The sequence below is a fragment of the Esox lucius genome, chromosome 13, assembly GCF_011004845.1.
Source record: "Esox lucius isolate fEsoLuc1 chromosome 13, fEsoLuc1.pri, whole genome shotgun sequence".
In the NCBI taxonomy this organism is placed as follows: domain Eukaryota; kingdom Metazoa; phylum Chordata; class Actinopteri; order Esociformes; family Esocidae; genus Esox; species Esox lucius.
Window position 1 is genome coordinate 3,503,444 of NC_047581.1, and position 72,089 is coordinate 3,575,532.

Consider the following 72,089-nt stretch of genomic DNA (forward strand, 5'->3'; position numbering starts at 1 on the left):
GCTGTGTAACAAAGTAATGGTTGGTTTATTTGTATTTTGGGGTGTGTTGGATTGTTTATGTGTAAAGGATGTTGGCTGTTCCGTGTCTGGTCTGTTGTTAGCATTATCTTTCGCCATTTCTCTTGCTTAACATGTAAATAACGATTCACTTTTCAGGTTAAAATATTCTAACTCAAACATACATTTACATACATCACAGTTTTGATGAGTTGACGGTATTACCTTCAGCTTTCAAGCATGAAAGAAAACAATGAAACAAAAATTCCCTCACGCTGTGCAGCCACAAGGTATCCTTAACTGAATCCATTATGGTAATGTATCATCAGCGGGCTTTCCTCAATCTGTTGCTTGGTAAATGGAGTACCAAGGTTCAGCTGTATGTATATTGTCATAATTGTTAATAAATACTTTAGTACAAGAATTAAAATGTCTGTAAATAATTTAACTTACACAAAAAGTATCTGCCCAGTCCAACTGACACAGATACTGGTCACTTGGTCTAAATACAAAGAGGATTAACAAGCGTACACAGGTAATTAAAGCTGATTAACAATGTCAAAAGTCTACTTACCAAGATTTGATGGCCCAAAAATGTGTTTACCAAATGCGGCTGGTGTTTCATACAGCTCAACCTAAACCGGAAATTTAAACAGGCAATATGAAAGACAACTAAAAATACATGGATTGCGCAATCGTAAAATGTATTTACACATTCTTAAAGTTAAAATGTCTCGTTTGTTAGCGTTTGTAATTGCAACGCAATTCAAATCAATTACTTCAAATAAAATAACTTGTACTTACAAAAGAAACAATATACTCCCCGCTTGAAACAACAGCTGACTTCTGTGGATGCTGGAGGGTTAAATACTGTCTTTACATTGCAACCGGGGCGCCTGCAGCAAGTCACGCCTCTTAACTTTGTCAGTAGTTACATGTCATTGTTCTTCACGTTAGATTAAAATTGTGTTACAACTATAAAGGCTGCAATGATAAAAATTCAGGATAAAACATAACTATTTAAATCTGATGATTGTTGACGTTTGACAACCAAACATATTGATACTTCCTGTCTGTTAGAAACGCAGTTCTCGTTACTTATTGCGGCTTAGCCATGACATCACGTCATATCATTATATATATTAACGATAAACTCATCTGCTTACATATTGTCACCAAATCACCATTAATCTGTTCAACATTTAACAAACACAAGACCATAATACAGCAATCAAAAATCAGATTTCATGAGTTGGTCATTATGAGAATGCAACACATCTTACCTGGAAGTGACAGCATATACCCATACTTACACAAATACTACAGTATTTTATATAACCAACGTTGCCTATTATTAAAAATTTCTACCAATGTGTGGAAAACAATCTTGCGTTGATCCCTGTTGTATAATTTGAAAAGACGCCTTTACGAATATTTTAATTACCTGAAATAACATATCCTGCAAATTTATACACCACCTTGCGGGTAACTTTGTAACGTTTGGCCATATAATGCAACTTAAAAGTTAATGCTGACTTAAAACAACCATTTTTATTACCAAACTCACCATTGCTCATACATACACATGTACCAAAATCCATGTTTTTATTTATAACAATATTTTAAAACCCAAACCGTGACACAATCCACCTATGCGTGTTGTGTGGTTGGCCCAGGCCATGACTGTTCTTTCAAAATAATAGCATTGCTCATGCAATATTTGTTTACTGTAGTGCTGTGTTGGACTACAAACCGCGGGATGATTTTCAACCTGCATATACCATTACTACAGGGCAGATCTGATCTAAAGGCCCATCTCTTGTTAAAATGAAAATTGACCTGAAACTATCCAAATCGTAAGTCCCTAACCCCTTCTTTATATCTTACACAAAAAGCATGTCTCCCACATGTAACTCTGTACTTGTGGAAAAGCACTATGTTACACGCACATTGTAAAACATGAAAGTTTACATCTGTTCTACCAGAATAGAATAGATTCAGAATAGAGTTGCTGGACCCCTTTTGTTGAACACCAAATATCTTACCGCTGACACTACACTTATTTATTGCCTGGGAATTTAACATTCCAGAACCCTAAGGCCCATTTGTTAATCATCAAACATAACCCACCTGTTATAACACTAATCTGTTTTGCTCATCACGCATTGTAAAACATCAAACACGGACAAATCAATGTAATCATAAATTACGAAGTCACCGAACAAGTGTTAGATTCTGTCCAAGTTTGATCAATGAACAAAATAAATGCAACCAGAAGTCAGGGAAGAGCCATCTTTATTCAGCATGAGTCTATGATGTTGTCCTTCCATTTTTTCATTCCTATCTCTTCCATAATTACAGAGGCAACACTGTCTTTATGCCAGAATACATAGGAGGTGGCCAGTGGTCATAACCAACCATTACACATTCCAATACCCTCCAATAAGAAAGGTTTATCCTACAACAGACCCTTGTATGGTATGTTCCAACCTATGGTCAATGGACCTATCCATATAGCCTATGTCAGTCACATGGGCAACTCCTAGCAGGAGGAATGGACAGAATGTATGGACAGGATGTGTGGGGCCCATCAGTAACAGGCAACACGTCCTGTCTATGGTCCTTCTTTCAGAGTTAGTCAGCACATCTGTGTTGTGTTAAGTTTCTCATTTCCCATCAACAAGCATACGTCACTCCTGAAGTCCCACCCTAACACACGTCACAAGGGAAGTCCCACCCTACAAACCGGATGTCCCGCCCACCTGTCACATCAATATGGATGTCCCGCCCTCCAGGACAAAAATCACCATTCTGACACATTATACCCTACATTTACTACTATTGTAGACAGGTAAGGAGCAGAGTGGAATGCTACATTGTAGGCACACTAGGAGTTCAGTGAAACGCTACATTGTACACAAGCCAGGGGTTACATTCAACTATTCAATTCCCTCAAAGTGGCCACAGATCATCTCACTACCAGGGCCCTGTCACACCCAACTAGGCGTTGTCTGGTGCCCACATTACTTTGCACGAGGAATTGCACTTTTACTGACACAGTGGGTGGCTCTTAAAAGAGCCTTAGTGTTCAAGATGGAATGATAGAGTTGTGAAGACAAAGTCTTTACCCGCCAAAGCCATACAAGGTGCGTCCCTGGCGTTTCAGAGCGTAAACCACGTCCATGGCAGACACAGTCTTTCTCTTGGCGTGCTTGGTGTAAGTGGCCGCATCACAGATCACGTTCTCCAGAAACACTTTCAGGACACCGCGGGTCTCCTCGTAGATCAAACCAGAGATGCACTTCACACCGCCACGGCAAGCCAGGCGGCGGATGGCGGGCTTGGTGATTCCCTGGATGTTATTGCGGAGAACTTTGCGATGGCGCTTGGCTCCTCCTTTACCCCCTTTGCTTTTTAAAGATACTTTTACATTTTAGTTACACAAAAATTACAGTATACAAGGTATTAAATGTCCAAGTTATGTCATATTTACAAAAACATACATCAAATTCCACATTACATTATTAAATGTCCAGTATATACCAGGGCACAGATCTTTTCTCTATTTGATCTTGTTTCTTCCTTCGTCTAAGTTCAGTCATAACTTGTTTAAAAAAAGTTTCTCCGGAGATGGTCATTTGATAAAAAATTACTAGACATCTTGGTTTCCATAATTTGCAATTCACAATACATACAATTATCCAAAACATTTGTCTCTTCTCTGGTGACAATGATTCCTTAAAAATACCATACATTACTGATTAAACATCTATTTCAATATTAAAATGTATTCCACCCATAAAACCCTACACTTCTTTTGATCTAGCGCAATCAATTAATAAATGTTCTAAGGTCTCATCATTGTTACATCCTACCATCGGACACACTTTTGTTTTAACATAGCAACTCCAGCAAACTATCGCGCAAACAGGAAGTCTGTTCACGGATATTAGCCATACAGTGTCTCTCATAGTTTCTGACATCTTCTTATCAAAGACATTCTTAATGCAGGCTTTGCATCCTGAATTAAGTATCTATACGGGACTATATCTAAATGTTCGCATTTATATCGCTTTATTTGGTAATCCACTCCAATCAATATTCAAGGATTCATACTTGGCCACAAAATCTCCATGCATTATCTTAAAAGGGGGTACAGTGGATCTCGCTCTTCCTTTCTTTTTCTCCCAAGAGGCCGCTCTTTTAATCCCGTTTGCTATGTTTTTAACAAACAATATTTTCATTTTAGTCCCAATTTCCATGGCTCCTAGGCCTCCAGAGCCTTTACTTTTATACATTAATTTCCTTTTAGTCACCTCACGTGTAGTTCCCCATATAAAGTTTACACACATTTTATTTAACTTCTTAATATAGTGATCGGCTGGTGGGAAAACAGTAGCTAGGAACATAATTTTTGACAAGACAAAAGACTTAATAATATTAGCCCTGCATTTATATGACATGGATTTCCCAGTCCATTTTAAAAGCTCTTCTTTAACATCTATTACTTTTTTATCCCAGTTTATAATGCTGCAATTGGAGTTACATATCCACACACCTAATGTTTTCACTTCATCTTTTATTTGTACATTTATTGGAGTTTTTTTTTCATTACTACCAATCCAGATTCCTTCTGTTTTTGTTTGATTTAGTTTGGCTCCTGAGGCTTCCTCATATAATTTGAGGTGGTATTTCAATCCATTTAGTTCATCTTGGTTTTTTATAATAACTGACACGTCATCCGCATATGCAAGTACAGCTATATTTTGTCCAGAACTAATTCGTATACCTTCAATAATTGGGTCTTCTTTAATTCTTTGGAGTAAAGGGCTAATAGCCAAGACATAAAGAGCTGCGCTAAGAGGGCAACCTTGCTTCACCCCTCTTCCTATTTCAAGGGGATCCATCAGGAAGCCATTTACATTCATTGCACTATTGACTTAGCGTGTAACAATTTGACCATCATAATGAAAATACTAGGAAACCCATAAGCTTTCATAACCTTCCACATGTATTCACGTGAGACATAACTGAAGGTTTTTTTTGGTCAAGGCTTAAAATATATAGCTCAATTTCTGATTTGGAATTTACAATGTCTCTTAAAAAACTAAGGATGTCCCATATAAAATGCCCATTTATTGCACATGTTTGTTCTTTTTAAATTATTTTATCCAGAACCTCATTAAGTTAATTCATTATAACCTTGAGCAATATTTTATAATCCAAGTTCATTAGGGTCCGATGTTGGTAATTATCTAGGTTACATTCGTCTCCTTTCTTATAGATCAAGGTTATAACTCCCGATAAAAAGACGGGCAAATACTGCCTTCTCTCAAACCTTGATTGAAGGCAGAAGTAAGTAGGTTGGTGTCATGGTGCGGTGAGCAGCAGCGCCACCTCGCCATATATTCTCAAGTTCCCATATCACACGAACACATCCCGGACTGTAACATGTTTTCAATCCTTCACACCAGGTCCTAATTTGTAGCGTTTGTATGTGTTTAAATGTTTCCCCTCTGCTCCCCACATTGTGGATCATTGTTGCTGTCTGTTTGTATGCTGGTGAGTGTTGTTTGAATGTTAGTTGTTAAGTGGCGTTGTCGCGCACTTAATTTTCATTCAGTAGATTAGTTATTGTTTTCCGTTCGTGTTTGGTTTGTTTGTTGTTTATTAAAACCCATGAATGCGATATCTGCCTGCGCCTGGTTCCTTAACCAACTCAACACCAACTAGAAGCATTACAGTAGGTTACGTTACTAATAAGTAGCTTATAAAATTCAGAGGGGAGACCATCTGGACCAGGCGACTTCCCTACACTAAGTTGTTTAATTGTATCTTCAACTTTTCTATTTATTTTGCGAAATAATATATTAAAACAGTGGTTGTCTGCTTTAAGGAATTCAGTTATCTTTATTTCGTCAGGCTCTATATTTGTATACATCATAGAGAACGTTTCTTTAACTACTTTGCTTTTCTCTTTTTCATTGATAATAAAGTCCCCTTCCATATTTTTAATTGCATTAATATGTTTCCGCAATCTTCTCTTTTTACATTAAACTATAGCATTTAACGCATTAACTAATTTTACCGGATTTAATCAAATTCCTGCTTGTACTCTAATATTAAATAAGGATTTGACGTTAAATTGGTCTAAGCGGTCTACTCTGCTTCTTGTAATGTTATACCTTGCTTATGTTTAAACTCAATATATTTTTTTCATTATTGTCATGTACCTTTGGTTATGTATTATAATAATCTATTTACACTTACATTTTAGAAATTGTGTTACCCTGTATTTCATGATTTCCTACAATTCTATATCAGATTTGATTAAAATCCAAAGCTGATATACTTTCTCAAGTTCAAGTTTTAGTTTATCGACAATACCTTGATTACTTAAACATTTCACGTTAAGTTTCCAAAATTCTCATTTCCCACATTTGCCTATGGCGACAATTGACCTGACAAGAAAATGATCTGAGAAGTCCACAAGCAAGGTAGAATAATTAATTGGTTTAATATTATCGGAAACATATAGCCTATCTATTCTGGTTTTCGCCTTCCCATCATATCTCGTGAAATCAGTTGTTGTCGGGTACAGGTGTCTATAGACATCAGAAACATCGGAATTGTCAATAATTTTTGATAATGTTTTCCCTTCATGTTTTATCTTTAAAGCAGTTGGACTGATTCGGTCATGTTCTTCGGTGATTGTGTTAAAATCGCCACAAACAATGACACGATATCCAACACAGAGGAGTTCTTGCAATTTTTAAGTGGCACCTTTTTAGCTTTCGTCGGAGCTGTATATATATTTATAATTTATAATATATTTTTATCCCTCTATAAAAACAATCAATCATCAATAATCTAGCAGGAATTATCTCTTCTCTATTGGATGGTGACATTGTTTGTGTTAAAAAGGATAGCAATACCATCTGCACAGTCTTCTCCTTTTGAGATGACAACTGCGGCTTTGTGCCACCTATTAATTATCTTCAGTGTCTTTTTCGCACTTCAGTCTTAGCTCTTGAAGGTATAGAATGACAAAATGAGTTTTAAATAAGTAAGCTATTTCCATAAATCTATTTATAGCTGACTGCATCCCTCTTACATTAAAAGTGGCTACTTGTAAGGTACTCATAAGGGTACGCTAAAACACAAAATAGGGTACGTAAATGTATCTCTCATCTTCTTCATTTTGGGGAGTCTTTTTTTTTGTTAAAAAGTCCAGGGAAGGGGACAAAGTCTGTAGTGGTGGATGGTCATAGAGATTTACTTTCCCCGATGAGGAAGGGGAGCCATTTTTTCCATCATCTTCAGTTAGCATGGATACGCCATTGAAGTCTTGTTCGCTACTTTCTTCAGAAGACTCTTCATTTCCCATACTGCTTGACCAAGTGGAGGGGATCCCATCGATATTTCGATTTATCTCTTCAGAACTCTGATACTTCACCTTTGTGGGATCTCTCTTTTCAGCTGTTCTTGGACCGACCGGAGTGGAGATGCATTGTATCGAAGCGGTCTTGTCAGGTGAGTATTTAATTAGCTCTATATCTCCCTTAAGCTTTTCCTCTGGGTTGGATCATGGTTCCATTACATCGTCCTGTGTCTCTCCTTCCTCACTCGCTGGGCAAGCAGTGTTGGGTTTCTTTTGGTCTGCAATATCGTCCTCAGGTTTCTCTTCCCTATTTTGGTGATTATCGTCATCGTCAGTTCCGCTATCAGATTCTTCATCAGGAACACTCAAGCCCGCCCTTTCTCTATTTGCGTACAATTTTGGGCAATTGAAAAAAATGGGTCTTTCCTGGGGGCAGAGAGTGCACAAACTCAATGAATTAGTCTTTTGATTTATGGCCAACGTCCCGGTAATCCTTTACCTGGTGATCCACACTCTGGCAGATACAACACCTCAGACTCTTGCCAGGATATGAAATCTTCCCATTATATGGTCCCAAAGACATTGAATTAGGGATTTGTATTTATTGACTGTTGGTGTTCCTTTTAATCCTTACTTTATACTTTTGCACACCATACCATATTCAGAATTTATCGGTTGGTTTAATTGCAGGTTGCAAAATAATACAAAAACATTTAAGAAAAAATTCCACATCATAGTCCGGGACTCTACTCGTCCAAAACTTCACATAGATAATTTTAACATCTAGCTCCATGGAAGATTCAATAATCCAGTCTCTCCATTTCTCGGTCTTGCTCTGAGCATATTCAAGAAATCTACTGAGTGTAAATTCCTCTTGAGAGACTAATTCAAAGCAGTGAATTAATATACATCTGCTACATTAATCATAGCTGAAAAAGGAGCATTTCTCCAACAAAATCCTGATTTGGGGGATTTTCCTTCCTTGCCTCGCTCCTATTGTTTTACCCCTCTGCCAAATAGCAGGCACTGAAAATTTCAATATGCAATTCGCACCTCTCATGGCCATCTGCCCCCATGGCTATAAAAGAGGTTGTCACACCCCAATCTGCCTCCCGACATACCTTTCTTCACGAGAAAAGCAGTCAGTGACAGGTCAGGGCATGATCCCTATGGGCGACGCTCCACTCATAGAACTGGGGTTACGAAAGTAACCATCGTTCTATATCGTGAAGCTTTGCCGATAGGGGCTTCGCTGCTATTGGTTTAGGGCAAAGCGAGCGAGCCCAAGATGTATTCCCTGCCTGTCACCCACCTCACCAAAGAGAGGTGCCAAACAGGACGGCCCAGGCGTGGAAACCACGACACAGAGCCACTTCCATCCTGGTTACACGCTGACCATAGCCCTCAAACGAATGTAATCACGGCACCAACCCATCCGGGTACCTCCTCAATCAGTCTTGACTGAATCGGAGCGTCTGAGGCCAGCCCACAGAACACGCTGAGACCTGGACTCGGCGCACAAGTAGACGCTCAAGCACACACAATGCATGCATCACACACAAAAGCGCACAGGCAGACCGGAGCAGCGTACGGACCCATTCCAAATGTGCCATCCCAGTAGCTCAACAGACCCAACTCACACCCCAGACTCAGCCACACTGAACACAGAGTGAGCCAACGTGCCTGCGAGTAAAATCAGACAAACCGCGACAGCGTCCCCCAAGACGCGGCAGCACAAATGTCCTCCACCCCACACGTGGAGTGGGCCCAAAACCCTCTAGGCGTAGGAGTGCCACGTGACTTGTTGATGGCAAGACAGATGGCAATCACCGTTGATGGCGAGACAGCCAGGCTGCGTCGACAGCACACAAAGGTCGCTGACCCTCTTGGCAGAGGTCAGAGCCAACAAAAGCGCAGTTTTAAGGGACAGCATCTTCAATGGTATCTGATCAATCGGTTCCAACAGTGCGTCACACAGCACCTCCAGAACCAAAGCCAAATCCCACTGAGGCAACGACCGCCGGGCCACCGGCAGGAGACGGCAGGACCCGGCCAGAAACGTTTAACCAAGGGGTGACTAAACAAAGACAATCCATTGAACCCCTTATGACACGCTGAGATTGCACATGCATACACCTTGAGCGTGCCAGAGGCCAGAACACTGACCCCCTGACACCTCAGTGGTCCCAACACGTACCCGAACGGAATCCTTGTGTACTTGTATGCCTGACCCTGAAAGGGAAATTGCAGGAACATCCTGTGGCGCGGCAAAAAAGGAACATCGATGCTTCAGATCGATGCTGATGCAAAAATCCCCGGGGTGCACACACTCCAGGAGACGTTTCATCGTGAGCATGCGAAACAGCCTCTTTGAAACGCATTTGTTTAAAATGTGCAGGTCTAGGATCGGCCTCATGCCCTGTCTTCTACTACCAGGAAGTAAGGGGAGTACAGCCCCTTCTCCCTCTGCCCCAACGGGACTAGGGACACCGCCCCCTTTTCCAGCAGGTCCGCAATCTCCCCCTGTAGGGCAGCAACCTTCAAAGGAGACGTCATGACACCCGAGAGCGGGGGGGGGGGTGGCAGCGAAACTGCAGCGCGTACCCCTTCCTCAGCGTCTTGACTAGCCACCCCGGCAGAGTGCATAGCTGACGCCACTTTGAGTAGAACAGGGAGAGTGGGCGAGCACGCAGCTGAAGGGCTGTGGTCAGCCACTGATTGTATACGTCGTCGGCCTGACCACCAACCCACCCAAGGCGGGGCCAACCCGAAAGGGAGAGGAGGATGCATGCGCCACCTGGGCCGAGCCATCCGTCTCCCCACCGGTTACAGCCGTAACCAAGGAGACAGAGCTTCCAGCAGGCGGCACAGCCGAGCACTGTGGACCTGTCACCACAGAGGGTCGAGCAGAGAAGTCTACCCCGCCCAACAGAAAACCCGGGTCATCCATCTGAAACCCATCAGACAGGCAGGCAGGTAGGCACATACAGTCTCTCTCACACAGTCAGCCAGACATAAGGACAGTCAGTCCCACACACACAGACAGTCACACACATGCACAGTCACAAAGGCAGGCCGTAACACTCCCAGACATTCACCCAGACAGGCAGAGACACTTGGCCCAATAATTCCTTCAAAGCAACATGTCACAGACATGATCAGAATGACTGTCAAACCCCAGAAAACCATTAGGCCCTAGAAGCACCTGTTGCTCATCCTAACCTTGTATGCGTCTTCAGCATTCCCAATCGTATTGTCGACAGAATTAGGTCTCACCTGTACTCAATGAGGGAGGCCTGGCATTCGATGGAGCATATCCAAAGACAAACCACTGGCCTTTTGGGTCACAGGCCTTACCGTGCACTGGAAACTGAGAGACTCCAGCACGCTACATTGGAATAACACACACCAGACCATTCATATTATGTCTGTCCTTATGATGTCACAGTGGCCCCCTTCGGAACACTGCTACTTATTCTCCTATAACACCTAGGACGGCCAAACCTGCACAAACCCACTGCAGAGAGACACTCTTTTCCACACAATATTCTCAACCTACTGTGTAATTTAATATGCCGTGGGCAGGGCACATAGTTCCGACACAAAACAGAGCAGAGGACCTCATTACTTCCCCTTGCAGCGGATCGAATGAAATACACAGAATACACTGAGTGTCTTGTCAGTAGGCCACTGACAAGAAAGCAGAAAGGTCCATGTCTATAGACATCAGAAACATCGGAATTGTCAATCATTTTTGATAATGTTTTCCCTTCATGTTTTATCTTTAAAGCAGTTGGACTGATTCGGTCATGTTCTTCGGTGATTGTGTTAAAATCGCCACAAACAATGACACGATATCCAACACAGAGGAGTTCTTGCAATTTTTAAGTGGCACCTTTTTAGCTTTCGTCGGAGCTGTATATATATTTATAATTTATAATATATTTTTATCCCTCTATAAAAACAATCAATCATCAATAATCTAGCAGGAATTATCTCTTCTCTATTGGATGGTGACATTGTTTGTGTTAAAAAGGATAGCAATACCATCTGCACAGTCTTCTCCTTTTGAGATGACAACTGCGGCTTTGTGCCACCTATTAATTATATCTTCAGTGTCTTTTTCGCACTTCAGTCTTAGCTCTTGAAGGCATAGAATGTCAAAATGAGTTTTAAATAAGTAAGCTATTTCCATAAATCTATTTATAGCTGACTGCATCCCTCTTACATTAAAAGTGGCTACTTGTAAGGTACTCATAAGGGTACGCTAAAACACAAAATAGGGTACGTAAATGTATCTCTCATCTTCATTTTGGGGAGTCTTTTTTTTTGTTAAAAAGTCCAGGGAAGGGGACAAAGTCTGTAGTGGTGGATGGTCATAGAGATTTACTTTCCCCGATGAGGAAGGGGAGCCATTTTTTCCATCATCTTCAGTTAGCATGGATACGCCATTGAAGTCTTGTTCGCTGGGATCGCCTGCAATACAGTGGATCACACTGCTCAGAATGGGCCTCAGCCTGGCATACACCGTTGACATTCCTTGCATCATCAGGAGCTCCAAGGAGCTCACGGATTGGAGGAGTTTTGCCACAGTCACTCACTCGTTCAGAGAGAGACACACAGACAGAGTGGAAGATCAACAGAAAGACAGACCCAGTCCCTCTCTCACACACACACACACACACACACTCAGGACGACACAGATATACACACAGTCACTCACTCACTCACTCAGAGAGACACACACACACTCACAAAGAGTCACACACTCATACAGACAGAGTGAAAGATCGACAGACAGACAAACAGACCCAGTTTCTTTCTCCCTCTCTCTCTTACACACGCACACACACTCAGACAGACAGACAAACAGACAGATGGACAGACCCAGTCTATCTCTCTCACACACACACAGACTCAGTAAGACACACATGCACACAGTCACTCACTCATTCAGAGAGACACACACACACACACACTCAGACTGACAGAGTGGAAAATCAACAGAAAGAACAGACCCAGTCTCTGTCTCTCTCTCCCCCTCTCTCACACACACACACAGTGACACACTCATTTAGAGAGACACACACACATAGAGAGACAGGTTGCCACACACAGACTCATCTCCCCTCATTGAACATGAAATGCAGATGTCGTTCATGCTTGGATTCCTCCCTAATCTTACTTTTGGGCCCTTTCAACTAACGTGAGAAGCCCTCAATTGACAATGTTCTTCTAAACCCCAAACTCCAATTTGATTCCTAAATCCAAGCCAGGAATATAATTTCTTCTCGTGGGGAACGGCGGCAGGTCAACGTTCAAATTGGCTCTAGGTACTCACCAGTTTAGTTGAAGCCACCGGAAAAGCATAGATGACTATTACTGAACTACTTCCATTATTTCAGTCGTTCAGTTGTTTGCTCATTGCTTCTTTCAGTTATATGTCGTGGAGCTCCACCCCCTAGAGGGGCTTTAGCTCCTAGTGGTTTACCTGGGCCGTACTGAAAACTCATTATGCAAGATGCGACAGCCAATCAGTATAGCCTGCCCCGACAGCCTGCCCCGTATAGGACCCGTAAGCCCAGAGAAGTCCCCCCCTTTTTATTCAGCAAACGCATGCTGAGTGTCTATTGATTACTCTACTTCAGCCGTTGACGTTCTTTAGCTTGGCGTGTCAAATTGAAGACATTCTCCACCGCCGCTTGCCATTGCGCTAACCTGTCTCAACACCAGGACATCGTTCGTGTGTTTCCTGCCTGGGACCGGCCCACGCTGGTGTTGTGGTTGCGGATCTCGTACTTCTCCCTCTCTCCGGGGAGAGATGGAGGATGACCTCTCCTCTGCTGTTTCTTCTCCGCGTGTAGTTTGCGGGCATGATTGAGAGGGCAGTTCTACGCATCCAGCTGCCTCCTCCTCCCCTGCCTGCGCCGAAGGAGCCTTCAGACATGTCCTTCATCTCCTGGGCGGAGGGTGTAAAACCGGTGGACTCCCCTGCGCCTGAGGTCCGTGGTTTTAAAGCCTTCGCTGGTCCACTCCAGTTTCTGCCAGAGCGCCTGACAAGTCCTACGCCACCTTCACCAGGGTCCCATCAGCTCGGCTACCCCTCCTTTAGAGCACCTCTCTCCCAGGAGGGCTTATTCGGCAACATGTTCACACGGCCATAGCGTCTTTCAAGAAAGCAGACGAGGGACGGTCTGAGTTATCTCGCCACCTTCCTCTGGCTGGAATCCCCCCATCGAATGTTATCACCGTAGGACAGGTCTTTCCGTTTACACTGTAAACAGCATTATGCCATGTGTCTGATAGCCACGTCACATGCAGTGCTATTGGGATATGTTCAACATTATTTGGTCTGTTGACATGTGACAATACAAAAGAGGACTTTATGGAGAACTTGACAGCCTGCGTGATTACACAACCACTCTTCCCTGAGAAATCCCAAACTACACAGGCATTTTGGACACTCGACAGCAACACAGCCGCACTGCCAATTCTGACCACAAGATGTCCTCGGTGCTACACCGTAAAGTTTTTTCTCCACTAAAATGAGCCTTCTCAGCCCAGTAAAGGATGGCATGTTTTGCTTAGAAGGAACGATAGGTGCAATTTGGATGTATACACTGTCTGTCTCCATCTCTGAGCCATTTGAACAAATGCATGGCTAGTGTCACTAAACCACTAGAGGAACGACGAGGCAATTCCTTCACATCCCACCATTGTCACGACCACAGTAACGAGTGGGATTGCCAAAGGGCTCCATCATCGCTGCACTTTGAGACGCAAACAAACACTAAATAGTGGTGGGAGACATTCATCGGATCATTTGCATGGCTTAACAGAAACCAGGAATGCAATGCTAAGCTGCTGCTGTGGAAAGGCCAATAATAGCAATAGTCAGGTGAATGCTGGCACAAGCATCGGAACGCTCTCCTGGCCTATGTTTGCCACAACAACAACAAATACCAGCAGCACCTGCAGCAGCACCCACGTAGTATACATGTCTTGTGGACGCCATGAACGTACGGATGACGTTTGCCTTTTGCATGGAAACATGGAGGTGGCTCTTAAAAGAGCCGTTGGGGATCAGGACTCGTTGGTTGCGCTCTCCGCGAATGCGGTGGGCCAGCTGGATGTCCTTGGGCATGATGGTCACCCTCTTGGCGTGAATGGGGCACAGGTTGGTGTCTTCGAACAGACCCACCAGGTAGGCCTCGCTAGCCTAATGCAGGGCCATCACGGCTGAGCTCTGGAAGCTCAGGTCAGTTTTAAAGTCCTGGCCGATTTCTCTGACGAGGCGCTGGAAAGGCAGTTTGTGGACGACGAGCTCGGTGGACTTCTGGTACCGACGAAGCTCCCTCAGGGCCACGAGCGGTCTGCTTTTCTCTGGCCATGGTGCGTGCGAGTTTCCTTCTTTAGACAGTAGGAGTGTAGCCGCGAAAAACTCCAAGTTGCATTCATAAAGCCGGCTGCGTCGTCTGCTGATTGGACACCATGTCACCAGTGCGTCAATTGGGCCAGAGCGGAGGACCTCCTCAATCAGCCATTGGAAAGGTCTCTCTGCGTCGCCCCAAAATCCAAGTCCCTGCCCGTTTTTCCGATCGAGTGGGCATTTCTTCCCGCGCGTAATAAGGTTATATATGGTTCAGCCAATCAGAGAATACATGCCCCTATATAACTGAGTGAAACCTACCCTCAGCCTCCATTTTTCTTCAGCAAAACTGAACAACACTACTCTTATTTTGCACTAATGAGTTTTGCCGCCGTTTATTTTTTATAATGCCGTCATCAATTGATAAGCTGATCGCGGCTAGATGCCGCTGCTCTTCACTGGCTGCCGTTGCGGACCCGCATGACTCCTGTGTGGCGTGCCTTGGACAGAAGCATGCTAGGATGGGCCTGTCTGACCCCCGGACTGTCCGAGTTGCACCCTCCTTTCTGTTTCGGTTAGGAGAGAGCACCTCTTTTTCTTCGGCGGGAGGGTTGCTTTGGAGGAGGTCCTCTCCTCATCCGCGTCTGTGGACTCGGAGAGCGAGGACTCTGATGAAGCAGAGCTAGGGGATATGGAATAGGATCCGTCCCTGGACACTTCTCCACTAACCCTGTCAGGATGCCGTTTGACCCAAAACACAGAGACAACATAAACGGAGGCAGAAAGCTTTCAGAGATGTTTATTTGAATAGTCAAACTAAATTGTGCAAAGAGGGGGAGTTTTGGCAGTGCAGCTTCTAGATGGTAGTGAGGTGCAAGACAGGCAGGCAGGCAGGCAGAGAGGAATCCAGGGCAGGGCTGAGAATCAGAGTGGGTAGTCACATAATGTCCAGTCTTGACTCACCAACGGAAATCCAGGGGGAATGTGAGTGAACAGAGAACAGCAGAGAATGGTTCAACAGGTCTCGGCGGGAGGCAGTGAAGCAGGTAACTCAGGTGAGTAGCAAGTAGCAGCAGTTTGAGCGGGATCATAGCTGTAGACTAACGATCTGGTGCCGAATAGGTGAACAGCCTGGGTAGATACACTGCATAGGCGATGAATGGAATGCGCTGCAGCTGTGTGGAAACTGTGCAGGATTTAATGGCCACGCCCCTTGACCTAATTCCTCCATAGCCACACCTCTCACAGCCTCAGGTGCAGATGAACACAACACAGAGACAACAGGGGGAAAACAGGAAAAAGGTCCACACACAGGAAGGGAGAACACCGCCAACCCATAACAGACCCAGCCTTGCCCACCCCACCCCCTTCCCCCTCGGGGGTTGGGGAATGGTGGCATGTGTGAGGAGAGGGAGGTTAAGTCAGACCTTTCTTCACACACCTCTGCCACACAGCCCTTTATCAGATCTGATTTTATTGGATTGATTGAGAGAGTGGCTCTGTGGCTGGAGGTCCCCTTACCCCCCCTTACCCCCCCTCCCGCCCCCCAAGGAGGTCGACCTGATGGCCGGCGGTCCTTGGGCGGAGCGCGTGAGGTAACCTGACCCGGAGGCTCCCAGTCTGCCGGGCCTCGCAAAGTATGCGGAGGGTTCGTGGCAGTCTCCTCTGATGCTGACTCCTCCTGTGAAGGCTTGTATGCCTTACACCAGGGTGGCAGGAAGGACAGAGGCTATTGGTTCAGCCCCTAAGGTTGGAGCCAGCGATGGCGGCCCACTTCCTGCCGCCAGCGTGTGGATGGTACAGCAAGAAACCTGTGCTGCCTGCACTGAAGGACCGTTTCTAGGCCCAGCTGTGGGACAAGGTCTACACACAGGGGGCGCAGACGGTCGCAGCGGCCAATTACATTGCTCTGTTATTGGTAGCCATCTCCAAACTCACTTCTGGTACCTTAACCCTCTCTGCGGCAGAGATCAGGGAGATTTCCCAGATGGGGGGGGCAGCGCTACATCTTAACCAGGTGCACGTCATGTGCGCAGGGCGCACCATGGCCACAGCTGTTGTGGGACAATGTCACCTCTGGCTGTCACTTTCTGCGGTCCAGGAGAGTGCGAAAATTCCCCTTGCTTAACGCACCTTTGATTTCCTCTGGGCTGTTCGGCGACGCCATGGACACGGCTTCGGACACCTTTAGGAAGATAGAGGACGATCGCCGCCAGCTCGCCAAGCATCTTCCCCTTGCCAAGCAGACAAACACAGAGAGAAGGAAGAGGCCAGCACGGCCACCAAGACAGAAACGGAGACGTACCTGACTAGGCGTGGCTGCAGAGCACAGCAGTTCCAGCTGTGCCCCGGCCCCCAGTGACATGTTATTGAATTGTAATAAAGCTACAGCCGATAATTACATTCTCAATGAAAGACGCATTTCCCTCCAGTCTAAGCTCCCTAAGGTTGCGACTGTTATTCCCCTCTCTTCTCAGCCCCATCCCCTGATAGTGGACAGAGGAACTCAGCGTGTGTTGTGTGAGATGAAGGACCCTACTAGATCAACACCGTCTTCACTGAACCCGCCGCTCACAGCGGTCTTTGCTGCGCAGTCTAGCAGCTGTTTCTGCTCCACTCAGGGAGATTCCAACACAAAGTTAGTGGCCAAGCCCGGTCCGTTGGTAAACATAAAATGTGGGGCAGAACCCGCCTATCGACAGCGGCGTGTACTCTGAGGATTCGTTCTCATTCACATGCTCAGTAGCGTCGTGTACCGTCGTCAGGTGCTGGGGCGACTTCTGCCATGTCTGTTGTCATTCGTTCGGGATAGGCACACACACACAACACTACGGTCTGGTGAGGAGTAATTTGCTGCTGCCACTGATCTGTGCTATTGAAGCTCAACTCCAAGCAGGGGACTGGCCTTAAACACGAGATGAGAACCGTGTAGACTCAAGCCATCCTGAGTAGTTTATGTAGGGCATAATGTGTCAGAATGGTGATTTATGGCCCTGGAGGGCGGGGCTTCCATATTGATGTGACAGGTGGGCGGGACATCCGGTTTGTAGGGTGGGACTTCCGGTATGACGTATGTTAGGGTGGGACTTCCTGTATGATGTGTGTATGGGCGGGACTTCAGGAGTGACGTACGCATGTCCGGTGACTTTGTGATTTATGATTACATTGATGTGTCCGTGTTTGATGTTTTACAATGTCTGATGAGCAAAACAGACTAGTGTTATAACAGGTGGTTGTGTTTGATGAAACAAATGGCTGTTAGGGTTCCGGAATGTTAAATTCCCAGGCAATAAATAATTGTTGTGTCAGCGGTAAGCTGTTTGATGTTCAACAAATGGTGTTTAATCTTCTGACAAGTGGTGCAACAGGTGGTCTGTTTTATGGGTTGATTGTGTTGCATTTAAATCATACAGACATCGGTGATGGTCATTTAGTCTTGCCTGAGCAAATTTACATACACAATACAAAACATGGAGGATTGTGCTACGATCAATATTTTGGGTTAAACACCGGTGAAAGCTAATATCTTAAACGCCGCTCAGCGATTTGGTAAGAAATTACAGATGGACCGCAGAGATGCAATCAACATGCCAGTCCCGAAGAAACCGATGCAGAGTTTAAACCCAAATCCATCAACTACACCAGGATATGTTGGCACAGGAATGGGGAATGGATGATGGTCGGATCGGTGGATACATTTTCAACCCAGAGCTACTGGAGGTGGCATTTTATGAATTACCTGAAGTCCATGTGTTTAAGGCTGGTGTGACCGATCAAATGGTTTTTAATGCCGGATTATGGGCCACCTTTCGAAAAGTGTTTTACTTGGGGCCAAAACAAGGCCTCCATAATACAGTAGATGTATAAAATTTTGAGGGGTTGAAAGAGTACGACGCTGTTAGATTGGAGCTATTTCCGGAAAATGTCACCGGGGTAGATTGTGACTGCGGGCCGATCGACTGACGTAAGACCCTGATGCCCTGCCTTAAGCTAACACCAACCTCAACACAGCATAAAAACAGCCAGAATGCCTGAGACTATCAAGCAGTCGGAAGAATTTACGAACCATGTCTCAAGAATACAACCAAGCAGTGATTGAAGAGCCCAAGGCCGAGGACTGGCTATGTGACACCTGGGATGACAACGCTGAAGCCTTCTTCGGAACCCCTGACCCAGACAGCTCAATTCCACCAGCATACCCTGCAAGAAACTACCACTGGATTGACCGGATTGGTGATCAACTAGGTCCTCTTAATCTGTCATACATTTCAAATGCTAACAAGAGTTATCACAAAATGGACAAACACCTTGTACCAAAAGTTTTAAAGATCATCAAAGTAACAATGGGTATGATTCTGGAAAATGTTGTTGGAGTTATTCTACACAAAGCATGCATCGGATGTGAAGTGGACCACCCGAGCCAGACAAGACATTCATGTCTCGAACCGCCTGAGTATTTTTTTGAGGTCCATTATGATGACATTGTGGCGACAGTTTTAACACCACGACTGAAACATGTGTTGGTCAAGGCTTTGAACGTATTGGGTTTTCACGCACCGATGACTGATGTAGACGAGGCCGTGGAGAACTTTCTGCAGGAGCTCAAGTTGGAGCCGAACATCACACAGGGATGAATACATGGACAAATTTAATGAGGATGTTGTATGCGACGCAGTGGCGTCATGGTGTGATGAAAACAAAGAGTCTGTTGTCTAAGGCCAGGGTAGCTTCAGTTCTCATGTCAACGTGTATATAAACAAAGACTATGAGAAATCTGAATGTTTGTGTAACTTTTCTGAATATATTGGTTGTGTAATTTCAAATAAAACGATGTTTAACGTATTAATTCTCATTATTGCTCGAACACTCTACGATGTCTGAACAGGTTATGAAAAGGATTTACTACGACCCGGCAAACCCTGGTACTTATGTGGGTAGAGGGTTTGAAAAGAGTAACGGAGAGATCCTAAAAAATTGTGAGGCCGATGACTGGCTGCTCGCCCAGGATGCATACACGCTACACAGGCCTGTAGCTGGAGTTATTGTTCATTATATAAATTCACAATATCAGCTGGATTTGGTTGACATGAGTGCTAACAGTGTGGAAAACGATAACATGAAATTTATGTTAACATGCATAGATGTATTAAGCAAATACGCATGGATTCGCGTGCTGAGAAATAAAAGTGCTATCGAGGTAAAGCAAGCATTTGAAGACATATTAAAAGAAGGGAGAACACCGCAAAAAGTCCAAACGGACAAAGGGAAGGAGTTTTTTAATTCACATTTTGAAATGTTGATGAAGAATTACAACATATAACATTTTGCTACAGGACATGATGTCAAAGCGAATATCGTTGAGAGATTTAATAAAACAATTAAATCACGAATGTGGAGGTATCTCACAGCTGCCAACACTCATCGCTATGTTGAAGTTATTCAAGATTTAGTTCATGGATACAACCATAGCTACCATCAGTCTATTAAGATGAAGCCTGCTGACGTTTGTGAAGAAAATGTTAAGATTAGTTCTCAAGAACCTGTATGGTACGACATTAACGAGAAATGGTAATCAAAACTACAAGTTCCAGGTTGGGGATACTGTGAGACTCTCAAAGCTGAGAGGTGCGTTTACAAAAGGCTCTGAAAAAGGGTACACAGATGAATATTTTACAATAACAGAATGTACTCCTCGGGTACCTCCTGTATATAGAATAAAAGATTATGATGGTGATGTGATAGTTGGGACCTTTTATGAACAGGAATTGCTGAAAATAATCGTGGCTAAGGATAAAACTTTTTAAGTGGAAGCAGTTTTGAATGATAAAGTACAGAAAGGGAAGAAAATGTGTCTTGTGAAATGGCTTGGTTGGCCTGAGAAATTCAACAGCTGGATACCATCGGAACAAGTGGTTGACCTAGAAACTGGATAAAACTCCAGGATTTTCAGGACCACGTCATTTACATGACTGCGATCAGCATGGGTGACGGTGGTTTCTATATAACGCTGCCCAGTAACTCATCGAGACATGTCTATCCAAGCAATACGAGTTTGTGCTATACCACAAAATTTGTCAAAAGTGTAGATTTGAAAGGTGACTGGGAAGTATCTTTGATAGAATTCCAATACACGCATACATGGAAGACTTTTACATGGGGTGAAAACGAATTTGAACTACATGACTCGAATAACGACAAAACTTGGAAATATGAACTCAACACTGGTTATTACAGGAGCATATTAAAACTAGTGACAGAGATCAACAGTTATATATAAAACCACATGGTGTATGGGCAGGGTATGATGAATTTAAAAATAGAATGTTTCTAAAAGCTGAGCCCCAGATTAGTTTGAAATTTAGTGCACAACTGGAACAGATATTGGGCTTAAAACCAGGCGAGCGGTGGTACGCCCCATGGTACGGGACATTCCCCATAGATATTCTGGCTGGGTTTAACACCCTATACATCTACACAGATATAATTGATTATCAACGTGTTGGTGACAGTCATGTCCCACTCCTGCGAACTGTACATATTGCTGGGAAAAAGAACGAAGTTGTCACAGTGAGGTACAACAAGCCACACTACGTACCTTAGTAAGAGCCAGTTTGATGAGATCTGTATTGAAGTAAAATCTGATCAAAACCAGCTGGTTTCATTTGTAGTGGGTAAGGTGATTGCAAAATTACACTTCAGACGCTTCAAACATTTGTTTAGAATTTAAGATGCAGCCTCAGAAACTCTATGATGATCCTCAAAGGTATGTTGAATACTATACAACACAGGCCGGTAACAGTTTACCGGGGTATCATGGTAGCGCTGCAATGTATGGGGCTGGTCTAGGGGGCCTTTTCCGAGGGCTTTTCCGGATGGCAAAATACCTTTGTTGAAACGAGGGTTCCCAATAGCAGAACCACATCTGAAGAATGCGGCTAGGAATATAGTTGGCGATGTTGTCAACAGTGTTATGTCACGACAAACAAAACAGCAGGATGGTTCTGATGGTTATGACTCCGGGTGTTAGAAAGAGACAACCTGGTAGGAGGAGCCTACCCAAGAGTAAAAAACGCAAGAATGAGACAAAAACAAGAGCCACGGTTAAAAGAGGACATACACCCCGGAGGACACTCAAAGGGAACATGGCAAAGCTGCTTAAAGTGCCAATATTATGGTTTGGGGGTGTTCTTTTGTGTCTCTGATGCTTCCACACACATACAAACTTTGAAAAAAAAACATCCATGCTGTTTTGAGTGCGATATGGGTTTCTGAATGTCCTCTGTCTTCAGTCTCTGGGTGAGCTGTTGGAAAACTCCTCGGACTGTGACGAAAAATGTGAATATTCCCACCCTCCACCCCCTCCCAACAGAGCATACCTAATGTCTCCACCGTCTAAAGGCTCCACCCACCAGGTACAGCAGTAACGTCTTCTCTGATATCCTCCATGTTGTTACAGATTCAGAAGCACCATGTCGAAGCACCACTTAAACTGTGCTGTTGTTGGCTGTAAACAGGAGCATAAAACACTCCATCGCATCCCAGTCGCAGAGGACAGAAGGGCGGCATGGCTTGAATTCATTTTTGAAGGCAATGTCCCTGCTACAGTTGTCAAAAAATATGTTTGTGCTAACCACTTTGAGACAGGCTGTTTCTACAACTTCGGTCAGTACAAGGCAGGATTAGCCAAGAAACTTTTGCTAAAAGAGTGCGCAATTCCTTTGCGTATAATACCTGCAGACGAGGGACATGTAAGTAGTTCTGTACAATTAGCTGTCTTTATTTTGCAATTCTACACAAACTAACCAAGAATTGTTTTGGCAAACTAACATTTTAGCTAGCAAATTATGTTAGACCGTTACTACGCTCTCCCCACTACCATGGTAACAGTTAGAGTGGGCGTGGGCAAAGGAGCAGCTGCTAATGAATGTGCAATTAGCAGCAGAAAACAGAAAACTTTGAAAGGGACTGAAACAAAGGGTAATAGAGGGAGGTAAGAATCTTTTCCTACAAGCTATTTCCAGCAAACAACTTCAGAAACATGTTTTATGGAACTTATAGACCTATTTTAAATTGTTGAAAACCAGTCATAATATGGGCGCTTTTAGAATATATTTTAGAAAGATGGCACTCCTACACCGTATGTCTGGTGAATGTATGAAAACATAGTTCGATTTATTCACAATTAGTTTAATTAGTCAGAGTAGCAACACATACCCCTACAGAGCCGCTATAGAGAGCATTCTGAATTATGGATGTGATACATTAAAGACAGTTTTCTGCTGGTTTATTTTACAAGGATGCCGCAGGTCACATGGATGTTACGGACCCTGCAGGCGAGAACGATGGACTTACAAAAAAGGCTGCCTATTCAGCGGATAGTACAACATTTGAAATGATTGGCCCTGTTCATAGCAATATCTTTTTTCAAGAAAAACGTATGTTAAACGGCGTTGATATAAAGGTTAGGATAGTACGCGGTAAAGATGAGTTATGCCTTATGGGGGTCGGGGATATGCGTTAACCATTGCATATATTATCAGCGTCACTATTTGTCAAGAAAGTGTCTGTTTCGCCAGCCGTGAAACTTGGACACGCTCAAGCGTTACTCTCAACCAATGCCAAGTACCCAATTGAAAGAGTGTGTATGAAGACATTTAGTTTACCGGCTGGTGTTCGCGTTTGAAACCAGGAAAACCTATTTTTAGGACCTCTACCAAAATGTATTGTAATCGGATTGGTGGACAATGACAGTTTTACCGGAAGTTACACAGAAAATCTATTTAACTTCAAACATTATAATTGGGAGTTTATGGCTATGTATGTAGATGGTCAGCAATTTCCTAGCAAACCATTCCAACCAAATTACACAACAGGGTCAGCAGTGCATGAATTTTACCAATTGGTCTTAGCTTCAGGAAAACACGTAAAGGACCAAGCCTTGGCTATTGACAGGTCGGACTTCTTACACGGCTATGCCCTTTATGCATTCAACTGCGCACCCGACGAGGAGTGTTGTCAGCACCTGTCCTTGATCAAGTCAGGGAATGTACGACTTGAGTTGAGGTTCAGACAACCACTACCCCACACAATTAATTTAGTTGTTTATTCAATCTTTGACTCCATTATCGAAGTGTCAAACCGGCGACAAGTCATTGTTGACTACTATTAGGAAAACGGTGTGGAAATGAATTCCGCAGAGTTGACTAGTGTGGTGAACCAATTTTCATCTAGGACCCATTTCTGTGGTGTGCTAGCAAGCGACCAACTACCTAGGGGGCCAGTCCGAGATGTTGCATCAATAATTATTGTTAATACACACCCAAGCATTCAACCCGGGGAGCACTGGCTCGCTATTTACATAACGGACGATGGTATTGGAAGATTTTATGACAGTTTTGGAAACCCCCCGGATTTTACATATTTTCCCACGTCAATCAATGCCTTTCTGAAAACCTGTGAGAATGTGGAATACAGCTCAAAGCAAGTACAGGACATGGTTTCAACCACGTGTGGGCAACATTGTGTGTTCTATCTCTACCTAATGACAAAAGGTCTGAGTTATAAAGATGTTGTCTTTTTATGTTGATGATTTACGAGAAAATGATGTCCTAGTCTCAAAGTTTGTAGCTAAGATGTACCAGAGTAAGCGTGATAAGCAAATGTTTAATTGCATACAACATGCTCAATCTTGTGAATCGTTTAATTTGTGCCATGGTTGTTGAAGAAATAGAAAAGCAAATCACGTGTTTGTCAACTTTATTATTCAAAAATAAAACCATTTGTAAAACCACATCAATGTTTACATAAAATTTTTCATACAACATTTATTCAAGGTAAAATATACACTTTGACAATGGATCACAAATGATAAAAAAGCATGAAATAAAAACACATTAAAAAGGATGCCATTTTGTGGGGTCCGGGATAGGGGGTTCAAAGAAAGCTTCGGTTGGTTGAAAAACAGTTGCTGGGGGTGTGGCTAAACCATCCATTGTGTCACAAGACGTTTGTTTATACAAATAGATTTTATGTCTTACAAGCACATTTGGAATAGTCGTAAAAGGCATATTGAGACATGCCATGGCCTCTAAAAACACCCCCCACCCCAACGGTCTTCTATCATCAGCAATTTTATTGGTTGCTGTCACACTTTTAACAAGATCCAACAGGTGGGAGCCCCTGATTATCTCTCCTTTGAAAACGAATTCACCATTTGAATTCCATGAAGTAAAATCTTTAGACCGATGCATTCTATTAACCCTTGTGTCGCCCTTGCGTTCCGTGCATACCCCTGTGTCCTGCGGGTCAGTTCACGCCTTGCTGTGTACACCCCAACTCGTTCGTGTCGGTGAGACCCAAGGGAAAAGGGGTGGGGTGTTGTCTAACCGTGGGACATAGAGACCCAAGGGGAAAGGGGCAGGGTGTTGTCTAACCGTGGGTAAGAGAGACCCCAAGGGACAGGGCAGGGTGTTATCTAACCGTGGGACATAGAGACCCCAAGGGGAAAGGGGTGGATGCTGTCTAAACGTGGGTAAGAGAGACCCCAAGGGAAATGGTAGGGTGCTGTCTAACCGTGGGTAAGAGAGACCCCAAGGGACAGGGCAGGCAGGGTGTTATCTAACCGTGGGACATAGAGACCCCAAGGGGAAAGGGGTGGATGCTGTCTAAACGTGGGTAAGAGAGACCCCAAGGGAAATGGTAGGGTGCTGTCTAACCGTGGGTAAGAGAGACCCCAAGGGACAGGGCAGGGTGTTATCTAACCGTGGGACATAGAGACCCCAAGGGGAAAGGGGTGGATGCTGTCTAAACGTGGGTAAGAGAGACCCCAAGGGAAATGGTAGGGTGCTGTCTAACCGTGGGTAAGAGAGACCCCAAGGGACAGGGCAGGGTGTTATCTAACCGTGGGACATAGAGACCCCAAGGGGAAAGGGGTGGATGCTGTCTAAACGTGGGTAAGAGAGACCCCAAGGGAAATGGGAGGGTGCTGTCTAACCGCGGGTAAGAGAGACCCAAAGGGACAGGGCAGGGTGCTGTATAACCTCGGGTAAGAGAGACCCCAAGGGAAAAGGGGCGATTCTAACGCTGATTCTCTACCTAGGGACAATGGGTGGCGCATCGACCGATATGCTAACCGTGGGTGACAGAGATCGTTTTTTCCCCCCCCCCCCGGGTCAGGCCGTCTCTTCTTGTGTAAACCCCCAATCGGCGCACGTGGGACAGTAAGCGTGGGTGCAGCGTTTGCATACGTATCTCTTACACCCGCTGCACACCGTGTGGGTTTTACAGTCTTTCTTGGGCGGGCAGCTCTGACACCTCTTCCTCTTACTGGCAGGGGCAGGGCCAGGGGCACGGGCAGCGGCTTCCAGGCCCTCGCGGCGATCACCTGCTCTAGCGCCCTGCGCGGCTTTCACGAGCTCAGCGGACGAGCGTGTGCGCGGGATACGCGCCCTTCTTTCCATGAGCGGCTTCACGAGAGCTTTTCCCAGCTGCTCCAGGAACACTCTCCTCTTGTTCCGCTTACGGGTCATCCAGCCGGGGTTGAGCTCCCTCCATATCACGAAGGCGTTGTAAGCGGACACGTCGATTATGTTGTGGAACACCACCAAGGGCCAGCGGGCCGTCATCCTCCTGCAGCTGTAGGTTCCGACCAACTTGTCTAGGTTGTCCACCCCTCCTTTGTTGCTGTTGTAGTCCAAGATCACGGAGGGTTTCCTGTCCTGGCGCTCGCTCACGTGGGCGTCTGTGTGCAGCGTGCTCAGCAGTACCACGTTCTTGCTTTTCTTGGGCATGTAGGACACTAGAGTGGCGCTCGGTGTGAAAGCGAACCTGGACGAGAACACCTCTCGGCCCTTGGTCGCGAGCAGCGCGGCCGGGAGCTCGGGCTTGTTCTTGCGAACCGTGCCCACCATCGTGAGCCCCCTGGCCAGGAGCCGCTGTCCGAGTTCGTAGGAGGTGAAGAAATTATCGCACGTCACGTTGTGTCCCCTGAGCCCCTCTGTCACATCGAGCACCACCCGCATGCCCTGGTTCTTCTCAGGTCCGCCCACGGCGGGCTTCCCGGTGTACACTTGCATCTTCCACGCGTAGCTGGATTTTGCATCGCACGCTACCCACGACTTGATCCCGTACCTCGCGGGCTTGCTGGGCATGTACTGGCGGAAAGGGCAACGACCTGGGGAGATGAGGAGATATGATGATGATGATGATGATGATGATGATGATGATGATGATGATGATCATGCTAGTCACAGGGTTTTGGGCGGCCCTAGGTTTTCCTAGAAATGCACCGCTGCACCGCTAGCGTGCGTTTGCGCGTGTTACCCGTGCGTTACCCACCTCTGAACGGGACAAGTTGCTCGTCCACCGTAACGTGAGGGCCCGGGTTGTAGAGGAACGGGAGCCGCTCGGACCACTTGTCCCAGACCTCTCGTATGGCCGCGAGTTTGTCCGTTGCGCGTCTCTCCAGGCGCGACTCGCGGTCGTCAAATCGCAGCAGCCTGGAGTACGTGTGAAAGAGTTTCAGAGGCATGGTGGCGCGGAACACGGGCCTTCCGCTCTCCGCGTCCCACAGACTGGCCGCTGCCTCGCCTCGGGACCTGAATACGCCCGCAAGGATCAGCAGCCCCACGTATGCGCGCAGGTCGATCGCATCCATCGCCTTCCAGCCGTCTCCGTATTTCCGAGTGCCCTCCAGGTTTGTCATCTCCAGTACCACGCTTTCTATCGCGGGTGTGATGAACAGCAGGAACGCGGAGGCTACGTCCCGCGTGTGGGAGACCGCGTGCTCCGTGGGGCCCGGGGGCATCGTGGCCGCCACGTTCGCTCGTGGCGGCCTGCCCTGTTTGGGACACGCGACCGAGGACCACGCGATTGCTCCGTTTTTCGACCGGAACGTATCTCTCTCCGCCTCGGGAGCGTATCGCTCTTGTTCCTGGTCCGACGAGGAGGAGGAAGCCTCGTCCTCCGGCTCGTGTTCCTGGTTGTCTTCTTCCTCTGACACTTCCTCCAGTTCCTCGCCCTCCTCCTGTTCCTCGCCCTCCTCCTGTTCCTCGCCCTCCTCCTGTTCCTCGCACTCCTCCTGTTCCTCGCCCTCCTCCTGTTCCTCGCCCTCCTCCATGGCATGCCTGCGATTCGCAAACATCCGTTCTAGAACCTGTTTTGCGGTGCACCTGGCGGCTCCGGGCATCGCTTCCGAGCCCTCCTCTGACACGTTCTCCTGTTGTTCCTCGTCCTCCTCCTGTTCCTCTTCGTCATCGTCGTCCTCATCTGGGACGGACGGGCGATTCGCCAAAATCTGTTCTAGTACCTGTTTCGCCGTGCACCTAGCGGCTCCTGCCATCGCATCCGAGTACTGGACACCGAGCCAGCGGGATGTACACACGCACGGTTGCGGGGGGGAGGGGGACGGACGGACCAATGTTAGTATCTGTTTCTCCCGGGGCTACGCTAGGGCCAGGGAAGGCTGTCTGCGGGTCGGGCGGACCCGGGGAGGGGTATGTGTTTAGACCACACCGACATCGGGGTTGGTCATTCAGTCTTGCCCGAGCGAACTTACCTACACATTGCAAAAACATGGAGGATTGTGCTGCTATCAATGTTTTCGGTGAAACACCGGTGAAAGCTAACAGCTTAAACACAGCTCTGCGATTTGGTAAGACATTGCAAATGGACCACAGAGATGCAATCAACATGCCAGCCCCGAAGAAACCGATGCAGAGTTTAACCCGAATCCATCAATTACACCCGGATATGGTGGCACAGGAGTGGAAATTGGACGACGGTCGGACCGGGGGATACATCTTCAACCCAGAAGAACCGGAGGTTGCATTTTATGAATTACCCGAAGGCCAAGTGTTTGAGGCTGGTGTGACTGATCAAATGGTTTTAAATGCCCGTTTGTGGGACACCTTTCGAAAAGTGTTTTATTTGGGGCCAAAACAAGGCCCACATAATACAGTAGATGTACTGTTTAAAGTTGTCGAGGGGCTGAAAGAGTATGACTCTGTTCAATTACACCCGGATATGGTGGCACAGGAGTGGAAATTGGACGACGGTCGGACCGGGGGATACATCTTCAACCCAGAAGAACCGGAGGTTGCATTTTATGAATTACCCGAAGGCCAAGTGTTTGAGGCTGGTGTGACTGATCAAATGGTTTTAAATGCCCGTTTGTGGGACACCTTTCGAAAAGTGTTTTATTTGGGGCCAAAACAAGGCCCACATAATACAGTAGATGTACTGTTTAAAGTTGTCGAGGGGCTGAAAGAGTATGACTCTGTGAGAGTGGAGTTATTTCCGGAAAATAACAGCGTGTTAGTTTGTGACTGCTGACTGATCGAGTGAGCTAAGACACCGAAGCCCCGCCTTAAGCCAACACCTTCATCAGCACAGCATAAAAACCGACAGACCTCCGGTGACATTCAAGCAGTAGGAAGAATTTACGAAACATGTCTCAAGATTACAACCAAGCGGTGATTGAAGAACCCAAGGCTGAGGACTGGCTGTGTATCTCGATTCCACCTGCACACCCAACAAGAGACTACCATTGGATTGACCGGTTTGGTGATCAACTAGGTCCTCTTAACCTGTCATACCTTTCAAATGCTAACAAGAGTTATCACAAAATGGACAAACAACTTGCACCAAACATTTTAAAGATCATCAAAGCAACAATGGGTATGATTCTGGAAAACGTTGTTGGGGCTATTCTACACAAAGCATGCATCGGATGCAAAGTGGACCACCCGAGCCAGACAAGACATTCATGTCTCGAACCGCCTGAGTATTTTTTTGAGGCCCATTATGATGACATTGTGGCGACAGTTTTAACACCGCGACTGAAACATGTGTTGGTCAAGGCTTTGAACGCATCAGGTTTTCACACACCGATGACTGATGTTCACGAGGCCGCTGAGAACTTTCTGCACGAGCTCAAGTTGGAGCCGAACATCACACAGAGACTGAGTGAGAACAGGGATGAGTACATGGACAAATTTAATGAGGATGTTGTATGCCACGCAGCGGGGTCATGGTGTGATGAAAGCAAAGAGTCTGTTGTCTAAGGCCAGGGGGTAGCTTCAGTTTTCATGTTAACATGTATATAAACAAAGATTATGAGAAATCTGAATGTTTGTGTAACTTTTCTGAATATATTGGTTGTGTAATTTCGAAAACTCAAATAAAACATTGTTAAACATGTATTAACTCTCATTATTGCTCGAACAGTCTACGATGTCTGAACAGGTTATGAAAAGTATTTTCATGGGAGCGCGTGCGGGGTAACAGTGGCCGGTGGAAGGCTGACGGTGGTGGTGGGGGTCTTTGTGACCCACTAGGGGCTATGCTAGGGCCAGGGAAGGCTAACGGTGGTGGTGGGGGGTCTTTGTGACCCACTAGGGGCTATGCTAGGGCCGGTGGAAGGCTGACGGTGGTGGTGGGGGTCTTTGTGACCCACTAGGGGCTATGCTAGGGCCAGGGAAGGCTGACGGTGGTGGTGGGGGTCTTTGTGACCCACTAGGGGCTATGCTAGGGCCGGTGGAAGGCTGACGGTGGTGGTGGGGGGTCTTTGTGACCCACTAGGGGCTATGCTAGGGCCGGTGGAAGGCTGACGGTGGTGGTGGGGGTCTTTGTGACCCACTAGGGGCTATGCTAGGGCCGGTGGAAGGCTGACGGTGGTGGTGGGGGTCTTTGTGACCCACTAGGGGCTATGCTAGGGCCAGGGAAGGCTGTCTGCGGGTCGGGCGGACCCCGGGACAACACGAGGGTTAATGAAGGGCCTACTGGTACGAGCGCGGCACCTGCTGGCATTTCGCGATAAGAGGTGCACGAAAACCAACGTGTTGGCAACTCTGGGTACCGCTGGTGGGCTCCTCTGGCTGGAGGGAGGTGGGTACCGGACCCCGGTGGCATGGGGTAACATCGGTAGGCCCACTGTTACTTGGTGTTAGGGTTTGGACTCTCCTTGACCTACTGTGCAGTTATCCTGGGCTCCTAGTGGAGCGCAGCCTATGGAACAAGTGAAGCGCGGAATTTAGCTAACACATTCCCCAACACAGAATAAAAAAAAACACAGCCAGAATGCATGTGACTATAAACCGAAACATGTCTCAATGATACAAGAAACCGAAGCTTGACCCACGCAGGGTTCACGGAACTATGTGCCATGACACCTATTCTCTCAGCTAGATTTCAGAGCACCCTTATGCACGGGCAGGTGGGATAGGAAACAAGACACATAATTGTGGAAGGGATTCATTTCTTTAATGTTATTTCCAATTGTAACAACCCAACAACACACCACAAAACAGTAGCATAAGCACATATTCCCAGTAGGTCTGGGCTGTTGTTAGTTCCCGCTGATGTCGATCTCCCCGGGCTTGTTTGTTTCCGAGGATCACTGCACGCAGTTGTACTTATATGCTTCTCTTGTCATGGCTTGCCTTTCCTTTCCTCCTCACCTGCCTGCAACTCACGCTTGATCACGAAGCGTGTACGAAACGCTGCGATGCCTCTGCGACCTGTACGTGTCTCACGGGATAATCGTACAAGCTTTTCACCTTGGGTGTAACGTAGCACGCGATCATGGCTAATAGGGCGCAGAGATGGTGGTAGTGAGCAGTCCCTAAGTGCATGGGTCTTGTGAAGGAACTGTCCGTGGGTCCAATCAAAACATCAACTCCGTTGTCGCTGAGGGATCTCACGTTGACACGGGCAAGGGTTTCCTTCTCGTGATCTGTCAGGGTCCGGTTCTTCACGAGGAGACAGTCATACAACTTGGACATCGCGTTACTCGATTCGGTGCAGGTCCTGGGGTAGATACGCGGTGGGATTGCGGGGGTGGGGTGGAGGCTAGGAGGTCCTGTGAGAGCGCTGAGAGGGTCGCTGTCAGGGTGACCGCCCGGGTACAATTTGCTGTTTCGGGTGACCGTTTTCCGAGCTCGAATTGTTTCTCTTGCCCTTATTATGACTCGTTGTCCTACGAATTAGGACAGTTTTCAGGATGAAGCTGTTCGTAAATACAGGAAAGTGCTGGGAGAGGAGCGCCCTGTGCCATGCTCTGGAGACTAAGCTTTATATAGTTTCCCATGCGGTCCCGGTGACCCTCCTGTAAACAGCTGGATATTACAGGCTCTACTTCGTGTATCCTCCTTTGGAACCTTTTGGAGTCAACAGCAACCATTGTCCAATACGGAATACGTGCCTCCCTAGAGTGTGTGGACATGGATACAGATTGCACCTGGGCAATTGGGTTACTGTAGTGTACCCTGCATTGGTGTTTTTTCTGTTTTTCTATCCTGCCGTTCACGGTCTGTTTCTCATAGTTGAAGTGACACGAGCGGTTGGTTAGGATTCCGCGCTGTGCGTTGCGCAGAGCCGAGTGCCCTCCAGGTTTGTCATCTCCAGTACCACGCTTTCTATTGTGGGTTTGATGAACAGCAGGAACGCGGAGGCTACGTCCCGCTTGTGGGAGACCGCATGCTCCGTGGGGCCCGGGGGCATCGTGGCGTTCATTCAGCGGCGAGTAGCCACTCACCGCGATCGGGCTGTGTGCATCGCTATCGGGTTTGGAACACATCCTGTGCGTGCGTAGGTCTGGACTCCTACTACCATAAACCTGTAAATGTTTTCTGTTTCCTATTCACACATTCTTTCATGTTGCGAGTGTGTCAATAAACAAGATATCTGATTCTGAGAAATTGGTTCTTTGTCATTTATTCATACATATACATAACACATGTTGGTACGTAATACACACACGGACATATATATGTGACTAGATAGGAAGCAGATGGGGGGGGGGTGGAACAATAACACAGTATAAATGTTTGCGATTTGCACCATTGCTCACTTGTTGTGGCCTGTGTATAATTCAGTTCGGATAACTAATGCAAAAGGAATAAAGGTAAATGTGAGCCATGTGGACATAGGGTATATCCAGAAGGGCACGCTGCCGAAACAATGTTCCTTGCTTGTGGAGATTCTGGTGATTCGGGTCATTTGTGTCTGTTGCCGATAAAGCAGCTCAGGACACAGAGGCTGTAACAATGAAACACTCAGGTCCCTTGAATGTTATAATAACAGAGATATCACTAAATACAGTGTGACCAGGAGCGCACAAGCTGTCTGCGTTTAAGTGTGTTCCAGCTTTACGCTCCCTTTGCTTCGGCCTAATTACACGTGAGCCAGGCCCGAGGTCCTCACATGAAGCTGGATTGTGAATTGTACGGGTTGCTGTTTCTGCTCATGTAGTCCCGGGCTGAGCAGGGTACGGTCAGCACCTCCGAGATGTCTCTCTGAACATCAACCGGGATCCTTTCGTGTTTCTCCTTTAGTACGGTCGAGGTCAGCACCATGGTCACCACGTACATGATGTAGATTATGATGTTGAACACGGCGATGGCACACTCCATGTTGTGCAACCTCTGAGTGTCGCTGATCAGAGGTCGGTACAGCAACTCCATGCAGCCCGAGATCACGGCCATGAACAGCTCGATGTTCATCATGATAAGGCACACCAGCACGGTCCTGGTGCTCTTGGTGGACTCCGGTCCACGCAGGGAGCCCTCGGACCCGTACATTTTGCGTTTGCTCTTAGCTGCAAAGTAGCTGAGCACTAGGCTCACGACCATTGCCAGACATCCGAGCGTGATTAGGGCTATGCCCGAGTGAATGTAAGCGTACTCGTACTCGGGTCTGCCCCGGGAAGAAGCATCGGGCGTAAGGTTCGCATCTTGCCAGCCCGCGGTCCTCGTACCGTGCCTGTTGTCGATGAAGTACAGAATGTTATTGGGGATTGTGAGAAACCCGACAATGAGAGACGTGATGACAGCTATGGCAGCCCCCAGCTTGCCCTTGAAACGGGCCGCGTTCAACATGGTACCGTTCGAAACCGCTGAAATTCTGTTGTTAAACAAATCTTTACTCGTGGACACCAGAGATTCGAGCCCTCCCAGGTTAATTTTCTTGCGAATCATAGCTCCCGTAGAGGACTCGCGGGTCCCTGTTGCCGGTTTCTGTTATTGTCCTTGCTGATTTACCCACGCTGCAACTGTTGGGAGTAACGTAAGAGTTCAAATTTCTGTAACCTCACGATCCGAAACATTTAATACAATGAAGCTCCAGGAGCCCGTGATAGAATTCAGACCCTCACGCAGGGCACTATGGGCTAGGTCTACAGGCGACCACCGTTGGTACAGAGTCCAAGGTATCACCAGGCCCCTAGATTCGATCGCGTGCAACAGGAAACGCTCAGCCTGTAACAATATGATAAGCATGGATCTGTTCGCGAGGGTTATCAAGGACATAAACGCGAACCCGGAGAGCTCGCTCGAGTGGCTGTATGGGTACATAATACACCTGAACGCTCCCAGGTCCAAGGTATCAGAGTTCAAGGATGCGCTGTTGCGATTGTTGAGGTGTAAAGCTCTGACTCCGGAAGCCTGCAGGCGCCTGTGGGACAGGAATCGTATGTCCACCGGTATAGGCATTGCGGTGGACGCGCAGTGCAAGGACGTGTTCAACGGGAAGAAGACAAAGTGTGACGTGGGGCCGGTATCTCGGCTCATTCTCACGCAGCTCGAGGCTCTGCGTCTGACTCCCGTTTGCGCAGGCCTTAAGGTAGCCGGTTTGCCCAGGCCAGATATTTGCTCTAAACCCGGATCCTACACGTACCACAATGACTGTAAGCGAGGCTGCAGGTCCATCCGTGCAACGTGGGGCTTCTACACCGAGGTGGACCTAGTGGCCCACGACACGGTAAAGGACAATATAGCGCTGCTGGAGATCAAGACAAGGAATAATGACATTCTGGACCGGACCACACTATGGCGATACAATACTCAGCTGTGGCTCACCTGGGTGATGTTCTCGCTCACATACCCGAGCATGGCAGCACGGTCTGCTGCGTACCTGGTGATAGTCAGGCCAGGGACCAACCAGGTTACCATACGGAGTTGTTTAAGACCCACGATATCTAAGCGCCTACGTAGAAAGTTCCCGTGGCTGGACTGTTTCTGTTCCCAGGTACTTAACTGCCTGACTCCTATGTGTGTGAACATGAGAGTGGAGACCATGCTAGCCTCTGCGGCAATTGGGACCCACACGTGGTTAGACCCTACCGAGTTGGGTCACAGGAACATACTTTTCAACCGTGAGAAACTGAAGAACAGGAACACTGTAGAGTCAGGGGCTGCAGCTGCGGATTATCTCTCACATGTTGTATTATGTCAGAATGACAACTATCACAAGGAAGCGGAATGAAATGTACATGTTGCGTTCTCAACACCGAGCTCCTGTCTCCAGCCGCAGAGCATTCACTTACCATGCCTAGAACAGCCGACCGTACAAAGAAGTGAAACGGGTATATCCACCGCGGGTTGGATATCCACCACGGGTTACACCGTTCCTATACACTGAGCATAGAGATTCACAGTCTGTGGTTATTCAAGAAGATAACGCAACAATGGGTTTGAAAAGAAACGCTATCCACACACTACTCGCTAATCCTCACCTGACCCCATTCGAATTGATTGATGAACCGAGTGAGCCACAGGATTGGGTTTTGATAGACCATCTCATAGTCACCTATAAAGTACAGAAAGGTGATTACATAGAGGGTGATTCGCGTGGTTCCATAGTGAACATGGCCAGAACGTTGGCAAGTGCCTACATCTCGGAGGATGCAGCGAGCCGTTGTGTAGTGCTCGTAAAGGATGGTCCGGGGGCTCAGAAGCCAGCAGTCAGGGAGCTCAGAGCAAACCGAGCCCTTGAACCTCACATTGATTTCTGCAAGCGTAATTTGTGTGCTATAGAATACACCATGATGAAGATGCTGGCCGAGATGGGTATGAAAAACAAGTTGTTTCTGGTTACCGGTGCGAAGGGAAACCTCTCTGAAGATGGCTCGCTACAGGGAACCTCAGTGGACAACGTGGTTTCGTTCCATCATCAGCACCCTGTGTGCCAAGACGAAAGCGTGTACGTGTCAACGCCTGAGGATCTGGAATCTCCCGAGCGTGAGCTGTCCAAAGTAGATCCCAGTTACACTGAAGGTTCGATAGACAGGCCCGAGGGAATCGATGGTGTCTTCGTGGCCACTTTCGCAGACCCAGAGACCATACAGCTGTCCATATTGCGGGACGCGTGTCTGCTGTGTAAGAGCACAGAGGCCGATACGCTGATCGTTGAGTTGGCCAACATTCTGAAAGGTAGCGTAACCGTGTGCACAGGAGACTCGGACCTTGTGGCCGTGCTCACAGCTTGCGGCCGTGAGGGTATTATTCTGAGGCTAGAGAACAAGAGCTACCGAGGTGATCGAGCCATGCACACCTCCACCTTCATGTCGCAGCTGTTTGACAACCCCTGTGCCCTGGATACATCAAAAGGGCTGCTGGATACCAGCGACAAAAGGTTCAGAGTGCTGTGTGACATCACGGAAGAGGATGAGCACCTGCTACCAGCGCCCCGGAGGCTACACGATGAGTTTGAGGTCATTCTGAATGGGCACGGTCCGGGCCTATCTGCTATGATTTTGGCTAGGTACCTGTATGGCGCGGGGGTCAGGGGATCTCTCTACTGCGAATTTATGGATAGAGTTGTCGGGAAGCCCACCCGGGAACTACTGGACTGGTTACGTGACCTTTCATTCGACATCAGTCTCAGTAAAACGAAAGCCTCTTCCATGTTCACGAGGTTATTTGCCGAAACTGAAACTCCGGTACAGAGCTCAAAACAGTATAACCTCCCGTGGTCTGGTAGGAAGAGGAAGCAACCGTGTCCGCAGGAGCACCCAGGTTACGATTTCAATGTCACCATTGAAAAACTCCCCGAACCCACGGAGTTAGCGGTCAAAACCCCAGATAAGTACATGACCACGATCAAGCAGCTTAGTGCAGCGTACATGCTCGGTACGGTACCGAGAGGCAGTCATGGTCGTTTCCTGAGGATGAACCAATCGGGGAGGCACTTTTTCATGCGCATAAAGGACGATGTGCTCCTGGACGAGAAAGTGCGTACGGAAAAGCTGTTTTTCATGGTGCTATGTGGGACCGATTATAACGTGATTCCAAGGGGAGTCGGGGGTAAGCTATTCTTGAAAGGAGTGGTGACCAACTACAACGCCTATTCCTCCTGGTGCCAAGAGCTCAAGCATTTACTCTGGGGCGTAAGCGGTGCTCCTTCCCGGGACCGCGATTATCACAAGATGGCTATGACTCTAGCCAAGTTCACAAAGATCCCAGCGAAAACAGTTACTAAGAAATGGACCGAGGCGATATGTGGATCAATGATCCGGACCATGAAATATGTGTGCGAGCTGTGGAGCCTGAAGAGACCGAGGCCCGGCCCTGAGTACGGGTTCTCTGTGACTAACGGTCTAGTCTACTTTGAGCACGTGGACACAACGGGCGAGGATGATGAGCTGTGACCCATTGGAATCTACGGGTGGCTTATGTCTGTGTTTTGTAGAGATTCACAAGGCACCGTTGCCGGTGTACAGATTCAGCAGAGATGTGCGCTGTATTCATTGTGTGTACGATTCAATAAAGACTTGTTTACCTATTTGGCCTGTGTGTTTACATTGTTTCTGTGTAGTGTTTTTTTTCTTAAGGGTCCTGACTGAAACACATAAAGTGGTATAGTTTAGGAGCGAGCGATTACATGCGCTAGTCCTAGATTGATGCCGCTGTACAATGTGGTCGTACTCACCGAACTTCTCCAGATCTCTGCCCACTGCCAGGTCTTTGTATAACCAGGGGCCTATCTCCTGTAAAACCTGGATGAATCTTGCAGCCCGTTCCTCACTCTTCAGGCAGTATTCGATGATCTTGTGCATCATCTTGACCTCATTGGTCTTGGCGTGAATAGAGTTGAGTAGATTCATACCGTGTGTGTCTTTGTTCAATAACGCATCTGCCCATATCCGACACAAGCTATAACCTCTATCTGCGATTACATCCTTGTGCTCCGTCAACGCCTCAGTGCAACTCACCGCATCAAGCCATGCTGCAACTCATGGCCCTACCCTGATCGACAGGCTTAACTTGCGTGAGGCCAGGGCATCATCTGCTAGATGGTTCGATTAGTCTTTCGAGGAGTTTGGGAAAGACATTCTAACCTAAAAGGCTTGTGAATAGCGAAAATGTGTGTAATGTGCATGTTTATAAGCTAGAGTCTGATCCCTAGGCGGACTCGTAAGACCTGACGATTATCTGACCGGAGACTACCTCCTACGTTCTGGTATTACACAGCGCAGTCTCTGGGTCCCGGTCGGACTTTCTGTTATTGCACGGTGCAGATCACTGAATCTGCCCAGAATCATGTACCGTGTAACACTGTGATACGATAACACATACCGTTTCGTTAATTCTTTATACCAGGGAACCGATTGACCTTGCATAAACGTGCTGGAACCGGACATGGCAGTATGTGATTCACGAAAACCCGACGTGTTTAGTAACTGTTCGAGAGTATCTCGAACTATAGTGTGAAGCACACTCTGTGCTAGGATCACTCCCGAAGATGAATTTTGACACAGAGTCTTTTCACTTAGATTTGTTTTATTGCATTTGTAATATACAGATATACATCGTCACATGTGTTAGGAACAGGGAACAGCTTTTTGTACTATACAATCACATAGACATCTAGTTAGGTGGAATGGTAGGGAGGTGTTCCAGGGACGTATAGCGTGAGGAAACATCAAGGACAAGGTGGATAGATTATATTTCGAAACAGGCATAGAAACGCATCAGGGTGCCCCAGTCAGAGCTGGCAAATGTGGCACGGGGAAGGGACATTCAGGGTCCCCTACTGGAGCTGCTGCACCCGGGAGCTGATACCGGATTAGCGGATTAAGATGAGATGAGATAATCACATAGACATCTTCGGTAGGCACGGGTGGATCGCTAAACAGATGCATGTTATAGCTAGCAATCACCAAGGAGATGAACCTGCGGTTGGGTGCTGGGATGCTAATGTTCTTGCTCATGTCTTCCAGGTACTTCATCATAGCAACGGTATCCTTGCATTTTATCTCGAACTCTGCTATTTCCTCTGGAAGCAGTTGCTCATGTTCCTTCAGTTTCTCTAGAGCGGGCCAGATGGTCCCGGTCCCCCGGTTGTAAACAGGGTTTTGATTCACGTACCATAGATCTTTCACCTTTTCCCCGAGTGCTGCGCGCACGGTTTCCGTCAGTGCCACAGTGGGAGGGGGTTTCCTGACTGACAAAACACATAAAGTTGTATAGTTTAGGAGCGAGCATTGTAATGTGCTAGTCCTAGATTGACATCGCTGTGCAATTTGGTTGTACTCACCGAATTTCCCTTTCTCTCCGTACATTTCCAGGTCTTGATATAACATCTGATTTGTCTCGCGTATCATCCTGAGGAAGCCCTCAGCACGTTCCTCGCTCTGGAGGTGGTATTCGATAACATCCTGCATCCCCCTCACCGGATTGGTCTCTGTAGTATTAGACCAGATTATTTTCCGATAGTCGCTGTCCTGTTCCCTCATCAGGAGAGTGCCTGTATATGTACGGAAGCCATGCTGCCTCTCTGCTATATCGTGCTTGTATCTCTCCAATTTTTGGGTATACATTATATCGATCCAGGTTGTGCATAGTGGAACTAACGTTGCTTAGCCTGTATATATGTGATACTATGTTACAACCTGGCCCCTGTTTGGCTGGCTGTATGATCCATGGATGGGATGTGTTGGCCTTGCATCCAGGATACCCAAGTCTGGTCGGATCGTGCCCAGGGGGGGGGGATGGGCGACCCGTTGTTGGCAGTACGGAATCTGGTTAGGGTGCTATGTGGTCGGATGAACGAGGCAGGGGCGTTTGACCAGCGCTGGCTATGCGGTCGGATGAACGAGGCAGGGGCGTTTGACCAGCGCTGGCTATGCGGTCGGATGAACGAGGCAGGGGCGTTTGACCAGCGCTGGCTATGCGGTCGGATGAACGAGGCAGGGGCGTTTGACCAGCGCTGGCTATGCGGTCGGATGAACGAGGCAGGGGTGTTTGACCCGCGCTGGCTATGCGGTCGGATGAACGAGGCAGGGGTGTTTGACCCGCGCTGGGTGATACAAACTAGGAATACCTGGATGCCACATGGCTGTTTTGCTTGAACCACGGCTGTGTGGCAGCGCTGTGGTTCCATATATGAGCCTCTAATATGTATGCAACCAGCAATCTACTAAGTCACATAAACACAATAGGCTGCTGTTATAACACAATAGGCTGCTACGTGTATATAAGACGTGGAACCGTATCTTTGTATAGGTTTCTTTATTCTTGCAAAATACATGCATATAACAACATTCACAGGGTGCATATACAAATACGCTCTAACCACAACCATTGAGAAAAATAGGATACCCAAGAGTGTAACACTGCACTGTGGCCACTGATAGTAATAGTATCAACAACTTCTCACATATCATAATCATGAGAGCAGGCCTTTTTTTTTACAGGTGCATGTTTAAGGTCTGGGATGATATCCACTGTACCAAGAGTTACACTGTCAACACACACACACACACACACACTGCGATATCCTCGTTCCGGTGCACTGTTTCTTTCTTTCTTTCTTTAGCACAACCCGGCTCTAGTCCCTGTCTTCCGAACCGGTTTCCTTACGTGTACTCCTACAAACTTTTCGTTGGGTTTGGGTTTTAAAGTGGAAACTTCGGGTTGTCAAAAACCGCAGATCTCGGTCCGAGTTGCCACCAGCTCAAATGGTCTCCTGGGTTCCAGAGTAATACAAAACAGGTTTATGGAATGACTCTACAAACACATACAGGTCTTCTGCACCTGCTCGCTTGATGTGTACTTCAATTAAATGTTTGTTGATTTCAACCACACGGGCGGACGTTCGATACCACAGACACACAGAGTCGGTTTTTCGAAGTTGCACCTTGGTTTTTCCCGGACCGTGCACCTTGGTCCAGTATATCACCAGTTCCATCGGCTCAGAGATATCAAACCTTATGTCCGCGGAGTCACCAGCAAGCTCAATGCTCGAGGCTGTAGACATTGGGTTGTCAGTGTGATAATGGCTGGGGACACGTGGGTCTCACGGTTCGCGTGTGTGCACTATAAAACTGTCAGTTTCACGGACAAAGTCTCTTACAAACTGAATAAGGTGACTCCTGTTAGTATACACGTTTCATGATCAGCCGAATTATCCGTGGTCGATGCGAAACAATGGTGAAAACAATAGAATGGACACATATGGTCATGGTATCAGAGCTTTAATAAAACATTTAGTGTAGTCACTAGCACGGATATACCTAAAGGTTAGAACCTGTACATGCGTGTGAGACAGACATACATTTTACACAGAGTCTTCCCTAAGTGGCATAAGTTCCCTCTCTAGCATGTGGTTGACACGCATTGCTTTCCTATTGCGTTTCCGTATCCCATAGAGACAACAGCATATCACACAACATGTGAAAATAGTAACAAACACAATTGCAATACCAATAGTTATGTACAACCCATATGTCTCCCACCAGATGACCCACGGTCCCTCATCCTCATGGTATAGATCCTCGTCTCTCATAACATCTTGGCGTTCGGACTCAACGAAAGACAGTAGCTCCGCGTAGTTGATCTCATCGTCCTCACAATCTTTCTCAATCGCTTGTTCCTCTTCCTTGCTCAGTGGTCGACCGGTCAATTCGACCAACGCTTTCAGTCCTCTTTCTACATCCCTAGTGTAAAAGGAATTGCCCAGTCTAATTATTTGCTCTGTGTTGTTCAGGGTTCCCTCTGAAACTCCAATAACCTTGGCTAGAGCGAGGATCTTGTCCTTGTTGCTGACAACTGCAGCTCCGACCGCTGATGCAATCCCTTTGGCTTTGTCAGAGGTCACAACGTTCTTGATCTTTTCCATGGACCGTTTCAATTTTTCACTTTTTGATGCTTTGGTATCCACTTGATAGATACCTCTGGATACCGCAACTTTACCAGAACTAACCTTTTTGGTCCCCGCGTAGACCTCACAGTTCTTTGGGCTCTTACATTCATCGCATTGAGCCGTGAGGCATACTTTCATGGTGTAGCTTGAGTAACAAGGTACCTTCTGGACATCCCCTCCGGGGCACTTGTAAGACACATCGATTTCATCAGCCCCGTAGTTCTTCAGACTCAGTTCTTGCGCATTGCTGGTACTCATGATCCTGTCGCCATCGTTTTTCTTATTGAATCCGTCAAAAAGTCTAGTTTCTTTACAATTCGTTACGTGACATGCCAGGCAGACTAGGTCCTTGTACTCTTTGAATCTGGACATCCTGCCTATGCCACGGGCATGGACCCTTACGGTTGAACCGTTAGGACACCGGGCATTGTAATTCTCGGTCACAGCTGCCACTTTATACGTGGTAACATAGACCAGTACCAAGATGAGCTTCATGGCTGGGTCCCCTTGTCTCTGTTTGCAATCAACAAAATTCATTCTATGATGCCTATGTATATATATATTGGTTTCCCGGGGATTCCCTATATGTGTGTAATACCTTTTCCTGGGGCCTGGTTGGCCGCTTCCTCGGTGGTAGGCGGCTCACAGTTTTTCGTATGGAGCTTGGACTGGACACTTGCTGGGCTGATGATAGTTTGATTTAGCAAAAATCCCGCCCACACTGCCTATGAGCAACAACTTTCATGAGCTCTGCTTGACAGAATATATATATATACTGAGCTCGGACAAGTACTAGAGTTTCCGATTGCGTGATTTCACTGGGGTTTAAGAGATCCACTGTCACTTTTCGGGATTCGTGGCCATGTTGATAATACTGGTTATGGTGTATGTTACCCTTTGCGAAGGCTGTGTGAGGAATGGATCTTGTTGCTGGTGTCCACCTGGGTTCCGGGTGGGCGAACAAGCGACGTGTGAAGACTCGCAATGTACACCTTGCAAGAGTGACGAATACATGACTTCGTACAACCGGCTATCAAGATGTATGCTGCAACCCTATTGTGACCCTAATGTCAACTTTGCTACACCTGAGCACAGTCCGATCCGGAAAACCATCTGTAGGTGTAAAGAGGGATTTTATTGTTCGGATGAACATGTTTGTCTTACATGTGTTTCTCATTCCAGCTGCGCTGAAGGTTTCTTCTTGGGGTTTTCGGGTAATCACACTCACGATGCTAGGTGTGACCCTATACCGGATCGGCTAGGATTTTCAAACCCGTTTCTTTTACTTTGCGGGATTCCCATCGTGGCCGCTATAGTGGTCATGCTCGTGATCTTTACAAAGAAAGTTCGGATCGAATACCCAGATGTATCCAGTATGTTCAGGAGAATTTGTGATTCCCTTATGGTCCACACCAAGCACCCGGGTGCTGGTGGGGAAACCCAACTACAAGAGGCTGAAGGTGCTGCACAGAACCTGTGCCTTAGTACACGTGGTGAACATGAAGGAGCGCATGTGATTCAATGTATTTGTAACGTACCACATAGAGTGTGGCTGATCACAGTGGGAGTCCTAACCTTAGCCTTGGGACTGGGCTCTGGACTCGTTCTCGTGGTGGACTGGAGCCTGATGGCTTACTGCGACACGTCGGTTTCTGTGTACACTTTTCCCTTAGGCCATTCCATAACACCCCAAGGCCTTGGGCAGATCCAGGCTATATCCCTGTCTAGTTTCTTGAACCGATGTAAACGACAGAATGAATTCACTGTTCCCGGGGCTGTGAGGTTCCACAAGGCTATCAAGTGTGTGAGGACAAACAAGTATCACAAAAGAGGGAATTCTGGGACCTCCTCACGAAAGTACAGTGAGGGTTCTAAGGATTCCATTTCGGCACACATGGGGGTATCTGGATCTTATCTCACAGTGACCGCTTCAGCGGAAGCCTCTTTTAGCAAAACCAAAGCGGTGGAGAGGAACGTGGAGAAGAGTGTCTCGGACAGCACCAATGTAGCCGTAACTCTTACAACGTACCAGTGTGAAGTGGGATCTGTGATGGTATCTGCCTATACGGCCAGCAGCGCACTTGAACAAGATATAAACATGTTGAACAAGGATCCTTACAGCACCATAGATTACTTTTTAGATAAGTGGGGTTATGCATTTGTGAGCTCCATTACAGTGGGTGGGTATATCAGTTCATTCAATATTTTTTCAACCTGTGACAAAGAGACGGAAGAACACTTGGACTCTGCGATTGAGCGCTGTGACGAGGTCGGGGCTACGGTGGACGTTACGGGTGGTATGTTCGGGGCTACTGTTGGTATGGAAAAGGTGAAGTGTAATACAGAAGGTCTGTCTGAGTCCCAAAGACAGGCCCTCACGAAAATCACCAAGGACTCTCAAAGGCTTCAGATCGGAGGGGATAATTTGGGCGGTGAACGGGATTGGGAAACTACATTGAAAATGAATCCATACCCGTTAAAGCTGAAAATAACTCCAATTACTGAGATTTATGGGTTTTCTAAAGAGGCTGCAATGCTGATAAAGAACCGAGCTGCTAATGTGCAGTTATCTGTAGCTTCGTTCATGGAAAGGGTACCTGATATGAATAGAGATTGTTAACACAGTATATCAACCAATAACTAACGCAGGAAGCGGTACCCAGGGATAGCTTGTGAGACTGTAGGGTACACCTATCCCAAACCGGGTGTCTGTCATTACAGATGTATTTGTTAAAGTGAAACCTGTATAATGTTTATGAACCTAAATAAAGTGTCCTGTGTATTGCGTTCTGAAGTGCTGTGTTTTTTTTAAAAAAAAAATTGGAACCTAAATAAAGTGTCCCTTGTGTCACATCCTAAAGTGCTGTGTGGTTGATCTTTACAATCAAATACTGGGCGGCTGAGTGGGAAGCGGTCCGCTGTTCCTAATCACCCTCTTGTACGACCCGTCGGAGCGGGTGGGATCGGTGCGGAACTCTGCGGTTCATCGGACCGATGCGTACTGGTCCTGGATATGAGGGCCTACGAATGTAGTTATGGTCTAAGCTGATTGTGGGCGGACTCGGGGTGGGTGTGCGGATAGAACAGCTGTATACAACTGCATGTTTTTTTTTTGTTTCACCCGTACTCGGATAGAAGTACAGACCCGTAACCATGGACCTTTCTCCAGTGGAAGGTTCCAGTCTCCCTCTAAGTTCAGGATCGTGTTCCCGAAGCCCAGTCTCCGACATACGCAGGAGATATATATCACACCTTCCGTTACCGAATAAGAGACTCTTGGAACATTGTACAATGTGTTTATAAGGAGTTGGACACTATCAAGGAAGCTCTGGACAACTGTCCTTACTTTGCCAGGTTGGACAAGAGTGCTGTGCGTGGCATTCAGATTCTGAGGCATTTTGAACATGAGTGGTTGCCTCACAACTTCCCTTGTAACCTATTACCTGGTATGAAGAGGCACGAAACATCACTGTGATATTCACATATACACCCCCGCGAACATATCCGGACAGAAGCGTAAAGTCTAGAAATGAAATCATCACCATATTGATAAGACTGGACCAGGGGAATACCCCGGTTTGTGTTTTCAATGTTCTAAGGCCAAAGAAAGTGAGTACATTGCGGGTGGTGGTGGACCCATCCAAGACCGTAAGGGAATCGTTAAGAGAAGACGGACGGTTTAACTCGGCCGTACTCGAGGGTCGCTACACTCATCTAGCACTTGGATGCTTGGTGGTCCAGGCTGATCAATATGGGGCCGCTCTGGAATGTAATGAGGAGTACACTATATGCACCACAGCACCTAATGGTCTTAGACATAGACGAAAGCGGTACCCACGAACTGCCCTGACCGGATAGAAGAAACCACTCACCCATAAGAGGGACTGCGAGGTTTGCGGATAACTAAGGGACTGAACGTGTTGAAAACGCTGGTGTCCTCAGAGAACTGTACCCTTCCGGGCAAACCTATCCCCGAACTGGGTGTCTCTCATTATAGATGTATTTGTTAAACAAACCTGTGTGATGTTTATGGATCTAAATAAAGTGTCTCTTGAATCGCTACCTATCATACTGTGTGTTTTTTTTGTTAATCGTGTCCCCTAACCTACAGAGGTTGTTATTGTCTCGGTGACAGGTGTGAGGCTTCTGTATAATAATGCCTTCTACACGCAGTAGCTCATCTCTATGCAGAAAGAGGACCAAAGAAGAGGCAGAGGCTTCCGGTCTGTGTAGTGACAGTTCTCACGCTAAGATGATAGCAAACCTGAAACGTGAAATCCTGGAACTCAAGAGGTCACTGGATGTGGAGCGTGAACAGAGGATCGAGACTGTCCGTGTCAGTACGGTGTTGAGCGCACGAGGTACGAAATGGGAAAGAGACCAGTCAGAACAAGCACACGCAGATATGGTACACAAAACAGCGAGCAAAACCGCGATACCCTGCATGGGCGATACCCACATAAACGTGCAATATGAACTCAAGTTCTGTAAAAAGGAGCTGGACGACACAAGAGAGGCTCTCCGGGAAGCCTGCGAAGATCGAGAGGCCTTGAGGATCAAGCTATCGGAGAGTCAGGCTACGAAAGCGGAAGGGTCACATGAAGCGGACCCCGCGCTGCACAAGACCGCTGACTCCCACCCTCACTTGGAATGGGTTGGGAGACATTACCTAGCTGTTTCGCTCCCTGAGGATCGCATGTTCCAACCGGGCCAGTCTGTTACTCCGGTTGGGGTGCTACAGAAGCTGTTTGAGATGAGGGTAGGTGATAAACTGGCCACAGGGTTCAGTGTGCTGTTAGAGAATATCAACATCATGCTATCGCGAATGGAGCCTGAGTGGTACGCTAAACACTTTGGCTTCTGTAGAGCGTACGTGCATGGCAACAACTACAAATCTACGGACAGGGTGGACACCGAGGACTTTGCGTGGCTGTTGTTCGAGTACGGGGCACACGCTCCGCTGGTCGAAGTACTCGCCGGGCTCCTTACTGTTCTAAACAGCACTGGGAAGGGAGGGGTCACGACCGCAGCTCTGTACACAAGCAAGCACATGTACACCTCGTATGTGACACTATTCAGAGACACGGTGTCAAGGGCCTACGACGGGTTTAGATGCGTACACGAGAGGGCGCATAGGGTCCGCGAGGCACAGGGAAGAGTGTATGTGCCTCTCACGGCTGGGTTGGACGCGGAACAGAGTGAACATCAAGGAGGTTCCCACTCTGTACGGAACAGAGTCTTGCGCTCTGTGTTGGAAGGAATCGAAGCTCCCCGTCACATAAGTAGCGCTTCGGTAAGCGCTACGGTAGACGGAGTTTCTCGTGAAGACCCCCTGGGGCTAGGACAGTCCCTGACATCTTTCATGAAACGTAGAGGCCTGGAGGCTCAACAAAGAGACGGCAGGGTCTCAGTCGATCGGCGTAACCAGGACCACTTCCCATTTAAGGCTGACAAGTCACATGTTCTGTCAGGGCCTCTTGAAAAACGGGTGCTTTTCGATTCACCTTGGTTAAGTACTCTACCTGCTCCATAGCGCTGTACAAGGCAGAGGGTAGAAGCGAGGGATACCCTTAAGGGTGCACCAAATGGACATGAGCGGGTCATATAAGCTAGGCGGGGATGACCTACTGGTGGGTGAGTCTGTGAGCAAGATGCAGTGTCTCGAAGAGCAGGACCTGAGAATGAAAGCGATGTTGGCCATGTCTACATACTGCCAGAATCAATGGGTGCGGAAAATGGTAAAGCTGCACATGTCCCGAGGCGAGCGTATGAAACTGGCTCTGCTGAGCGGGGACGCGGGCAGTGGCAAATCGTACGCTATATCACTGCTGGAGAAAAAGTTAAGGAGCATGGACATCAGCGTGGCTGTGAGCGCGATGACCAACAAGGCAGCATGTACTCTAATGGAATCGGGCTCGCTGAACCGTGTCTATACATTTCACAAGATGATGGGGTTCAAAAGGGAACTGTTGGACGATAAACTTTCACTCGATGACTTCGCACAGAGGTACAGCAAGGTGTACTGGAACACGATCGCTCATTTCAATACACTGCACCGGTCCGAATTGCCCCCAGAGCGCAACCAGTTGATTAAACGACACTCTTGTAAACGATTGAGAGCGGAGTCGTGTGCGGTTTGCAGTAAAATGTTTGAGCAGCTGAGGCTGTCCAAGAACCCGGCGGGTCTGGTCCCCATGGGACCCCCAATGGCGGAGGCACCTCTGTTCCTGGGGGTGAACGTGTTGATAGTAGATGAGTACGGTCTGATGAGCGGTCAGTTGTTCGACAGGATGATGTGTTGCCTGGCTCTCTTCTACGGACCCGGGAATGGGCCTCTGATAGTCTTCTCGGGCAGCGTGTCACAATTGCAGCCCGTGGGACCTAATCTGCGCATTTGGGAAACCGAGCGATTCGAAGGGCTCCTCTCTTCCTCGACTCCGCTCTTTGTCAACAGGCGACAGTTCAAGGACCCGGGTTACGCGGAGGCCTTGACGTACCTTCAGTTCAACACGGTCACGGAGGAGTCCCGGCGCATTTTCAGGAGCCAGGTTTCGGTCTGCGATCGCGAAGTTATGGACCCGGAATACGAACCAAAAAAGCTGAGGATCTTCCATCAGGACGAACAGCAGAATAGATACACCACAGCGTACATGAACAATGTGAGCAAAGAGGCTCGTTTCGGGGAGAAGTTTATCAGCGTCACTCGGACCCGGACATCATACAAAGGGCCGAGCAAGTGGTACGAGGTACTGAAACTGGGCGCTCAGACTCTCCCCAAGCTCCTTTCGGTGCCCAGATTCCGTAAAGGGATCTACTCCACACAAAGGGACTATCTGAAAGTGGACAAGCTCTGGGTAGGCTGCAAGGTGCGAATGATCTGGCACATGGACTACAATGGGATACAGGTTGCGAGCAAACAGACATCATATGCTTCGGGAGGAACGCAAATGGGGCTACAGCAGCAACGGATACAGGTTGCGAGCAAACAGACATCATATGCTTCGGCAGGAACGCAAATGGGGCTACAGCAGCAACCCTGTCCCATCGCAGACACAGAGGGTGTAGTGCAAAGCATTCGTTTCAAACGAGAGAGCCAGTACAACGTGTTCTACGTGAAGGGGTGTCAGACAGGAACCTTGTACGAGGTTGCACCGTCCCAATGGAACTACATGAACTGGACAGTGACCACGCACCCGCTAGCCTGTCTGTTGGCGATGAACACGTACGATTGTCAGGGCTGCACTATACACGAACAGGTGCTCTATCGCCCGCCCGTTTATTTCTCCATGTCCCCGATAAAGCCTTCAGTGTACGTTGTGCTCACTAGGGTGGTGAAAAGAGAGAATCTACAAATGACAAACTGTAACTTCGCAGAGGAGATCGGAACTGTGGATTTTTACAACGAGAAACTGGTGGCTTATCGCAAGAGGGTAGAGATGAACTATTCATTCTGACGCTTTAACGGGCTTATGTATATGAACTCCCATGAGCTTGCAGGACTCATTTAGATCTGCCCTGCCTTGAGAGTAGAACCACACCCCGTACAGCAAAGAAGATGAACTCAGGGGGGGCATGGCACAATCTAACACTGGAGGAGTTGCTGTGTCTCACTTCCTCCAAGTCTCTAATGGAACTTACCAGAGAGTATGATAAGAAACCTAACAGAGTGCAGCTCTTGATCAACCAGCAAAGTGTTATGACTGACCCGGATAAGAGTCTCACGCCACCCATGGCCAATACACAAGACGATCTCAACTCGTACATAATTCTAAGGTGGTGTCCTTGGTATTCGCGCACGTTCGGGGTACTCTCGGACACAAATCTTAACATGCTTACAGTGAGGTTGCTTAGGCTCAACAGTGAGGTGGTTCGTATCCCCATGGAACTACTCACAGCCACGGTGCTCGTACTCAGACAGCCCAACGTACCGTTCTTGCCAACCTGTCGAGATACGTGTCTAGCAGAGAGGTTCCTGTTTCTGCGTAATATCGAAGAAGTAGCTAGCTCATCATCTACCGCGATCTAGTGACCACGGACCTGTTGCTAGAATTACACATATACTATGTCGTCCACCAGCGTACACACACCGATTCAGATATACACACATAATCTGAGCGAGCGTAGGATCGCAACCGCTGATATCCCATTCGGGTGCTACAAATATGAGTCATCGAAGAACTACCTTCCCGGAGGACTGTTCCACTTTGTCCCAGACGCTGATTCGTACGTACCTACGTTACACGGACTGAGCTCGAAATTCATAGAAACCCTGAAAGAGGTGGCGGTCAGCTCGGCAAACAGCTCCATTGCTAATAGGCCGTTCCTGAACACCCCACACCTGTACGAGGTGGAGCTCATCAACACTGGACACGAATCCATGAAGCAGGGAGATCGGTTCGCAGTGCAGATCCCAAACTCAGAAGAAGTTGCAGCTCAATTGGAGGTGAACGTAGATCTAGGTTACAACATGTGTGTGAACAAGGGCATATGGGGAGGACTGCTGGCAACCAGGAAAGTGAATTGTGAGTTTAGAGGGGACACAGTCGAGGAAGTGATACATGCTATTAAGCACGAGCAGGACTTTGACACGTTTCAACTGATTTCCCCTTACATACCCTCGTGCACAATGTCAATGCTGTCGCTGGTGGCAAACGGTGCTGGTCACCACAATGTCCCTGATGTGATGAGACACAACGCAGCTTTAGCAGTGAACGAGGACTTTGACGTGGGGATTATTACTGCGATTCTACAGGACGAGAATGTCAAACGCTTTCTGAGAAACGCCCTGAGGCACTCGATTAGCATCATTGAAGGTGTACTTGGTTTCGCAAACGGGCAGGTGGTGCGGGCCTGTAATGGTTATACTTTCAGCACAATCAATACCGGTGACAGGTTCATGGCCCAGCTAAATATGAGCAGATGGCTTTCGTGATAGGTTCCGTTGTGAACATGTTATTGTGATTCAGCATGCTGTTTTTGGTCATATGTATTAATTAAAGTGTTCATGTGTATATTGTATCACTTATGTAGGTTTGTTTGTTAGCATTTATAAACGGTGATGTGTTTGTATCATAATAAAATATGTTCCAATAAAGAAGCTCTACTACAACTTGTATCGTACATGTTTATTTATTTCTCAGGATAAGGATAAGAGTACAAGATAGAACATTACAAACGCGGGAGCAATACTGACATCACACCAGATCTGTAACAGAAACAGATTTCTTTTTTGGGTTACGTTCTGGGTTTACAAAGGGGATCTTTTTAGCTCTTTTGATATCCTTTGGGCTATCCTTGTCATGTGAGCGGTGGCGATTGGCCGGGCTGGGATTGTTCACTTTATCATGATACAACATCCGACCCATGCTAGATGTGTCATGTGAAGTGCTGCTGGAATCAACAGATGAGCTAGAGCAACTCCAGGTCCCGGTTCTCGCAGTGTGCTCGCTCACAACCTGATCACTCGTGGTTGAGTTGTTGGGAGTTGGGTGGGTTTCGATCAGCCTTTTGCAAACAGGCTCTACGGGCGCAGCATCATTCTTATCTTTCACAAGCGCTATATCGATCCCGAATTGCACACACCCGGGTTCACATGGCTTGCTAGTGCTCTTGTGGACGTTCCTGTGTCCCATTGCGAGACCCGTGCCTCCGGGGTATCGATGTCCACACATGTAGTCCTGTTTTTGTGGTTCATTGTGGGTACCTTTCAAAAGGGTAATCCACCACCGTTCTTCATTATCATCACCTGTTCCTCGCATCAAAAGGTTCATCCACCACCGATCTTGGTTAACGCGATCCATTCCTTCCAAAGATCTCGATTAGTTTCACTTGTTACTCAACTAGGGCACTAGTATGGTAACACAGCCTAGCAAACCACAGGCCCACGTTCAATATGATCAGTACACACAGGAATACTGTAATACACCAATACACATGTTTCTCCTGTGACATGGATGAGCCTTGCTTAGAGCTGAATTTCACTCTCGGTACAGAGGTGTAGCCCATTGCTACCGTACCTAAGTGGGAGACCGGTGGCCTTGTCCCTTAATAACATGAAAACCGCTTGTTCACCTTGACATAATCTGGGTCATTCTCATAGCTCCCCAGTACAGTACGTAAGCGGGGGCACCGAAGAATAGAGGCGATATGTACGAGAGTGGAGCTAGAGCCAGGTGCGTAGTGTTGTACAGGACAGAGAATACCGTGAAACTACACCATAAGTCCGGGGCTGGGTTGTATTGGTCATGGGGGTTGAATAGTATCTGCTCACAGTGTCCAAAGGCCTCCTTGCTGTAGCGTGCATGCGCGCTGTCAGGATCAGAGAGTCTCTCCTCTCTGTACAGAGCGAGCACATCGCTTTTGCTGGTGGTAGCGAGAGCCGACCACTGGAGCCTCCTGGTTCTCTCGAGTAGGGTGTTCAGTTCCAGGGACACGTACGATGTTACGGATGTGAGAGCCGCGAGCAAGAAAAACACCTTGTACCCAGAGAGCCAGAATGCGCAGGAAAGCGTTTGCGTAACATTCCCACGTGTCAGATCATAGGAGAGATAGACAATTGAAAGGAAGAGAAAGTATAACCGGATCCCTTGGTAAGATGACATGAGTTCACCTAGATCGAACTAGTCTCACGAATCCGATCGTGTTAATCCAGACAAACACGAACGTGGTCCATTTTAATATGGGGAACAGGGACTCCCCACGTCTACCCGAGCATTCGATCCACGATACCACGATTTCTTTTTCAGAACAAATAGCGTAGTATACCCAGGTATGAATGTAGGTGGCTAGGAATAAGAAGAACATAACGAGTTTCTGGTACCGGGATACGCCCAACATCGGGTCCACTATCGAGCTGGTGTCACTGCGAGTGCTTCGTATCTCGGAGCTCAGGATCGCCAGAATATAACCTCGGATCAAGGTGATGCACACCATCAGAGACCACATGACGCCCAGCAAACCTAAGGATAATATGTTCCACAATCTGATTATGTGCAAAAAGATAGTCACGCAAACTACGACGCTCGAGATAGCCTTGAGTAGGTTGAACACGAGACCCTTGACACGCTGTACTTTCGCACAGGTCCGATTGAGCCAACAAACAACAGGGGGTAGGTACAGAGGGTGAACATTTGTAGTCACCATTGTCCTGTTCAGAGAGGCGCACAGGATCACGTCCTGATCGGGTAAAGACTTTCTGGGTAACATGGGCACTGGATTGAGAAGTGACATACGATAACAAATTAGTTTTTTTTTAATGTGTACCAAAACCACAAAACGCTGCTCGGTTATGCTTGGTTTAACATTCTAGCTGAGTCTCCGGTGTTACCGGCCAGCATCGTGTTCTCAAACATGGAAACGGTCTTGTGTCCGATCACAATCATTCGATTGAACACACTGTGGTTATAATAGCGCCACTCGCAAAACCCGTTGCATCTCAAGGTGTTCCCTGCCACCGTGCCTATATGCACATAATAGGTATCTGAGCTGTTTTGTAGGTGGTCGTACAGTTCCTCTTCGTCGTGAGCCCAGATGAGCCCCAGTGTCGCACCTGCGTGGTCTCCCAGTACGGTGACATTGCTTCCCGTGCTGGGCACGGATTTCGCTATCAGGTACAGTTTCCCAGATTGCATAGCCTCCGCACCCGGAACCGTGGTGTGTTCCACGTGGCCTGTGTGGTACACCGTGCCCGATATCGACACGATGGAACCCACCAGCTGAACCACCTGCTTAACCAGGCATGGTTTTGTCACAATAGAGTGTAGCACGAACCACAAATGGTCACTGAGAATGGGCACGTTCTTGAGAGCGATCTCTGTTACGTTGGAAACCACGGTCAAGTGCCGCTTACGCTGGGTCTGACGCGAACTCGAGCCATCGCACCTGATCATGTCGTGAAACTGTTGGAGTGATTTGTTCCACTCGGATACGAACGTATGGATAGGGATTGTGGGGATGTGTAACTCCTGGTTTCCGGTCCGGTTGTTTATACACCGCTGTGCGATCAGAGAGCTCCCTTTTGCTATGTACGTGTTGTACAGGTCCACAATCGATGTGTATTCCTCAGATTCACTGACGATAGGCATGAGTCGAATGCACACGTCCCCCACTCTAGGTGTGTGTTTTGTAGTCGATGAGATCAGTTGCGAGGGCACGTGTTTAAAATCGAGCTCCCCCAGGGCTAGGTTATTCCATTGTGGTTTATGTCCACACAACACAGGTAGCACCATGTGGTTATCGCTGTAATCATTGTTCAGGAGTGGTATAATCACCGGGTCTCGCTGTTGCTGGCTCGCTCTCACGGGTTGTTCATTGAGCACGTGGCACAGTGACTTCTGAGAGGCCATAGTAAGAGGCTGCAGAATGCACGTTCACTTGTTACATTTTGTTTTGAACCTATACCGTTAGTGGCTCGCAAACGCTCAACCCATAATAATACCACATTTCCCTGTACAGCAAGTATAACCCTGTAGAAAAATACAAGAGACCCAAGTTTGTTTGCTAGGGTTTATTTTGCGCAAACAGAAACATCAACACTCATAATAAGAAAACAATTCAATTACACAGGGTGTAGAACAATTGTGCTCTCAAGACCTTGCAATACGTTATTATCAAGGTAACGCTACACACAGGTATCTTTACATCTTTTTGACTACAGATGTGATGAAATCCGAAACCGCATTGGAAGCTTTGGATGGGCTTCCTACACCGGAGGTTACAGAGTAACCAGCTTGTTGCTTGTTCATTACGGCCGTACTGGGCTGTTGCGCGCACGGGTGAGACTGTTGTACATTACTCGTGCAGGGCGAGGGTTCTCCAATCTCTTCCAGTTCCATTGTATCGTGTCTCTCCTCGATCGAGTGGCTAATGACACTCTTTGAGATCTGCTTTGTAAGTTCTCGCAATTCGTTTAGCAGTGTTTTGACATCCCCAGGATCCTGATCTTCCTTAGTTTGTTTGCGCACACGCTTATACGGAGTGTCCCTGGCTAAACTCTGCAACGTGTCCATGTTATACTGGCTAGCGGAGGGTTCCTGAGACACTGAACTGCTCTCTCGTTTTAGTAGGGTGTCTCTTACGATCACCTTGATCGAATCAAGCATTTTGTCGTGCTCTTTCTGCAAGGCCGCCTGTCTCTCTGATTCCTCCTTGTTATACTCGATAGCTATATTCCTCTTTTGCTCTTCTGTCAGAGTCCCGTACTGAAGTGAGTTGTGATCACCCAGGTTCGTTACACCACTTGTGTTGTAGAGAGCCCGTCCCCCGTAGAACCCTTGCGCAGTCTGTTGCTGCTGAGGACTCCATAGATGTTGGTTTAGAGGTTGCGTATATTGTTGTAACATGGGGGGTACCTGCATGAAACTCTGTAGAGCTTGTAGCTGAGCTTGCGAATGCTGATTATGTTGCTGAGGCAGAGACTGCTGCTGTGACTGTAACGCTTTGATAAGGTTATCAATCTGGGTTTGCGGTATGGACATTGTATCTTCCATGTGTTCGGGTTTAGAGGCCGGAGTATCTCCTGTGGGCTCTGTTACTTCGGTGGCGTTAGTACCTACGTGAGTAGGTTTCATACCTGCGCATAGTTTAGTTTCCACGCCAGTACGTTTGGTAAAATCCTTAGCCCCTTGCAACGTGAACAGCGTGTCGGGATCATCGGGACATTTCAGTCTCTGGGTTAGTACGCTATTCTGAACTTTGATGGCCTCCAACACATCCTTGAGTATCTGCACCTCTATTGCTTGATCTAACACGGCCTTCCTCAGGGATTCCATGGTCTCTGTAATGCTATGCACGTATGAGCTCTCGTCCGAGGCATCAAAGCGGGTTTCAGTCTGCATGCAGTGGACCTCAGCGGTCTCCTTCAGACCCAGACCCGCGTCGAGGACCGAATCCTTACGAGTGGAAAACCCCATCCTGGTCATGCTCTGGGTCAGATCTGCGCGTGTCACCAGGGCACAAAAGCAACCCGGTCTCATGGGCACTGAGACCAGACTACACTCCTCCGTGATGGGACCACTCTTATTTTCACCCACTGTTCCTAAGCTGAAGCCCATGTTAATCCCCGGCTTCACAACTCCGTTGGTGTACTCGTTATCGTGGCACGCAACACAGCAATACAGGAAGGTTTTGTCAGCAGACCTGCTGTGGACGTGCCAGTAACACTTGACTCGTCCGATCTCCTTGTTGGCTTTGTGAAGGAACACAACCCTTCCGGGCTGTAGGTGACACGCTCCGGAGTACGACATTTCGTTCCCGACAATGAAATCTCTCCTGGACTCGGGGTACACCTCACCCCGTGCCACCCCAAACACGCTACACATGCCTACCAGGAACTTGGTACTCTCACAAGAAACGATACTAGCCAACGCTTCTGAGTAATCCTCCTCTTTGGTCCCGTAGCAGTCATTGCAGAAGATTGGCACAAAGACAGACTGGTCCGAGCACGGAGCTCGTTCAGGGTACTCATCTCTGTTGACATAGTCCACAAGAGTCATACTGTTCATGTTCACCACGGCTCTCTTGGTGTCCTCTCTTGAGAGTTTCACAACCGCGCACTGGTCTTTCGTGCTGAACACGGGGCCTACCCTACCCTCCTCCTTTAGCAGGTGGGTTACGCTCCTTGAGACCATCGTTAGTTTTTGTCCGCTACTACATAACACAGGGAGCTAGGGCTCTGTCTAGTGTGAGAGAGATTGTGTGCGGTCTAACTTGGTGTTGAAGATCAGATTGTCCCCCCAGACAAACTCGTTGTCGATCTCGGTCAATGTGTGGAGTGCGGAGCTAGAGATGTGTGTTACATTCTCCACTGTGCAATAGGGCGGGGTACCGATGAACGGAAAACTGCCACGCTCTCCGTTTGGTTGGGTGCGCGTGAGCTCGGTTATCAGCTCTGCTAGCTTGCCCGCATCCGATACATTGACCTGGAACAACCCTCGTAAATACGCCCTTGCCCTCACTTCATACGCATTGTTTTCTTGCACAGGTGTGTGCGAAGCGAGTTTGCACCATTTACAATGGTCACTGTTTACTATGGCAATTACGTGCTTGGAACCTGTACGAACGAGACAGTAGCCACCCGTCCGTAACCCGCAGCACGCAGCGATAAGGCCTCCACACACTGTGAATTTATCACTTTCGATAAATCCAACTAGGTACTCAGATAAGGCTCTGGGTTTACCGAGCGCTGAAGATGAGTGACCACGAGTCTTGTTCGGATTATTGTTATTCTTCTCCTTCTGGCTCTTCCTCTCAGCGACTTTCATTGCCAAGTGAAGATGCTCGAGGCAAACTATCCAATAGAGCCCCGCGGGGTAAGAGAGTAAGAACGGGATACGAACCCTACGATGTGAAGGAACACCAGAGTAGTAAGATTCGATCCTCTGTCAGCATTGACCACGCTCACTTCTCGTATGGAGAAGGAAGTGCAGCTGGTTCTATTAGTAGGCGGAACCCACACCGGGATGGTTCTCCCTGCGCCTCAACGGACCGAGAGCGGGACTCGCGAGCTGCAGTGAAGCGAGGCTATGTCTCGGCAATGGCCGGGGACGCTGTGTTCCAGATGTTCCCGGAGCCCATGGAGCAACAGGAACAAGAGATATACAAGATCAGCGAAAATGATCGATTCATACAAAAACAGTACCCGATGCTGTACATGAACCTGAACCCTAACGAACACCCCTTGGTTGCCGAAGTGCAGTACGAGAATGATGACCCAGGCTGTCCTGTGTGCAAATTAGACAGGAACACTTTGGAGTCCATTAAAGTGCTTAAGCCGCACGAGGTCAGGGACCACCTCAACTCGTACAACCATACATTCACAGAAGAGCAAGTAAACATGCATCTGGCTCACACTATGAAGGATGAAAATGTAATCGGGGTGATACAGAACATGTCTGTGGACCTGATGAGCAAATCGTATTGGCTAGCGAACGCTGCTTCTCTTCGCGTAATGAACCGCATCCGAACGCATATGGGTAGAGTGTTTCTCGTTCCGGACCAGGATGTGGCTAAGGTTCACAACGATGCCGTTAAACAGTTCATCGGTCTCGCTTCTACGTGTCAGGCGCTCATGAAATACAAGTACACAGATAACGAGAGAAATCCTGGGAGCACTCCTCTGTTGTAACTCTTTCACCAATACCAAGGTACTATAGAACCGTGCCATACGATAATGCACCCAAGGGCAAAAAGGTTTCATTGTATTCTGACCTAATTCATTTAGTACCAAAACACACTAAGCCATGACACTCATTGCGATGGTCCTCTCACTGTCGTTGCTCCCGCACCTGATGGGTTCCCCTATTGTACACAAGAACGAACCTTACGGATACGCTCCCTATGTATGGATTTCTGTTAGCAAATGCAGCGCAGAGAATGACTGGTGTCTCGGTAGGAGCCTGAGTAGCTTCGCTTTGAACGTGGACACGTACAACCCAAGGAGCGCTATGTGCACCCACTACTGCCCAGGTATGATCTACGCTCACTGGAGACCCTTGCGAGAATCAACTGGTAATACAACCACACAAGAGACCGAACGCACCATACTCGGTGCTTACGTTAAGAAGTTGGACAGGGCGTCCTGTCTCCCGGTCCCCGGGGGGTTCAAGTGCGCGGACCGTGTTGTCGCAAACACCCCCTTGAACAAGATATCTATTCTGCTCCACGCTAGCCCTGCCAACAGAGAATATTACTTTGGCTCGGACCCGATGCTCGAGTGCGACCCCGATCCTCAGTGCGCTGCTTTCAAGCTCCTGAGGAGGACACTACACGCGCAAGATTCGAGCAGACAATGGCCCGATACGGATGATGTGCTCACTATTCGAAACTCCCCTTACGCATGTGTGCTGGCCTACGTGGGCCTCGGGGACTCAGAGTCTATCGGCACCTGTTACACACAACTAGGGGACAGTTGTTTTTCCTCAGAGGGTAACAAATTCTGCATTGACAATTCTAGAGCCCATAAAGTAGGCCTAACCAATGCAGACGGTTCCGCTTCTGCCCCCATTGCCATCTGCGAGATCTCAAGCTCCGCGAGTCAAAGAGTTCGGGACCCTGTCTACGTACCCACAGCTTCAGAGCTCAGGGACTTTCTCATACCCTCCTCCTGCGACGCGTCCGTTGTTTCTTTGGACAGAGCCGTGTACGAATCGGACTATCTCTCGGTTGCGCTCGACGTGGCCGCATTCCACACGGTGGCTGAAGCGGGTCATGTAATCATGAAGGTTGCATTTGACGATTGCCTGCTCCCGATCCCAGCATCAGGTGTTGATTTTACACGGGCCGTGAATACCGTAGCCGAAGTTCTATCCAAGGTGAGAGTGTCCACACACTCGAGTGCTATCATGCTTGATGCAACGAACTGGGCCAAGACACACTGCTCTCGTATAGAGCGGACAGGTGGGATGTTCACCAAGGTGGCAACAGCTCTAGCTTCGTATCTGGTGAGACACCAGGTTCCGAAACTCTTTCTCATATTGCCAAGATCCGAAGAACACCTGCGCGCAATCGAGTTTTCTCAGCTGGGTGATTTCGAGGCTTTCGTGACACCCCAGGGACTGGTAGACATGACTCGAGTTGGACACTGTCAAAACATGTGGGTGCCCAGGAGCGGAGAAGATTCGTCTGAAGGAATCATGTCATACCTCTTGGGTCTACTAAGACGAGGTGTCAAAGCGAACAAGGTAATCTTCACTTTATCTCTCACAGGGGGGCTCAAGATCAACCCTCTAGAACATGGAGATTCACAGCATTGGGAGACCACCGGTGAATTGGCGCTTTCTGATCTGGAAACCAACACTGTGCTAAAATGTGAAGAGGATCTCAATACCAAGTGCTGTTCAGGGTCCGTTGCAACAGTGTGGGCAAGGAACACGCTGGTGAACATCACAGTAACCTCAACCTCATTCGAAACGCTCAAGAGGTTTCCCGAGCTGCTCGCGGTCTCGTTCGGAATCAACCAGTTTGTGATAACCCCGGTCGATTCGGATTTCAGACGAGGCGTTCGCTCAGACACCCCTGCGATACTGGGTATCACATCAGCAGTACACAGGCTGAGGGATTGGAAGCGGCAGCAGGTATCGGCTGGGATATCTACTTTCGCAGCATGGGAACACGGTAGAAGCAAGCGCTCCGCTTCTGATCCCAACAACCCTCATGTGGGGAAGCTGGACGAGATCACCATCAACATCCCAGAAAACAAATACAAGGACCCAGCTTCCGGATCCAAGAACTGTCTGGACCCGCAGTACAACATAGGCCTAAGTAACATGCTCGTGTGTCCTGGGCTCATAGCCGCTCATGGCGCGTTGGGTATATTCAAGGAGCCCCACCGGGAGATGTACAGTACCAGCTACAACAAAATCTATATAGCAAATGTGTACACACTCGAATCGTGCACCCCGGGAGAACCCACCAAAAGGGCAACAGTCTCCCCGAGGCCCCCTCAGATCGCAGTAAACATCAACACTCTTATCCCCACCACAGACCGCAACCACTACATGGTAGGCATCCTGGATTCGGATCAAGTTGTCGAGTACGTGCCTCCCGTGAACAAGGTGTGCACCGCTTACAACACCGGAGAGACTACACACAGCATGAACGTGGTTTCTGTGGACGACGGTTACGCGCTTAACAAGCCAATGGTTGAAGCAGAACACGGGGTAATTGTGAAACCGGCTGAGGCTCTGTTCTTCGTGTCTAACTTCACTCCCGGTATAGACTACATCAACCTGAATGTGAGCTGCGTGAATTACGACGTGAGCGCACTACAACCCTGCCTGATTGCTATATGCGGGGGTGACAGTAGTTGCAGGAAGGATTACGGGAGACTATGCAACACAGCGCATGAGATCATCAATGACGCCCGCAGAGCCGGAGAGATGATGAGGGAGGGACTCGAGGATTTGGCGATACAGGAGAGGAAGGCAAGGGCGTACGAGCTACCGGAGACATCCCCGTTCCCATGGCTGGATAAACCAGAGGGAACCCACGTTAGACGCAAAAGGTTTCTTTGGTCGTTGACTGGAGTGGCAGCCTTGGGGCTCGCGTGGCACGTATCCAATAGAGTAGATGCATTGCAGGATCAAACGGACTCTCTTAAGAATTCGTATGTTTCGGTTGCGAATCGGTTAGTTGAAGTGAGCAACAGGCTCGATACCAACATAGCCCTGGTCAATGGTAGGATCGATGACCAGGAGAATAAAATGCAGAAGAACACCGCATTGATCAACAGCAACTTTGCCATGATGAGGGAGGCAATGATACGGCTCACCGAGAACGCTTTGCGTGACACCAACGTAAAGTTCTCGGTAATGGCCAGCTATCAAATGTGGTACGCTCAGATGCAGAGCGTAACCCATCAGATGATGCAGGCTGCAATGCACACCAAGTTCATGGCGAAAGGAGTAGCAAACTGTCTGAGGCAGATAGCTTCTAAGCGTTCGGGGAGCTGCCCGAGCGGTATGACAGTAATGCAGGATCACCCAGGACTTTCAGAGTTCCCGACTGTGGGCGCGGCCCTGTACAAAGACAGAAAGCTTTTCATAGTACACTCTATCCCCGGGAACGTGGAGAAGACAGTTGTCAGAGGGATCATACCGATGCCCAAGATGAGTACGGATCGGGTCCCGTGCTGGCCAGATTACAACGTGTGGTTGATTGACGGAAGGTATTACGAACCATCTGAGTGTCACGCAAAGTACTGCCATAAGCCCGAGCCTCACGAGAGGTACCTGAGATGTATCAAGGATCCGAGCGAGTGCAAGACAGTATGCTCACCCTGTCACCGAGGTATATGCTACCGGGATAATAAAGTAATTTGGATGGAGGGCTCGGCTGCGGTAGAGATCGAGTCTCCTCCACTCAGACCGTTCTCTAGAGTGCACATTTCAGACGGTCCTGTCATGTTCTCAGATCTACTGAAAGAGGAGACTCCGGGGATTCCTAGACTCGAGATACTGCAGACCATAAACACTAGCGTACAGCTACTAGATGTGCGAAAGGACCTGGAGAATATCACAAAAAGCCTAGAAGAGTTTGACAAGCGTTACGACGAGATCACGGGTAGCAGGGTAACATTCGGAGGGTGGCTCTCCGGATTCGCAAGCGATGCAGCCATTTGGACCTCTGTGGCCATACTCATGGCATGGTGCACGGCTCTCTCGCTTGGGATAGGCTACATGTTTCTCATGCAAGGAAGCGGAGGAGGTGTTGTGCTCAGAAACTGTACAAGGAGACGATCAAAGATATTATAGACCCCTACACCATTGTAAATGTGTATATACTTTTTATGTCCCTTTGGATGTTTGAATAAATGTTCTGTGTGTCAAGGGTTGTTACGGATGTTGTGTTTGTGTGACCAATACAATGGAATACGGATGTCCATTACACAACTTTTCTTTATTTCACCATACACTCTGTACAAACATAAACAGCTAAGTGGTTAGGGTTATATGTCAGCTCTAGGTTTCACCTTAGTCTATACAACCCAAACCGTAAGGCTGACATTGTGCAACACTGTGTATACAGATCAGACACTCATTGAAAGACAACAACAGTCTTGGTCTTGATATGTGTATCCCCTGAGTTACTGCAACGGACTGGCATCTGTAAAACAGCAACATTTCCCGAAGAATGAACACTGCCATCTGAACGCAACAGCACTGATGCGTTTCCCCTAGAGATCACCAGGTCGCAGGGTTTGACAATCCCAAGTTCGTTTCTCCTCTCGGGTATCACCAAGTCCTTGGGTGGCTGGAACCAGTGAACCGAATTGGGCCCATAAAACCATCCTCCCGTAGCATCTGCCATGTGTTCGTACAGGTGAATGTAGATGTCCACGAACATGGAACCCTTTACATGTAGGTTGCGTACATCCCCGTTGTCATCGGGTTTCACATTGGTATAACTGCTTCTCTTCACACTCTGCACTGGTCCTTCCTGGGCCAGGGTAAAGTTAGGGGCCACGATCACTACACCGTGTGATACGAGCAGTGGATCGTCCTTCTCTGTGTAGACAACCACGCTGGCAGTATCCCCAATGTTATAGTGTATACCAAGGCCATCTCCTATCTCTTGGTTGAATTTAGCAGAGGTTCCCTCGGACAGGATTACTCTGCCCCTGGATGTCATATGGTAATACTCCCCAAAACGAACACTGGTTCTGTTTCTGGATATGACCACATCTGTTCTGGATGATTCCGCCCTATTAGCCGGGGTACACTGGTAGACCTGTGTTTTGTGCAGGTTTGGATGGATTGTGAACAAAAGATCACCTTCGATTGTCACATTCTCATACACCGATGACACGACCCGGCCCTGCTCCCTGGGCATGTTGGTGATCAGCATCTCAACGGACACTGAGCTATCAAAGACAGTTACTTTGGGAGCCTCGCAAACTTCGGTTGCCTTGGTCTCGCTCATAGTTGTAGTGGACTGTGTGTAGTCAAGCTGTACTGATCTGGGATCCTAAGGATCTAAGTGTATTAGTTTTTTTTTCCAGTGTGTACCAATGCTCCTATATATACACTTTGCGAATATCCAATCAGGTAATTTAAACTGGAACATTACACATCCAGATCACAACGTTCGAGCCTTACACAGACAATCCTATAGTCCGAGCGGCGGCTGGCAATCCTACAGTCCGACCGGCGGCTGGCAATCCTACAGTCCGACCGGCAATCCTACAGTCAGACCAATGGCTACCATATCTAAAATGGAACATTCCACATCCAGATCACAACGGTTGAGCCTTACACAGGCAATCCTATAGTCCTACCGGCGGCCGGCATTTCCTATAGTCCGACCGGCGCCTGACAATCCTAACGTCCGACCAGCGGCTGGCAACCCTAACGTCCGACCGGCCGCTGGTAATCCTAACGTCCAACCGGAGATGAGTGAAGAGTGGCCAACCTTTACTGTCCGAGCGTTGGCTGCGAGCTCCTTACTCTCTGGCATGTAAAAACCCTCCTGTGAGCCACATTCCAGATCACAGCTTGCGAGCTTCGCAAAGGTGAGAGACACGAGCAACTCTCACATACTAGAGTACGGAGTGTTGAGCTCTGTGTACAGACAAGCTAGTTTAACAAGCTAGACTTTATACTTATATCGAACATAAAGTGGCTTTGGACACCGAGATGGAGGAGAAAACACCAAGATTCATCGTAGCGGAACACCCTCGGTGGTATCTGACATCTGATAGCGTAGACAACGTAGAGCATTTCATGTGTTCAAACACAGAAGGACTTTTCAATTATGTTGCAAACCTGATGGTGTATAAACAGTAGGACCTGTCCAAAAGAGAGAAGAGGTACAACCCTAAAAACATCTACAAGACTATCAGGAATATGGTGATCCGGGAAGCTCACATTATACCGCAAGCGCCCACGCTATCATTACTGTTTGCACTGATGGACCTGGTGGACATTGAGGGAGGGAATGGATTTGATTGTATAGCCACTCTAGACAAGGCAGGTCTCAAACACGTATTGCTGGCATACGGTAACTACAAGAGCTTCTACATACCGAATAAACACCTGGTAAGCGCCGATGGCAGGAAGGTGATTCCGGTGGTCACACAGTACTCTGCACCCCAAAACTTTGCCTACTGCGACAGAAGCAGATCAATGATTGGAACCTACACCGTGGTTATCCCGAGTATCGGAAAAGATCCCATTAGGACCTACTTTGTGCAAGAGGTACTGTACGTACCGGGATTCCAGAGCCTTCAGGTGTTGAAAACTGTCACGGGTGACAGGTTCAAATTCTGGGACATGGCCCTAGAGGTACCCACGCACGTAACAGCCCTGACCCCTTCCTTTCAACTAATCCAGCCTTTCCAGTTGCTGCGCACCGAGGCTAAAAACCAGTCTACCCAGAACAAGAACGAAGCCTCTGGTGTGGAAGAAGCACGTCCCATGTGCTGCGTAATAGACAAGGTTTCGAATGAACCTGTGAGGAAACAGCGTGAGGCAAGCGTGGATACGTTCACCGAAGACCAAGTAATATGTGATCTGAAGCGCTTCCATTACATGAGCGGTGACAAGCGTACTGTCTACCTTCGAAGGACTAGTAGATGCCTGAACGGTAAGCGGGTGAACATGATACCAGTGGTCCACCTGAGAAAGAGTCAAATCCAGTTCCCTGAGCTGTATATCTCCACAACGCTGAGGTTTTGCAGGGCCGTGAAGCAATGTTGCGTAAAAGGTAACGGGGAAGTAGTGAGCTGTTGGAACGAGACACTTAAGGAAATGGAAAGGGACACCTTTATCACCGGACCCGAGATGTACCAAGAGATACACCATACTGCTTTGACAGCGTTCATCAAGCGTGTGAATCCAAACAGCTGGTGCAATTATATACCTAACCACGTGGAGACCATGATCACGGACCCGGTGATGGCGGAGGTGGTGGGCTTAGCCATCAAATTAATGGAGAGCAAGATCCCAAATTCCTTCGTGGTGTCCGAGTTGCTGTATTGCCCACTTAAGCAAGTGCAGGAATACCAGAAGTTTTGGGCCATGTACTCCTCTGACAAGAGCATTCGAAACATTGTAAACAATAAGCGTGTCAGTGTGATACAGGAGCAGATGCGAATGGACTGGTCGAAATTGGCAGATTTTGCTTGCTTGTATGTGCGAAAGAGAAACGGGGCCAACACCTCAATGGTCTCTGAGTGTGAACAGTTGTTCGAACGGAATACCCTGGACAACGTAGTCAACGTTCAGAGGTTGTGGCACTCGTTAGTGAAACATGACACGAACAAGATCAAGGAAAGGGAGTTGGTCCAGATATATACCAAGGTTAAGGTGCTCTTTTCAAAACTCCGCGTTTATAACAACAACCTGAAGACAGCGTTCAAGTGCGGAGAAGGAGAGCTCTGCAATACGGAGAGCAGATCGAGATCCCCGCACACGGCTGATGCTCTAAACACAGATATTACTTGTACAGGTATGGTTGAGAACGAGGAGCATAGCGAAGATAAGTCTATGTCCGATGGGACACTTGACAGACTGTACTCGATCGTGACACCAGCATCCATTCCTGTTTCAAATTGGATCAAGAACATGTCGAGTCTGCTGCTGAGTGAACCCTGGTTGACAGGAGCCAACCTAAGAAGAGAAGCGGTTTGCACTGTACTGGGATTGGATAACACTCTGCTGCACAAACAAAATGGTGACATCCTTCGCGCTTGGGTCATTAGCAATCGAAACGTTGTTACTACACTCGAGAGCTACAAGTTCAAGGATAGACTCAGCAAAGCCCTGGTTGCTTGCCTGGACTCAATTGACACCAACAACTGGAGATACAAAGTAATGGACTCATTCCAGGGTAACCAGGATCAAGAGAGCGCGCACTTGAGCAAACCGGCGGCTAAACTGTACAAGAAGATAAAGCGCACTAAAAGCGATCGGGAGGGAAAAAGAGTTGGCAAACGTGCCAAGAAACAAGCATCGGTTGACAAACGTGCTAAGAAACAAGCATCGGTTGACAAATGTGCGGAGAAACAAGCATCAGTTAAGCGCGCCAAAGCCAAGAAGGGAACTCGGTTGGACTCTAGGTCAAACAGATCATCACCCTGTAAGTCACCCGGCTCCAGGAGTACCAATACTCTCTGCGATGTTCAAGCTCATATCCCGCACCAAAGGTACAGTCACCAGGAAAACAATATGTGCCTAAGTGATGCTGAGGAAGTGACCTGTGAAGTGACCAGTGAAGATGAGGAAGAGTGTTTTGATGTAGATAATATCCCCGGGGAGGATTTGGTAGCTGCTATGTCTGAGGATCTTGAGAGTACCGGTGAGTACGATTTAACTGACGACTTCATAAATGACGGACCCATCCCTGTCGAAGAGTACTACAGCAGCGAACCCGAGGACGATGAAGCGTTCTGCGCTAAGGTTAGAAGCAGGGGCAAAGAGTCTATGTCTAAAACGAAGAATGCACATCGTGCACGCAAGCATGGAAGCGTGTCACGTTCAAAAAGCGAAGCCCCCCGTAGTGGTACGGAAGAGAACATTCGGGGGTATAAGCGCACCCTGCAATCCAAGGCCAACGAGGACGTGATCAAGCCCAATGTAAAGCGCATCAAACGTACAAAGGAGAACACCCACCGACCTGCCAAAAGTGAGGTGAAGCATACCTTGACTGCTAAGTTGTGTAAGGACACCTCACCCCTTCGCTTTGCCAAAGAGGTTAAGATGCACGCTAAACGAAAACAGGACAAGTGTGACAAGGGGTGCCCAAGAGTAAAGCATGCCCGGCCCACACGGACCCGTGATCAGGATTCCCCTGTATACAAGAACATGCTGTCGGACTCTGAACCAGATGACTGCGAAGGGGAGGGGACACACGTTCGAGATATAAAGCGGGTAAAGACTTCCAAGAAGAGTTCTAAATACACTCGCTCTCCCTTTATCGAGAGCGACTCTGAACATGAAGAGGACTCTGAAAATGAAGAGGAACGTGAGGGAGATGTAAAGCGGGTCAGGTCTTCCAATAAGAGTAGTAAATGCTCTCCGGTTAGCGAGAATTACTCTGAGCAGGATGAGATAAGACCGAGTGAAACGTACCAAAGTTGTACTCCGGATAATACGCTCAGATATAAAATAGAAAAGGAAGAGCTCGTCAGGTCCCTGGCGCAACAAGAGTCTCATGAGAAAGAAAAGGCAGAGCTCGTCACGTACCTGGAGCAACAAGAGTCTCATGACAAAGAAAAGGCAGAGCTCGTCACTTCCCTGGAGCAACAAGAGTGTCTTGAGAAACAAGATTTCAGTATCCCATCAGGTGCTCCACCTTTACTGGTCCATGCTTTGAAGTTACGTATTAAGAAAGTGACCGATTCGAGCAATGAGGCTGTGCAGCCTACTGCTAATCAGAACCAAGACACACCTGATTACAAGGGCGATGGAACACAAGAGAGCGAACAGGAACAGTTAAACAGAGAAGTGCACCCAAGCAACGCTTCCGAACCTGGATCTGCTGCAGATCGGTCTGACGAGAGCGAACTTGGATCTGCCGCAGAGTGGTCAGACAAGGATTCAGATACCGGATCGGACTGGTGGGATACACCCGATAAAAAACCTGATAGGTGTAGTGAACCTGAAACTGAGTATTTTGTTTCTATGTGAGATTGGTTATCATGTCGTCTCCTATGGTGAAAAAGAAGCAGCCCGCACCAGGGCCCCAAAGTGCTTGTATGATACGATATTTAGAGGGTCTGGCTAACAACGTGTGTGTGTCTCAGTTAGACCAACCTTGCTCCTCTGTTGTACTGTCATCTACCTATTCGAATCCAGATTCTAAAGCAAATGAACCGAAGGTTGTCCTTAATACTTTGGATAAATATGTTGTTAAAAAGTGATAATATGTTGTTAAAAAGTGATACGCATTGCTTAGTTTAGTTTTTGCCTTGTAACCTAGAGCAATAGTTTATAGCTATGACACTGCCTGGTACCTATCCCTGTATGAGCTAATAAAATTATATTAAACACAGGTGCATGTGGCCAAAGTGTTTGTATGATATGATATTTAGAGGGTCTGGCTAACAATGTGTGTGTGTGTGTGTCTCAGTTAGACAAACCTTGCTCCTCTGTTGTACTGTCATCTACCTATTCGAATCCAGATTCTAAAGCAAATGAACCGAAGGTTGTCCTTAATACTTTGGATAAATATGTTGTTAAAAAGTGATACGCATTGCTTAGTTTAGTTTTTGCCTTGTAACCTAGAGCAATGGTTTATAGCTATGACACTGCTTGGTACCCATCCCTGTATGAGCTAATAAAATAATGTTAAACACAGGTGCATGTGTCACAATGGCTTTGATTGTCTACTTTCTTGTTTCTATAATGCATCACGTACCGATAATTCCTGTTATATGATAATGAAGCAAAACAATGGTACACATGTCATATGTTTATTACTTAGAAATGGGACACACATTATGTTAAACCAACAGTGGTAGCAAAGTTGTGCAGAGCTTTATTGTCACATACGATTCAATGGGAGCTGCTTTTCCTGTGGTACATGAGCATGTAAGCAACCCCGTGGTATAAGTTAGAACCTGCTTCATAGGTATTCTTTACATCCGCCCAGGAGCACACACTCACCTGAGCATCATCTGCAAGATACCACCCGCGATTTCCACAACGTAGATAAGCTGTGTAATGTCCACGGTAGTGAGTACCACAGTGGGCTACCACTGCGTACAGCTCGTATATAGTGCTTACGCTGGCTTTGGGTTCTTTCATGATGTATTTCAGATCCACAGTCTCTGGGAACGCGAATCGCGTTCCTATCTTTACAATGTGAGCGGTATCTCTACCAATGTTTCTAACCCGTCCAAGCTTCATACACACAACCGGGGGTAATGACACCACCTTGCTCATGATCTCGAGCTGTGTTTCCCTGTGGCAGTTTGTGCAATGCCAGTCACACGCTGTCCGCGTGTTATCAGCGTACTGTTTCATGTATTCCTGCAGCTCGTTTGGGAGAGTCCCCTCGATAGACAAGGGGATTGTATTTGCGTTTTTCAGTACAGATCGGACTGTGTTACAACTAAGACAGCGCATATGTTCCTCATACTCAATGTCCCACAGTTTTCTGATCCCTTTCCCGGTCCTGTGTCCGTCCGCTAGAGCGTTGATGATGCACGTGAACACTAGGTCAGAGTCCTCCTGAATGTTGAAAGATATTCCACTGTACACGCTCATAGAGTCTATGAGAAAGCCCGGATCGCACGGTGACCGCTCCTTCTCTTTCATCTCTTGGATGAGAGCCTTGAGATTCATGGCCACTGTATTATGAGCCTGGTATTCCCGCTCGTCTACGCACAGAATGAGATCTTGTAGCTCACGTGTCTCGTATAGGCACTGGACAATGCTGTTTATGCTGCAGTGGGTCCCGTAATTGATCAGGCCACGCATGGTTGAAGGTGCACAGAGAGAGGTCCTGAGCAGTGTGGCCAGCTGGCTAGGTATACCCACGTGTTCGAGTGTGTGTGATGACAAAGACTAGCTTTGTGTATCAGTAGGTGTACAACGGGATTGGGTCTCGAATTGCATATCGCAATGATTGCATTTAGTAGTCTGTCACACTGTACACTGACACCTTCTTGAACAGCTCTCTGAGAGATCGCACCGATCCTTGCGGACTTAGTAGGACCATGAGGATCGTGATCCTGTAATATTCAAGAGTGAACTCAGGCACAGGTCCATACCTCTTTAACTTTGTGAACATTATGACAGGGGCCCAGTTGGACTCGGTATGTGAAATGGCATCGTGTGTGAAACAGTTACTGTTTTCCTCGTGTAGCGTCGACCGTTCCAGTTGATCTATCCGGGGAACCCCAACTAGTGCTGAGTTGTTGAGAGTCACCTTGGTTAACCCCTGTGTGCAATCCAGTGCCACGGTTTCGAGCTTGGATGATCCGAATACCCTGACTCTCATCCTAAGCAATATGTTCCTAACCATTGGAGTCACCCTGGTGTCACCCACACTCTGGGCTGTCTGGTTGCCTCTGAAAGGCGTCGGGTTTCCGTACACTAGCAATGTGGAGCTGCTAATATTACGCTCCTCTTCACCCACATACGTAAGCCAGTTGGGTATATTGGACGTATAATCCCTAAATGTGAAAAAGTTACCATCTAGGGGCAACAGGTGTGGAGTAGTCCTTTCCCTGGGAGCGAAGGATTCCAACCACTCGATCGATGTGGTCAGCACACGCGCGAGAGGCGTACCGATGCTCAGTCCGCAAAGCACTTTGTGCAGTCCCGATTCAGGTAAGTGCTTTTCCACCATAGTGGTACATAGACCGACCAAGCTCCCACATTGTTCACCAAACATGGAGGATTGTGTTTTGTTGAAGTTCCTGCTGAGGTATGGAACAATGTCGATCATCACAGCTCCTTTACCGATCAGAAGATCCTGCCATTCTGTCATGTACACGGGTAACAGCTTCATGTCTAACACGGCCTTAAGTGTCATAAAGATTTGCATTAGGAACACGTAAACAGAGTTAGGTGAATCCGAAATGTTCCAGCGTGACACTTGCTTGCATTCTTCGAAGAACTGCGCGTACTGGAACATGAGCGTGTCGTTGCGCTTAGAGCACTTACACAATCCGTGCCGGGGACCAGCGAACATAAGAGGGTGCATTCGAGTCATGTTTTGTGACAGGAGGATTACGTTCTCTTTGAAACGTGCTATCTCCCTCTCATTGTTACTCTTGAGAATGATGATGTTCGTAGATATCTCTCCGTGCATCTTCTTGCCTCTCACAGTCACAGTGCCGCACGGTTCTTCCACGGGTCCCCGGGCTGGCTCTGAGCTCGATTCGCGTTGTGTGTGTTGTGCACATGTCACTGGGCCCCGGTCTGGCTCTGAGCTCGATTCACGTTGTGTGCGTTGTGCACATCCCACGGGGCCCCGGTCTGGCTCTGAGCTCGATTCGCGTTGGGTGTGTGCGACACTCGCAGCGATATTGTTGCCTTTTGGTGCGTCATCGCTGATTAGGCTGCCCATTCCGGATTCTAGCTGCTCCTGTCCGGTTTGGTGAACCATATTCAAAATATCGCTTAACGTACACATGTCAGAACCATGATCATCAGTTATCCCTCTAAGTATATCGCTGCATGTCAACACAGGGAGTGGGGTTTCATCTAAAGCCAACACATGCTCGTCTATTGTGTCCGACATGTGGCTGAGCGTACTTTCCATACCATCAGGTTCATTGAGTATAAGGGACAACAGCTCCTCTTCCCGTTCGATTCTCTGTGTCACATTGTGCACCGCGGATCGAGGAGGAAGCTCACATTGTTGACCGTGGACCACGATAGTTTCGTTCTCATCTGAATTGTGTACTTCTAACCCTGGGGCCTTTTTAGCGCGTATCACCTCAGCCGGGTTGTGTAGGTCACCAGCCTTGCGTTTGTTACACATGCTTGTATACTCGCTCTCATATACACCTGTGAGCATTGCAACCTTTTGTGCGTACCACTCGTAAGGCTGGATGACATCAGGTGCCAATCTCAGGGTGTCTATGCCATAGTGAACCTTTGGTTCAGACCGGAACACTGTAACCGGTAATCCTTTCCGCTCTCTTTCATTCACTAGTTTAATGAGTTCCTCTGGGACACAATCTTGCCCAGCTATTATGTCGGTCGGTCTATACTCTCCGAGCTGAATAGATGAGGAAATCCGTTCCGAGGGTGACCGTGCCTCGCTTATGTCCTGACTCAATAACTGGTACCGAGTGAGGCTCAGCAATTTGGAAGGTGACCACCTCTCTTGAGGGAACAATGTAATGCACAGCGTTCCCAATGAGATAAACTGCTTGTCTATAATGTTTGCGCCCATTCTATCAAGATTCGCCTGTATCATATGGACAGTAGGCCTGGTGTCTTTGTATTTTGCGTGAAGGACTCGTGCGTT

The 72,089-nt window shown here is 47.7% G+C and overlaps 3 protein-coding genes across 4 annotated transcripts in view; 1 reads left to right on the forward strand and 2 right to left on the reverse strand.

The window, feature by feature from the left end:
* Positions 1 to 3,121: 3,121 nt before the first annotated feature.
* LOC114838787 (histone H4-like) lies at positions 3,122 to 10,472 on the reverse strand. 2 transcript variants are annotated; one of them, XM_034296344.1, is made up of 2 exons: positions 10,463 to 10,472; positions 3,122 to 3,402 (listed from the first exon to the last, which is right to left on the reverse strand). In XM_034296344.1, exons 1-2 carry the CDS (start codon positions 10,470 to 10,472, stop codon positions 3,122 to 3,124), a joined length of 291 nt encoding a protein of 96 aa, XP_034152235.1. The 2 variants fall into 2 exon arrangements, with proteins under 2 accessions (XP_034152235.1, XP_034152234.1); XM_034296343.1 differs by lacking the exon at positions 10,463 to 10,472 and adding an exon at positions 8,478 to 8,497 and having other exon boundaries at positions 3,122 to 3,407.
* Positions 10,473 to 25,910: 15,438 nt separating this feature from the next.
* Positions 25,911 to 28,492, reverse strand: LOC117595419 (piggyBac transposable element-derived protein 4-like). Its single transcript, XM_034296345.1, has 2 exons — positions 27,084 to 28,492; positions 25,911 to 26,919 (listed from the first exon to the last, which is right to left on the reverse strand). Exons 1-2 carry the CDS (start codon positions 28,084 to 28,086, stop codon positions 25,919 to 25,921), a joined length of 2,004 nt encoding a protein of 667 aa, XP_034152236.1. The 5' UTR covers positions 28,087 to 28,492; the 3' UTR covers positions 25,911 to 25,918.
* Positions 28,493 to 66,936: 38,444 nt separating this feature from the next.
* LOC117595418 overlaps positions 66,937 to 72,089 on the forward strand; it is a 7,718-nt gene continuing 2,565 nt past the window's right edge. Inside the window, exon 1 of the mRNA XM_034296341.1 lies at positions 66,937 to 67,149. Within this exon, the coding sequence (XP_034152232.1) occupies positions 66,965 to 67,149 (185 nt within the window). The 5' untranslated portion in view covers positions 66,937 to 66,964. The remainder of the gene's footprint in view (positions 67,150 to 72,089) is intronic.

Bases quoted from the DNA above. Each gene is read 5' to 3' on its own strand.
- LOC114838787 (XM_034296343.1), bottom strand. From the start codon at position 8,497: ATGTCGGGAGGCAGATTGGG. The intron at 3,408-8,477 runs GTGTGACAACCT...ATCTTTAAAAAG, and splicing joins ATGTCGGGAGGCAGATTGGG to CAAAGGGGGTAAAGGAGGAG.
- LOC117595419 (XM_034296345.1), bottom strand. From the start codon at position 28,086: ATGGCAGGAGCCGCTAGGTGCACGGCGAAACAGGTACTAGAACAGATT. The intron at 26,920-27,083 runs GTGGGTAACGCA...TCATCTCCCCAG, and splicing joins GCAACTTGTCCCGTTCAGAG to GTCGTTGCCCTTTCCGCCAG.